Here is a 70,927-nt window from a genome sequence, read left to right as displayed (position 1 = left end):
TGACATGAATTTAGAAGGACATTAGTTACAACCATGGTTCAAAATATCGATACGCCCGATACACCAGTAGGGGCGTATCGGGCGAATCGATACCCTTTTTTTTTTCTGAAACTGGTTCAGGGGGGGGCGGTTTAGGTCTCCTCCACCCCCTGAACCAGTCAGACCCCTGATACACCCACTATAGGGGCATATTGGAGGGGTCTTGGAATGATACATATCGACCCTTATCAGCCGATACGTGTCGATACTTTGAATCTTGGTTACAACTAATACTACTAAATGAGATTTTCTTTTTCTTTTTTCTTGTTTTTTTGGAACACACTATTAAAATGAGATTTTGTTTGGTGTGGGGGAATATTTCTTAAAAAAATGGAACATTAAAATTTTACTTGGAAGGCTGAATTGGCACCAAAATTAAAGAGAATGTGCTTGCTGCTAAGGCTCATAGTGTATGTTTCTATGTTTGTGCTTGGTTGAAATAACACCCAATGTTCTGATAGCTCAATCGTTGTTGAACTAGGGCATTTCATATTCCCTTTATATTACTGAAAATGTGTTGAATGTCACGATTAAACCGATCGAGCTCTGGCTCCTTTCTGGTTCAATGCCCGGTCTGATTTTCCAAATAATCCTTACCAAATCCATGGGCCTACGGTCTTATTTCTGTTGTTCACTTTTTAATTAATTTCACCATATGATTCATAAACAGAAAGCTCTTTCTAGATCAATTTAGTCCAATAGCAAAATTGGAATTATGGGGCCCAATGGCATCTCCGTCACCCAAATTCCAAAATACTAGTGGTTAGTTCCTATCACTAAAAAACAAGTAAGGATGCCAACGTTTTTAATGATAGATTTAAGACTGAACCTTAATTTCATGATCATGGTTGAAGATCACAGGTATGTTATAAAGGAGAAATTGTAATATGGGGATATTTGGAGGCAAAAGACAAATGGAAATGAAAAAATAAAGACCCTTGTCCCAAGAGAAATTTTGGATGCCAAACGCAGCCTTAGTTTGGCATTATGATCTTATAGTTTCATCCTCTGTGTGTCTGTGTACATGTACATACATGAATATATGATATAATACAATAGAGACTGTAATGAAGCAAAGGCTATCTATCTAATAAATAAGCTGGGCAAGCAAATAACATCAAGATTCCCTGATTTACTCGATCATTAAACCATATCGATGATCGATCCCTAGCATTGAACATCCCGTCCCCTGCCATTAAACTACTCTAAGAAGTAAGAACAATAACAAAACTAAATTCAGTAATGCAATCACAAACTGAAAAGCCATGGCTGAAGTCTAACCTTCCAAAAGACTGAAATACGACCTGAATCGCTCAAACAAACATGAACATGAACATGAATTTCCTATGGTGTGGTGCAGTCTGGTCCATTAGTCTATTAGTCTAGAATTCCTCTCAAAGAATGATCCCCATGTTAATTTTGATGAAGAATTGTCTGTAAACATGGATACAAATGGCTGTGGAGTTGCCCATGCCCCCCTTTATTTGTTGCGAGCAAACTTTGGGAAAATCAAATTTATGGCTCTTTCGTCCTGAAACTGACCAGGGTTTGGGTTTCGCATGTTGCACACCGAAATGATGACACAAACTTAATCGACCCATAAAACATGTTTGATCTTTGATGCGTCTCCAAAAGAGAATACGATAGCGGATAGCCGGATAGCCCCACAGGCCACAGCCGTCTGCCTCCAAATTGACATTGTGATGTCGACGGTATTATTAGAGTACCATCACCCACTACCCACAACGTTCCCAGATCTTGTGCTTTGTCGATTTGTACATATGGGGGATTCTCGAGAGGTCTTGTCTTTTACAATTAACAGAACGGTCCAAACAAAAATTATTGCACGAAGCACGATTACATAAGAAAAAGTGCAAAATATAGCAGACTAAAAACAGAAAGAAAGAGGGAAAACAACACCATATACATATATACACCCCCACCTTTTCACAAAAACGTTGAACAGGAGGTGCATTCAACCAGAAGCAGAAGCCCAGTCCCAGTCCAGGACCCAAGTTGTAGCCTGAGAAGATTGCACTAATCCAGACTTAAAATTGACAAGGGCCACAAGGCCTTGATGGGAAGGGCCAATTTCCTCAGGCCCCCATTGTTTGTTTGGGCTTTATTTTCTTTCCCGTAGTTACTCGATCCCAACCATACCCATAGGCTTGCACAGATTCAGCACACGGGAAACCAAGAATCCTAAGGCCCATATGTTATATCTAAGTTGAAATCATACCTCTCTCTCTCTCTCTCTCTCTCTCTCTCTCTCTCTCTCTCTCTCTCTCTCTCTCTCTCTCTCTCTCTCTCTCTCTCTCTCTCTCTCTCTCTCTCTCTCTCTCTCTCTCTCTCTCTCTGTAAAATGTCACGGGCTTAGTCCAAATTTGTACCTCCCAAAAGATAGACACATGAATTATTCCTTACCTGTGCCATCGATTAGTACTCAATTGGGGTCCCCGGGACGGAACTTGATCAGAACCTTAACTTTGAAACTGAGCTTGCACTTAAATAATTTACAAGCTCTCAATATCGTGAATAGTAGACGGACATTTGGATCCATCTGTCAAAAACAAGGATTAAGGAAAGAGGGCAGTTTGGGTGTGCCTGCACCATGCTCTTAATCTTTTACATCCTTCATTTCACCACCACTCAATCATTCATAACTTCCCTTCTACACGTTCTCAGTAGTAGATGTTACGCATTTACAGTTTTTTTTTTTTTTTACTTGGGCCCATCATTCAATGGGCCCTTATGTGATCATCCAATTCAGAAATCAATGATACGACAGCCCAAATTGTGAGCCTTGATTCATTGCATATGTCCCACCAAAAAGATGTATTGTATATGTAATAGATGTTCTGAACCTTTGTATTATGGCTGCAAGTCAGGCCGGGTTTGGTCAGGTTGAGGCCAATCCTAACCCTAATCCTAATTAAATTCCTTCAATCCTAATCTAACCCGAAGTCAACTTCGGGTTGGGCCCAACCCAATCTTCTTCCCATCCCTTAAAATCTCATAGAATTTCTCAATTTTAGATCTTAACTCAATTTTCACTACATATATTAATCCTATGATTCATTAGTATTTGTTTGTTGATATTTTTTTTTTGTTCTTTTGGTACAAAATTTAGAAAAATAAGTGTTAGAAATGACTGTAGTTTATTATGAGTTGTGTCTTATAATAGATCTTTTTATGGGCGGCAAACAACAAAGAGGAGATGAAGAATAAAATTTTCAAAAAACATAAAATAATGTTATTAAGGTTTTAGTCTTTCCGATTAGGATTAAGTGAAGTGATTATCTTAAAAGAAATACATGATACTATGTGGTGGGGGCTATACAAATATCATGCATCTAAACAAATCAATGTATGTCATATATATTACATATAACATATATTTATATATGACATGTACTACAGAGTCGGGTTCGGGTTGGGTTGGGTTGCCTAAGGGGTCAACCCTAACCCAACCTGAAGTAAAGTTGGGTTCATGAATTTCAATCCTAACCCTAACTTGAGCATCAACCCGACCCAACCCAACATTTTCATGTTAGATTCGGGCCAACCTGGCCCAAGTTGCAGCCTTACTTTGTATTATGCTTATCCGGCCCCATGCTCTCATTCTGATAAAGATTTTAAGGACTTAGAAGGGGAAAAAAAATCAAACCAAACCTATCTCTGAAGAAGCTGTTGCTTACTGACCCAAAACTTTTGACTATGTTTTTGGGCTTTATCTTCTTCGCTTTGATGTTTGAGTCAGGGGAGCTGGTGATGTCGTGTTGCAGTTGGACTTCAGTAGGTTGGCCTGGTCTGCCTTGTGACTACTTCTAAAATGCATTCACTTCTTTATTGAGAAATGGTAAAAACTAAAGGGATTGAGTATGCACTAGTGCTCCATCTCAATTGTTTTTTCAGGGTTCTGTTATGCTGGGGCCCCTCTCGAGTCTTGACTTGAGTGATGGAGAGAGAGAGAGAGAGAGAGAGTGGTTTTAGGAGCTGATAAATATGAAGCTTGGGGCAACAATCGAAGTGGAAATGATGGACCCCATGAAAACTTCAACATAAAAATGATCCAATCCCATTGATCAGTGTCTCTTCCTTTTCCTAATAGACAAAGGGGATCAATGGTTTATTAGAATGCAAAGACAGCAATTAGATCCAATGTGTGAAGACTTTAGCAACTAGCAGTTAGCAGAATTAATGATCATGCATTCCATGTGTGCTACAAAGAAAACCCCACTGTAATGCTATCCAACTTAACCCACAAAAGTCTCACCCCCCCACACACACGCAACAATGACAATTCATAATTTTGAAAAAAATAGCGGGAATTACAAAGTTATTAGTACGTAGCACCAATCAATTATCTGAGGAAAATAAATTTATTATGGCGTAGAGATTGTTTTATTATTTGTCATATATAATTAAGATTTTTTTCCTATCTTAGAGGAATTTTGTTGTAACGTCATACATATTGCAAGCTACAGAGAAGTTTCTAAAACCATAAGAATTGGAAGTTTGAACGAGAGAAAATGGTGGTCACGTTGGAGTGTAGTGAGCTGCTGACAATGAAATGGCTTAGAACAACAAGAATAAACCAAAAAAAAAACAGAGAGAATAAAAAAGGACATAGGATTCCAATATACTTTTCTATTTTTAACAAGAGCTCTATTGCTAGTGAATGTGAAATGAGATAAGGTGAAGATCAGTATCAGCCTTGAAAAGGAATGGCTCAAACATCAAAAAATGGTACCCACACGGTTGCAGGAATCCCAAAGCACTTAACATCCATATAAAGCTAAAACCTGCAACAAATTAATTTAGAAAAAAAAAAGGAATTTTCATTCACTTTATTTACTTTTTTCTTCCCCCACGTGGGTCCTTTAGTACTCCACAATTTTTTTTCTACGTGGAATCAAATCAAAAGATTGAAAAATACCAAAGATATAAAAACAAGCTTTTTCATTTGTATAAAGGAAAAAACAAAAAAAAAAAAAAGGAAAAAGCGGAGCCATCTTTCAGTTTTCATGGTTTACACGTATCAAGCTTTATATTTTAGGGATACCCATAAACTATCTTAGCTGGTGGCATGGAAGTGGTGTTTCTTCCACTAGAATGGCTTCCTTTCCATATCTGGGGTTTATATTAAAAGTGATTTTATCAATCAAACTCTAATCAACTTACTCTTTAGACTTTTCAGAAAGGAAATTAAGCTGGGGTATATGCTTTTCAATGGTTTTTATGGTACTATATTGCTCAAACAATGACGCCAGAAATTTTAGGCAAAGTTATTGGGTTGTTCCAGACACATCAGATGGGCTTCCTTTTCACAAAACAGGCGACTCGGTAGATGGAAGAGTAACTTCTAATACGGTACGTAATTACTAATTATATGGAAGAGTATAATAGATTATTTATTAGGGTAAATTGCTGAAACCTTTTCCAAAGTTTTTAATTGTTGTTAAAATCTCTTTTAAAGAAATAAAGCTACTTAGCAAAATCATTGGAAGTACAATTTGAAAAAGTAGACCGAAAATTAGGAAACATTTATGGTGTAATGCAAGAGAAGCTTAAAGTTCAAGTTGTCTCACAAAATTGCTTTCTTTCAGTTTTTTTTTTCTATTTTCCTTCCATGACAATAGAGAGAGTAGGTTCAAGAAGCTTTTTATTTGGGTAGATGTGTTTATTCGAACAAGAAACACTTGTTTGGGACCTTTGGGTTTGGGTAAGTTCACTTATCGGTGTTGTTTTTTCTTTTCTAAGTTAAATAATGATTGTTTTATCCATAAAAGTGTCATTATTGAAGGGATAATATTGTCTCATTATATGTTAGCAATATTTTTTGGGTAGAAAAGTATATTTATTCAAGTGGGTGGAGAAGGGCAATACTTGCCAGTGGGGCTCATGAATTTATTACTGGCATGGAGTATTATCATTGGTTCCACAGCCCGCTGAACAGTCATTAAGTTCAGTTAATCTGAATTCATAACTATCACACTTGAGAATCATTCTTTTCTGCAAGACCCATTAATTCCAAAAAATGAATACGAATAAAAGAAGTGTAGGAGATCTGGAGTCCTAAGAATATGCTTTTATTTTTTGTAAGAAATAGATTTTAAGACTATATTTGATTTGAAGAAAAAGATGGGAAAAGGAAGAAAAAGGAAGAAAGAACAAAGAAAAACCTGCAAAAAGTATAGGTTTTCTTACCTTTTCCCTAAAACCAAATACAGCCTAAAACTAATAAAAGGAAAGTTGTAAAGCCCACTCAGAGTCGGGCCTTGAGTCTAAAGTTGCTGCTTAGACCACCAAACAAGTAAGAAATGCTTAAGCTTAATGTTGAGCTCATAATCATTCACTGTGATGTCTGAATTTTGATCAAACAACAAAGGCCCATGTGTATGCTTTCAGAAAAGAAAAGAGGATACACCATTGGTATTTGGTGGGAGAAGCTGGGCTGCAAAATGATGAAATCGTAGAAAGAAAAGCAGCCGTGCAAGTACGCCCCACCAGTCATAACACCGATGACCCATCTCTTTGGGAACTTGGGCCTCCACCCTCTCTCCGGTCTCGGGTCCCGGCTTGTTTTGGGGAATGATTAAGGGCACACCCCTTGTTTTTATAAACGAGGCACATTCTCTCTCTCTCTATATAAAATTGAGGAGCTATACATTCATTTTGTTTGAGATTCTCTTATTGTTGTAGTAAGTCCTGAACCCTTTTAGGCTTGATTTTTTATCTGGTTTAGAAGGCTAAATTAGATTTAATTTTTGAATAAACAATTTATGCTTTGTCCAGAAGAACGGAAACCCATATGTTTGATTTGATTTGTTAGTAAAGAGTAAGACTATGAGCTAACTTTCTAACCTGGATTGGGAAACAAAATGGTTTTAGAGCTAGAGAAGAACCAATGCCACCACTCCGCATTTATTTTTCTTTTGAATTTCAATATATTTAACCCTTTTTTATGAGAAGTTAGTCATTTAATATTATACTAGAAATTAAGGCAGTGTTTGGCATTGATGTCATTGTCCCAGAAAATGGTTTCACATTGACATTACATTAGAAAAAACGGTGTGCCAAGAAATATAAGCTTATTTGGGACAGTTGTTCCAAGAAACGATCATGCCTTGGAATTTGGAAAGGCGTGGTCTGAGAAAACGCCGATGTGGCACCAATGTGGAACCGTTGCTGCAAATGCTACCATGACGTGGCACCAATGTGGCATCATGTGAACCATTGGATAATGTGGACCAATGCTGAAAAAGAAGCCAAACAAAAAGGAACCATTGGATAATTGTGGATCAATTCTATGTGACCGCATTGATGCCGAACAACAGAAAATGGTGCAACAGACCCTCATCCATACAGCACTATTTTTTTAGAAAACGGCTCTGAAGCAATAGCATTGATGCCAAACACCAGCTAACACAGCCCATACGAGTCTACAAGATCATGGAGTCAAATAAACAAAAACAAAAATAAAAAATCTAACATAAGAGGATAGATTTAACCACTAAAGAGTTGGATAGTTTTGGATTGGCAGAAAAAAAAAAAAAAGTAGGAGATAGGGGAGAGAGTTTCAAGAACAAAAAAATTGTTGAGGTGTAAGAGAGAAGTGTGGGTTTGAAAATTATGTAGTTAGGCAAGAAGTGGACTGAATTGATTGATTACAATAAAGACAAATAAAAACAAAACATGATGAAAAAGGAGAATGATCACATAATCTTGTATTTGAATTGAACTTTACAATTTTCTTGAGAAAAATGATAAAAAGCATATATATATATATATATATGAGAGAGAGAGAGTCATAAAATCTATCTCCCTGGTCCCTCCTATAATATATATCTCCCTCCTATAATATATAGTATAGATGTGTCTATATCATTAATATAATTAGATGGGGACTTGGATTGTCCCGTCTTATTCTAATGGATAAGAATTGATTTGTAACCAAATACTAAAAAGACTCAAATTGAATCTAAATATATTCAAACCAATTCAATCTATTCACAACCTAGACATAGATAGCAGGTAATAATTAAAAGGGTAGATTGCTAAAACCTTTCCCGAGGTTGTGGTAGCTGAAACCTTCCTTGAAGTTTAGTAATTGCTCAATTTTTTTGAACTTTCTAACATAGTTGCAAGTAGTCTCTCTTTGTCATAAAAATGTCCAAAATAACAGTTGCAGCTTTACCTTTGAGCAATTGATATGAAGACAATTTTGACAAAAAATTAATTTTAAAAAAGAGATTGGAAGGATTTGGGCTAGCGCTTCATATGAAGAGAAAATTTTGGGAAACAAACATTTTGGTACTGCATGGGTATTTTGGACATTTTCATACTTCTTTTTAGACAATTCTAATGAAAAGGGTCTACTTGCAATTATGTTAGAGAATTCATGAGAGGTGATTGTAATTACCAAACTTTACAGGAGATTTTAACAATGGTCAAAAACTTCAAGGAAGATTTTAGCAATTTATCCTTATTAAAAATACTTAAAAATTGCAGAAATACAGATTCTATATAGGTAAAAAGAAAATCAACCACCCTGTTAAAGAGTGGTTGTACTGTTAAAGAAAATCAACCACCCTGATTTTGAATATGGAAAATCACCAACACTCATCAGCCTGTAATTCTGATTTAGGCTTAAAGAAAATCAAGACCAATTAAATCAAATCTAAACAAGCCCCACCATAATTGTACTGTTAAAGAGCCATCAATCCAACCACCCTGGACTGTTGAAGACATTGCATTCAAAATTCAAAATTTCCAATCTGGGGTCATATCAATGTGGATGGAGAAAACTAGTTAATAACAATTTACACAAATTGTATACGTCGGTGATGCTGATGCATGACTTTTCTCTCTCTCTCTCTCACTTGTTGCGGTAAAGACCTAGAGTAAGTTTGGAAAGAGTATAAATCAAATATAAGGTTTTTACAAATTTGTGTTCTTCTTCCAAACTGAGCCTTAGGATTAAATCCTGCTGTCATATATACTGGTTAAAGTATCAGGCGCTTATCAATAGACATGTACATTGTTTTTAATGGACTAGAAAATATTCATTATTGATAATTAAACATCAAGTCAAAGAAAGCAAGAAATAGGTTAAAATAAAGAGAGATTTTCGGGTAGAAGAGATGGACATATTAAGACTTTTGAAAAGGAGGGGAGGGGATTGACTGACTGACCAGTCAAACTTTTTTCCCTAGGGTTTCATGATTCATCCGGGTCTGACCATTTCTGGGTCGATTTGCCCTTTGATGGGTGTTTGTAGGACAAAACCACCGACTTCCCACAACCTCCACAAATTCTCTGCACAGATTCCCATAAGTACATTAAGTCGTGTATACACTCATTTAAATTCTTACTAATATATATACGATATACGGCCAAATTCACAATATTTTATTAAAATTTAAACAGTTAAGCAGCTACACATGATTTACTTGAAATGAATTATATTCGTCCATAATGCAATTATATATAGCAAGGCCAATTTGAAGGGAGAGACACAACCGGCACCGGATCATGCCATGATTGGTCATACTGATATAGAGGTTCGTACTTCGTACATTTGTGTTTACAGGAAATAACGACGAGGCATAAGGGAAACTGAGAAAGAAATTAACCGACTTGGATGACTCAGGTTCTGCTACCCATATGACTGCTGTCCACACTTACCCACAAGACATTGGAACCATGCAATAGGAACATCTTTCATACAGACTTGTATCTCCTACCCATAAGTTATTCCCACATCCTTACCCACATGACATTATAGCTGTATATTAGGAATATTTCCCTTATCATTCACGGAGAAATATTTTCTGTACACAGTAGTGGTGTTGTGTGGGAGAGATGTGGGAACAGTTTCTGGGTAGCAGGACACCTCAAACAAAATCTTCTAGCTTTTATTTTATTTTTTTTAAGAGCTCAATCTATTGATTCTGTTTCCTATCTACAACTATGTCCTGAATATTTTTATTTTTTGCATTTTCCTCTTTTTACAAATTCCATGATCCGTGTTTTTAATTTTTTCGTCTGGTTTGGTTTTTATCTAAATAAAATCTCATGAAATAAAGTTTGTAAATTTGTGTTTTGAATCATCTTTTGGATCTTTTTACTCATAAATCTCCATCGTATATATCCTAAAAAAGAAAAAATATAAACACTAAAAATAAATTCTTTTTCCTAGTCTTGCAAAGGTGCATGAAATGGAACCGGATCTCCTACCCACACATTGAGAACCATTCATGGGGACTGGGAGATGTTCCCCATGTACAGCTGTCGTGTCATGTGGGTAATCATAGGTAGGATTTCCGATTCTTGTACCTCCTATCACAATTAATTGGATTAATTAATAGCCTATGGTTATTCAACAATTCAGATCTCCTACCCACATGACACTACAGCTATACATTTGAAACATCTCCCCATGAATGGTAATATGCAAAGAGAGATGTGAGTAGGGTTTTGTGGGTAGGAGATCCAAACTGGTCGTTCAGTGCAAATCTCAAACACAAATGTAACAATAGAAGAAAAAAAAATCGCAAGGTTCAGTTTGGAAGGAGTACAAATGCAAATATGTAGAATACAAAATCTTATATTTTATATTATTTTGTATGCATTTGCACTCTACATATTTGTATTTGTACTCTTTCCGAACTAAGCCTAAATGTATTAATGAAGAAAGTAGATGGACAAGAACCATTTGTAGGGCTTCCTATTCACCACAAATGTGCATGTACGTTCTATATGGCAGTTTCCAATGATGACAATAATGATGATGATGATGATGATGATGATGGTGATAACAACAAGAATTTCAATGTCCTCATTAGTGGATACTTTGCCTTTCTACCTAAAGACCTAGTTTTGTATCTACTTATAATTTATATCAATGTTTTCAATGAACCCAACAACTAAATTAATTAATTGCCCTATCATTCAAACAAATTGTTGGATATGTTTCAACCTAAATCATTTTGTTGTAAAAAACCAACTTGGTCAAGAACCAAATGACCATATTGGTTGAACTACTAATCTATTTGTCCTAATCAACAAGCCATGGGTAAGAACATAATTCTCTTTTTATATTTTATTCGTAGCCATTTTGAATATTAAGAATGACAATCCCCATTTTACATACATATTTTTGCTTAATTTGATGAATATATTAAAGATGTGTTCAGATTTTTTATAAATTTTATAAATATTATATATTTAATATTTAATTTATGATACACAAGTTTACTTGTTTAATAAAAAGGGAATTGTAATTCCAATCAAATTTACTAGTTAGAGTAAGACTACTTGACCCATCAACCAGGATTCTAGGTCATTGTTTGCTTGCAAAAAACCATTAACTTCTTTTTTTGGTAAAACATAATTCATTTATCAACAAAAGGAGAGAATAACAAGTTTCCTAGCCACCGAGGCATTGCATTTACAAAGTATATGTTTGGCATTGCATTTACTTGTTATTTTTACTTTGATTCCTTGAGAGATTTCAATGTTTAATTTTGTTCTTGAGAGATTTCTTTTATTTTGATAAACCTTAAAGTTGTATTCTTCAATTTTCATATAAGATTAGTCATGCTCTTTTTATATGCAATTTGTTAAAAAATAATTGATTGGGTATATTTATTTTATGGGTTGATCCTTGACTGCAATATTGTCAATCTGATATATTGTCGTTCTTGGGTAGCTTGTAAGAATAGATCGTTTTGTTCTTTATCGAAGATTAATTCTCTTAGAACAAATACTTTGTTCTTGTCGTTGGCTTCAAAGTTATATTTTCTGATTGTTTGTTTGGGATGTAAAACTTGCAATTGAGTGATAAATAGGAATCAAAGTTGAGACTAGTTAAAGCAAATCGATCAAGTGAATATTGAAACCTTGTTCATCACAATACTACTTTTCATCCTTTAATCATTGTTACTTTTATTCAAATACTTTTGCTCTTCTTTTTATTTTTAAAAAATCATTTTTCTAGGTTATTCATTCTTAGCGATAACTCCTTTTGTTGGTTTAATCAGCTTCTCTGTGGATTCAACGACCGCTTAGCCAAGGGTAATAATTTTGGGCGAGACAATTGTCTCCCAACTTAGCCATGCAAATCTTTGATGTTTCTTGGTTGAACCCCACCAAAACTTTCTTTGTGCTCTAGCCAATTCAGAACATATTTGTTTTGGAATGAGAAAACAAGACATTGCATATGCTGGAATTGCAGATAAAACTGATTTGATCATGACCTTCTTTCCTCCTTAGGAGAGGAAATGATCATGCCATCCAGAGGTTTTGGCTTCAATTATGTCAATTAAATAAGAGAACAAATGTTTTTTTGTTCTACTAAAAGTAGTTGGGAGAACCAAATAAGTGGAAAGATTATCAATTTTCTTCATTTTTAGGCCTTTTGCCATCATTTTTTGGAGTTTAGGATGCATGTTTCTACTGGAAAAAAAAAAACTCAAATTCATCATAGTTTACAAATTGACCTGAAGCCTTCCCATATAATTGAATTGTTTCCAACAAAGTTTGGCCTTTAGTCGATTCAACCCTAATGAAGAGGAAACTGTCATCTACAAAAAAGATATGTGAGACCACTGGGCAATTTCTTGTCAATGTTACTCCTGTAATCCTTTTTTGTAAAACTAAATTTTGAAAATTAGTTGACAAAGCTTCAGAGCATAATAGAAAGAGATAGGGTGATAAAGGATCACCTTGTCTCAGTCCTATTTCAGGCTAGATGGTCTCATTGGGGGTTCCATTAATCAAAATCTGATAAGAGATTGTTGTAATACATTTCATGACCCGGTTAACACATCTATTCCCAAACCCAATTTTTTTTCCAATACTAGCTTGACAAAATTCCACTCGACTCAGTCATAAGTCTTGCTCATGTACAATTTTATTGTTATCCATTTGCTTTTACCTTGCCATCCATTTACTCTTGGATTGATCTGCCAGGAGTGAAAGCACTTTGGTTTTCACTTATTATGTAATTGAGGAAGGGTTTGACTCTATTTACTAGGACTTTGGCTACAATCTTATAGATGGTATTACAGAGACTAATGGGTCTGAAGTGATTGGCTTTTGTTGGTGCCTTGACCTGGATTAGAGTAATAAATGTAGTATTTATATCTTTCAGACATAACCCCTCATTGAAGAAAGCCATAATTGTATTGATGACATCTTAACCCACTACCTCCCAATACTTTTGAAAGAAAACATTTTGGAAACCATCTGGTCCAAGGGCTTTATTAGGAGACATCTAAAACAAAACAAAGCTTCTTTAATTTCATCCTCTATTACATCGCTTTCTAGCTACATTTTGTCTTCCACATTTAACTTTGGATTAAGACAAACTAGAATTTCACCTGAATTTGAAGGGTTTGAAGACTTATAAAGATTTTCAAAATATTGAACCAGAATGTTTTCAATTTGTTCTTCCTCATCAACCCAACCTCCTGAATCGGCCTGAAGTCTGACAATCCTATTTCTATTTGTTCTCTTCGTAGTTACCACATGGAAATATTTAGTGTTTTTGTCCCCATGTTGGAGCTAGTAAATACTGGATTTCTGAGCCCATATTTTTTCATCTCTTTTAAGCCATTTTTCTAGCTCTGCTTTTAGTTCTTTGTATTTCTCCTCTTTCCTCCCATCTCCTTTACATTGCTGCTCCTCTAATGCTCTTTTAATCCCTTCAATTTTCTTATGGATTTTACCAAAGACTTCCACATTTCATCTCCTAAGGTCTGATTTGAGAGTTTTTAATTTACCCATGATGCTGTTTTGATTTCTTTTGGTCTCTAACTCTTTCCAGCTTTCCTCTAAAGTTCTTTGGAAATCTTCATGATCACACCACATCTCCTCCATTCTAAACAGTCTTCTCTTCCATCTTGTTTTCCTTTTATTGCTTACAGGGATAGGCATGTGATCAAAACCTAAGGAGAATAAGACTTTCATATGAGTTTCCTCAAACAGATTCTTCCAAGTTTGGTTGCAAAAGGCTCTACCCGAACGAGCCCTTATTCTCTCTTTGGGCTCCCTATTGTTTGACCAAGTAAAGTAGAGGTCATGCCTTGGTAATTCTTGTAGTATCCAGTTGTTTAGCATATTCCCATTCCTTTCTAGATAGCTTGGACTACAACTCTTTCCTCCTTCCTTTTATTGGTGGTAAAAAATCATATTTAAATCCTCACAATAAAGCTAGAAAATCTTGTAGTAATCAGTTGTTGAATTTTGTTCCTTCATTTTTACATGAATAAAATTTTGATATGCAAATAGAACTTTCTCTATTATTCCATCCTTCCAAAACAAGGCCAGGCCACTTTTAATTCCAATAGAATAACACTCCCAACAATTCCAAAGTTTTAAAAAAGCCAACTTTCTTTTACAAATTATGAGAGAATTATTTGTTTCATAGAGAAAGATAACATCAGGTTTGGAGCTTTGATAAGTCTCTTAGAGAGCGCGAATTGTCAGGGGAGACCCAATACCCTGACAATTCCAGCTTAGAATTCTCATTTGGTCCCTGAGGTCTCTGTTTTAGGACAGAACCCCCAACCCACTTATTAACTTTGGTTATGGTTTCTAGGCTATCTACTTTCAAGGTTTTGGAGATCTTAGACTTGGGAAGAAAACTTCCCCTATTTCTAATTCTTTCTGGCTGTTGTTCTATTTTGACATTGAAAGTTCTCCTTTTAATAGGGGAATTCATATTTGTAAATAAATTACTATCTCGAATTTCTATTTAGTTCGGATACTCCCTATAGTCAACATTATTTAGCATTGGAACCCAAACAAAACTCAATTTTTGAACTCTTTTTTTGTGTATTTGGGACTTTGATAACTTTATTTTTTTCCTATTTTTCCATTAGATTTTTTCCTTTTTTTTTCATAAACATTTGTCCCTTTTTCTGCTTCTTTCTTTTACGCCACCAAAATTTTATAGACTTTTGACATCTCTATTTTTTTTTTCTAATGAACAAATTAAAACAAAAGTAATCTTTACCACCTACAGAATTTGAATTAAGGAATTGAGCAGTTGTTTTAGACCATACCTCTTCCTCTTGTGAAAAGGTGTACCTTTCATATGTATTTCTCAAGCCTAGTAGTTGATTTCCATGCTCATCCAACTCCATTCCAATATGTTGCTTACCTTCTCGTTCCTCTTCTGAGTCTTTAAACTCAACTACTTCTCCAGTTAAGCCTTCCGTCAAGATTCTATCTAAGTTCATCGGTTCCTAGTTTAGGGAGAACTCCAAAATCGGGGATAGGTTTCCTCTTGTCAGTAGATTGTCTTCCTCAAAATTGTATTTTGACAAACCTGTTTTTTGTTCTTTGTTGATTTTAGCCCGTTTAGTCCCACTAACTAGATTTTCTGTTGATTCTGCTACTTCCTCTTCTATTTCTCGTATCATAATCCTAGATTGCTTCTTCTTCTTTTCCATGAAAATTTCAAAAGTCAAACCAGAGTAAGTTTCTTCAATTGAAATAGCCTTACCCTTTCTTTTTCTAATTAGATCCTCTTCTGACAAGTTAAGATATTTTTCCCTCTTTTGCACTTTCTAATTGTCCTCTCATTCTTACCACATCATCAGTTCGCCTTATCTCGACTTAATTTTGACTTGACAGATCGTAGTTTCTGATTGTACAGTTTCCGTCAGCAGACACCCCTATGTTGTCAGACACCCTTCCCCCTCTGTAGCCTTCTGTACTTTCTTCTCTGGTTAGCACTTCCCTCCGGTCATCCTTTGCCAGTGAGATCATTTCACGATAGGCACTTCCATCGATCCAAACTATGTTTACATTCTCTCCTTAGCTTTTCCCTTCCTGAAAAAGTCTTCTTCGAATTGAGGAATTCACCACCTAAAGCTGATGTCTTTCTACTACCCTCTCCGGTGATGCCAGCATCAGGTTCTTATCACCATGCCTTGACTCTGATTCTGGTTGTAAGCTTCCTGACTCATCATCCTTCTCCTCCCTTTCCTTTTGTCTTGACTTCTTGTTTTTTAGGCTTCCTTTGTTTATTGTCCTAAAATCTTCATTGTTTGGGATTGCACGAAACCACTCCCCATAATACCTAGAAGCTTTCTCTTCATTCATAGATTGTATTGCCATCCTTTCAGATAGTTGCTCTAGAAATTGATCCTCAGATACATTGCTGTAGTTCTGATCTTTGTGTCCTATTATGCCACATTGTTCACAAAAGATCGGCAACCTTTCATATTAGAAGGCGAACCATTTTTCCTCCCCATTTTCATTTATATCCGAGTTACCTAGGGCCAAAGGTTTTGTAATGTCAATGATTACCCTTATTCTGTATGGTTTGTCCCACAAGGTCTTGTCTTCTTCTGATCTATCCTTCTCCTTTTCTTCTTTGACTGGTACACTAGCACACTAGACCAATTATGCTCTCCAAGCCCAAAATCTCTTTTCCATTGGGGCGTCTACTATTCTAATGAAGATTCCTATTTCATTTATGAGCTAGGGCTCTTGGCTCAAAAACATCTCCAGATCTGATTTCTTTTTGAAGACTATCCACAGTATTTTATCCTTAGCCATTTCACCTCGTACCTGTTATTTGGCCAAAAATTCTTTACTTTTTGGATTACTCCAAAAGCATTCATCTATTTGTTTGCAACTACCTTCCCATACAGAGCTTTTCGGCATTTCTCTTCTAGTTTCTTCTGTTTCATTTTGATTTCCGTATCCAGATCGTCTTCATTAGGATTCTCCATCCCTCTTGGAACCCGTATTGTTTTGTTGTAGACCAATATTGTTTTGCTATAGGAATCCATCACTAGGTGATCTCCCTTTCACTGCTCCATCGAGTAACCTAACTAATTGAGTCATTGAACTGTTTAACCTAATCAATGGGGTCACAAGTTAGACATTAATTCTCTTTATTGTAACTTTTGTATTCCATTCCCATCATTAATAAAATAATTATTATTATTTATCACACTTAGCTTTTAATATAAAAAATATAATATTAAAGATGAATCTAATTTTTTATAATACTTTTGTATTTTATAACTTTTTATATTTTTATCTATTTAAAAATTTTATTATTTAATTATGGCATTATGAGCACACTTGGATGAAAAAATCATTTTGCTTTTATGTTGATTTTAAATTAGTATTTCATTTCTATCATTAATAAAAATAATTCTTATTTCTTTTACAATTATTTTTATTTAATATAATGAATATATAATATTAAAGATGTGCCCATACGTTTTGCACAAAAAATTTATATTTTTGTGTTTTGATCTTTTTAAATATTTATTATTTAATTATGACATCATGGATTGACCCATTTGACCTAGAAGGTATAATCATTGGCCTACCACCTAGATAGGAGTATGGTTTGTTTTGAATTGCTTTAAATTTTATGTTTCATTTACATCATTAAAAATTTATTCTTATTCTTATTTATCACATTTATTTTTGCTTAATATGATTAACATATAATGTTAATGATGTGCCCAACATTTTCTATAACTTTTGCATTCTTTTTTTCATAATTCTTTGCATTTTTATTTACAAATTAATAATTAAATTACAATTTAATAATTAAAACAATCAGCAACAATGATGTTTACGGTTTGGTTAGGTTTTTGAAATTTAGAAAACTAAATCAAATTAGAAAATTACAGTTTGAGAAAATTTTGTGCCAAACTAGATCAAGATACCAAATTCAATTTGGTTCGATCTAGTTTGGCTGTCTAAATCATATAATGAACACCACTAAGTCTGCCTATAGAAAATAAAATGAAGTGAAAAAGAAGGATGATGAACATTGTCCCATCAATCAATTAGCTAATGCAACATCCTTTAATCCTTTCATTTAATTGTATCGTAAAAAAATGAGATTCCTCGTTTTTTATTTATCTTCATAAGAAAAGATATACTTGTTGTCTGATTCTGCAACAAGGTTTAAATCAGAAACAAGTCTTGCCCTACAACCAAAGACAGTCATCAAAGTTCCCAAGGTATTGACCCAAAGGCAACCACTCTAAGGCTGCGTTTGAATGTGATGTAAATATTTATTTGGAATTCAATACCGATTGGTTTAAAGTTGTGAACCGTTGTAAAGTGAAAGGTGTGATTATTGATGTAAATATTTACATCGATTTTATCGATGTTGTATTTGTATCAATTATTGATGTTAAATTTTACCATGAATTCGACGTAAAACTACATTCCATCTAAAGGCTGTCAAATACGGATCAGAGTGTTTAATTATATCACTCCATATTTATACTACAAACAAATGCAGCGTATGGGTCAAATTAATAGAATATAAGTGGTGGAAAAGCTAGGGGAGCTAAGAAGCTTGGTAAATGACAAGTGTGCCGAGGTGGGAAAGCTAGGGAAGTAGAAAGTACAAGGAGTCTAGAGAGCCTTAACTTGATGTCCTCCTCAGCTTATTTATAGGTGAAGGAACCATTGAATGTGGGGGCGGAAGACTTAGTAATAGCTTCCTAGGTCGATGCCTCCTCTAACCCATAATGTATGAAACTATGAACTAGTCTTACATGGCCGATTGTTATGCCAGACAAGTATATTGTCATTAATGGCCTGAACCGAACAACCTAGCCAACATGTAACAATCGAGCGTTATAGTCATGCATGGCTCTCTTAATTAGAGGTGTTGATGGGTTGGTCAATCAAACTAATTTAATTGAATTGGAGAATTGTTCACTCGAAACTGATTGGTCAAGTTGTATTAATTTTAGGTCGATTTTTAATTTGGTGGTCAATTCAAAAGATCTAACATGGTGTTTGGGACCGATTTTCAAGAAAAAACATCTATGCTTCCAAATTTGATAAGATGATTTTTATCACCGTTTTTCATGTATATGTTGACAGAAGAACCACATAACATACACATCAGTCAACTGTTGGAGGAAACGGTTCACTGATGCATGGAATGCCAAATTTGGCATCGGTGGGATCCGCATGCCCGATTCTGTATTTATTTCATTGGACTTTCTCTTGTTTAAGAAAAAATTGATTCTTCTATCTTCGGAATAGAAAAAAAAAAAAACAGATTTTTCATCCCTCCTACGCCGGTTTATCTGGCGAGGAGGTGATGGATTTTTCATCCCTCCTCCGTCACTTGAATTTAATAGCTAAAATATAAGTTTATCTGGCGAGGAAACGTGCGAGGAGGTGATGGCAATTTCTGTCGATTTAAGTTTTTTATTTTGTAAAAAATTTTAATTTTGTTGTTTTTTTCGCTTTCTGCCCCTCCTGCGCCGGTTTGCTTTTTGGGAAGTGAAGAGGATTTCCTATTATTATTTGGCCGGAAAAATACAGAGGCAAGGAGGGAGATGAGCTACAGTGTCTATTACCCTTTGTTGATATTTTTTTTTTTTAAATTATTCTATTTTAACTATTATAAAAATATTACTATTTATTGATATTAAGGGCAAAAGGTTACCAAACTTAAACCGACTGGAGGTTGATTTAATTAATATTGATGAACAGCCCTATTCTTAATCAGTTGAAGAAGTTACCAAACTGCTCCTGAGGTTCATGGATTGATAAAAGTAGCATTCAGAATCTAAGACGTGGTATGTCCTCATTGGTGCAGTTGATATTAGACGCATCAATATCTATTTCAGCTTTTAGAAATCATTTAAAAAGTAAAAAGTGAGGGGAAGGGACAAATGAATTGGAGGGAGAATCCGATGCGGATAGAAAGTAATAATCTAACTGCATCACACAGCAGAATAAAGCCAATGAAGGGAAACAGGCCCAAAGAATTTGTGGTTTAATGATGGGTGAAGGAACTCTAGCTCTACTGTATTGTACTAAGTGCGTGCCATCTCTCGTTCCCCTCCTTCATTTTGGGTATTATATAATACTATTGTACTATCAGCCAACGGCCAGTGGCCTCCCTCCTCAAGTTTGAAATACATGTATTCTATTCTATTCTAGTTTGAAAAGTCATTAGGGTTTGTTTGTTGAGTTTTATTATTATTATTATGATGGTTTAAAAATCAACAGAGCGACAGTAATGGTTAATGACTTAATGTAACCCGGCTCGCCAGTTGCCACCACATGAAGCAATAATAATGAATGAAACAATTTATGTTTACATTTTACATTTACATTGAGAAAGAGAGAGAGGAGCGGAGGACATGAAATTATAGATTGATTGGGAATGGGGACCTCGTAATAAAAGAACACCCATGTAAAAGGAGAAGGTAAGGCGCTCCCTCAGACCTCAGACCTCAGACCTCAGACCTCAGACCTCAGATCTCAGACCTCACACAGACAAGAGGGAGAGAGAGAGAGAGAGAGAGACAGGGGCATTGAATTGATGAAAGGAGAAACGGAGGAAGGTAAAAGTTAGGTCACGAGCAACGTCACCTCCCGTTAAAAACATCAAACGAGATTTTTAAGAGAGAGAGAGAGAGAGAGAGCACAAAGCTCCTATTGTTCAACGACCTACCATTATTCTTTCGTGGATTTCAGCGTAATTTTTCAAATTCCTTCATACGCGCGCGCTGAAATGCATGCTATCCCCATCCCCACTCCGCCCATATACATTCTATTCTTATATTTATACATCCTAAAATTCATTTTCTATGAAGTCCCAAATAAAAATAAAATAAAAAAGGTCGGTCGCTGGACGCTAGAGGCTTAGAGTAGATAGTGGCGGATTGGATTGATTTACTCTAATATATATCTGGATTCCCCTGCCCATATTTCGAGTTTTCGAATTCCCATCTGTTGTTGGTTGACGGCCTGGCCTGGCTCCATGATTCACTACTACTCTCTTTTGATCCAACACCTTTCAAATCCTTGCTTGCTTTTCCGCCTCCTAATTACTCAGATCCGTTGCCGTCTCCCTCTGTCAATACGTACCCTCCTTTCTCGAGCTTGATTTTCCCTGCGCTACCCCCATTTATATTCTATTCAGTCGGAATCGGATCTACTCCACCCAACTTGAAATTTTGAAAAGAGCAAGAGCCAAGACGAGAATTTCCCTCTGTTTCGTTGCAGAGTCAGAGTATAGTCTTCAAATGGCTTCCGATATTATCCTCTTCTTCTCCCTATGCTTTTTCTGTTTAACACTCTACGTGTAGATCTCTCCATGTCTGCTACGGGTCTACCATTGCCTTTTTGACGATTTTTAAGACAAAAGTTCTTAAAGCAGTTCCATCCATGAAAAGATAAGGCCCGTCGATCTATCTACTCACTTCACACGTTTTCGATTGAATCCAGATCCGGCCTTTGATTTTCTATTTTCTTCCAGGGGCGACTGAACAAAAAAAGGTTAGAATCCTAGGCAATCTAGATCCCAAACTAACAGAGTGTCTCAGAGCTTCGATGGAACAACTCCTCTTCCCCGTTTTCAATGCTACAGTATCTGTAAAGACAATCAACCGGGAGACGACGAGTTCCTTTCCCCCCTTTTAAATACATTCTTTATTCATTTTATCTACATGATCAGAAAAGATCTTGCTTTAACATGCGACTTGATCCTCATAAAAGAGAGCCAGAGGAACACATAAACACTGAACAACAAACAATGCCCAGTATGAATCTCCAGGAAACTCCCAAGTCTGAGACCACCACCAAGCAGAAGGAGCGACACATCGTTACATGGACACAGCAGGTTTCTTTTTCTTCTTCTTCTCCTCTCCTCCGCCTCCTCTGTTTTTCCTTTCCTTTTCTTTTTCTTAATTTTTACTTGCATGATTCTATCCCTTCTGCGTTTTCTTCTCTTCTAATTTCTCCATCTAATATAGAAAGTTCCTGAAATGCAGGAGGATGATATACTCCGGGAACAGATTAACCTCCATGGAACTGAAAAGTAGAGTTTCCTTCAATTCTGTCAATGCTTCTCTAATTATTGATGAAGAAAAGTGTTTTCCTTCTAGATGATTACAGTTTGCGGCTCAACATTAACCTTATTTTATTCATGTGTATGCAGCTGGGCGATTATTGCATCCAAGTTTAAGGACAAAACAACCAGACAGTGCAGGAGAAGGTTGATAATTAATGATACTTTTACTGTTTTACATCCCATTGTTGTTTGAATTCCAAAGTAAATTGTTTTTTTTTTTTTCGTTTTTCTTTACCACCTCAAGTTTAAGCTGATTTATATATGGATGATACTGCCCCAGATGGTACACTTACTTAAATTCCGAATGCAAGAAGGGAGGGTGGTCACCAGAGGAAGACATGATCTTATGCGAGGTATTTGTTGCTAAAGCTGTGCTTTATTAGTGTTTCTGTCTCTCAAAAGCATGACTTTTGGCCCTCTTTCCAAGGAGTTCTCAAACTCCGTTCACAGTTTGTCTCTCACTCTCTGGGAATAAGAGGTGTCTCAGTGTCTGAGTGGTATTTACATTCGGGAGCGACACTTTAACGAGTATTATGAGTTTATGACTGGTTTGCTTTTGCCATTTTTTTGCTCGTATCTCACAGCAACAACGTCCTCTGTTTCATAAAAGCAGGTTATCTGACCTTTCCTAGAAAAAATGCTAGAAATCCTCAAAGAGTTTTATCCTTTTATGGATGAGATAATCTTTACGTCGTACTTGAACTCCTTTGCGAGGATCTATCTCGCTCCCCCCATTCCCCAATCTCCAGAGTACATTGCGTTTTTGTATCTGTCGCTAATTTTTTGAAGTACTCTTGATCCAGTGTTCCGTTTGGTTTCACACCATGATTTTGCTGTTTAGATACCCAGTAGGTGGTTCGTTTTTAATTACTTTAATAGTCAATAGTCATCCAGGATCCAGCTAATATCAACAAGTTATTTTGGGCCTCTAACTTTAGAAACATGGATCTCTCTCTCTCTCTCTCTCTCTCTCTCTCTCTCTCTCTCTCTCTCTCTCTCTTTTCTTCTAAAAGAAACCTTATCGAAAACTGAAACTACGCCCTCGTCACTTTTGAGTTTTGAGGATGGCGATTTCCTGGCCGTCAGGCCCGTCACTGATGTTTGTTATCTAATTGTCCAAATGTAAGTGCAGGCTCAGAAGATATTCGGTAACAGATGGACTGAAATTTCGAAAGTGGTTTCAGGCAGGTAAACAAACTTACTTTATGGTGTACGATATTTTCCTTTTCCTCTTTAATACATCACTATCATCCGCTTTATATCTCTAATGGCATTGGAATACTTGAGTCGTTATTGCTCTCCTGGTGCAGAACGGATAATGCTGTAAAGAACCGGTTCTCCACCTTGTGCAAGAAAAGAGCTAAACACGAGGCTTTATCAAAGGAGAACAATGCTTCATACATCAACCCAAACAATAAGAGGATTATATTTCAGGATGGTCTTGATTTGGGCAACGAATCAGCTGATTCCACAGCTCCTTGTAAGAAGTTGAGGTACTGCAAAGATCAAGTGCTTCTTTGTAAATGACAACAGGGTCCAATGCTTTACATGTAACTCTCAAAGTTCATGTGATGTAGGACCTACATCTCAGATCTCTCAGAGAACAGCACCACCAAAAGAGGACTAACCAAGGAATGTGGAGTAACAAAGCTTCAGCAGATAAGACCTCCTTTTGCAGTATTGGTTCAAAACTTCCATAATGTTGACAACTTGCCACCTAAGCAACATGTCAGCAACAAGAACCAGGAACCCTGTAAATATGGTAATCTGCTTCTCAATACCTTTATGTCTTTTCATAAAATGAAAGAGCATCTAGGTAACATTTTTGCTCAAATTGGCCTGTAACTAAAAATGTAATACAGTGGATCGATGAGAACAGCAACATGGTTAAGAAGGGCATACAGCAGACAGCACTCATAATCTTTATCCTTAGATTTATTACCGCCATTAGTTGTTTCTTTTTCCAATATTGAAATATCATTATTTATGGAAAAAAAATTGACAATTCTCCTTTCTGATCCAGAAGTAGTTGGGAACAACAAGGCTCAAGGAACATTTCTTAGAAGGGATGATCCAAAGATCACTGCTTTGAAGCAACAAGCAGAACTACTCAGCTCACTTGCACTGAAAGTTAATACAGAGAACACCAACCAGAGTCTTGAAAATGCTTGGAAGGTGAGAATAAACTTAGTTTGCTAAATTTTCATTACAGATAATTCAAAGCTATTAGCATATCTTCTAATGATGTCAAGCTTCAAATTTAATATTCAGGAACTCCAAGATTTCTTAAATCAAACCAAAGAAGGTGATCTGAACCCACAAAAAATCTCTGAAATGGATTTTCTACTTGAAGATTTCAAGGACTTACTAGAGGACCTAAAGAGTAGTAACTTGGGAAGTGCGCCTTCTATGAGGTAATAAATATGCTGGTTTCAGATTGAAACAGGTCTACCGGTCACAGAGCATTCAACTGATGATTGTTTTATGGTATAGGCAACCTGATTTTTCTGAGTCCCCAGGGAGTTCTGAATACAGCACTGGGTCGACTGTCCAGTCCCATGCAAAAGGTGATAAAACTGAACAACCTCAAACTGAAATATGTTCACCAGACCAGTATGGTGGTGTTGGGCCAATGCCCATTCATAAAGAAATACAGAATAGTGGTCGAGGTTGTGAAGACGGAACCTGTTCAAGTATTACCCAAGGTAATCCATCTAGCAAATGTACCTCCTTTTTCTTCTTTTCCATTTATTATATTATCCCAAATTGGACATTAAAAGAATTGACTTTGCTAAATACATGCTTTGTACTTAAAATATTGATCTTACTCCAGCAGGAAAATTTCTCTCTTGCAATGAGCTGAAAGACAATGATGGAGTTGTTTTTACACTGGCACATAGTGAGTTCAGCTCACCTCTTCAAGTAACCCCACTATTCCAATCTTTGGCAGCTGGAATTCCAAGCCCAAAATTTTCAGAAAGTGTAAGTTGTTCTAATATTCTGATCTTTGGACTCTCATACAATAAAATGTGAAGGTTATGGCCTCTAAATACTGATGGTTCACAAATGGAATGGTAGATTCTCACATTTTCTTCTATGCATCTTTTTATTCACGATGAAATGAATAAACAAGCAAAGCATTTCTTTTTAAAAAAATGGTTCTCCACAAGAGAAGGAAAAAGGAAATCGGACAACCCCTATATAGCCATTGTACCAAACATTGTAGAAAGCACTATGTTCAATTTTGTGGATAGTCGGTTAAAACCATCACTGACTTGTCTCAAACAATGGAAAACATAGAACCTAAAAATCAATGCAGTGGTCACTGACTTGGACAGAAAAGAATTATGTTCAATTTTGTGGATAGTCAGTTTACTGTTCCAAAGGCCATAATCTCACTATTTCATATCTAGAATTTATTTTCTCTTTTCCCATGTATTCTGTTGCAAGACTAACTCATAATTTGCAATGCATTTTTCAGGAAAGGAACTTCCTACTAAAAACACTTGGTATTGGTTCTCCATCTCCCAACCCAAGCACTAACCCTTCCCAACCGCCACCCTGCAGAAGGGCACTACTCCATAGCCTTTGACCAATTTCTGTTCATGTCTACTTGCAGAAATTTGTGTCCTAGGAAATTCTAGCCCATCTTCACAATCTAATTCTCTGGAAATATTTTGTCTTGTCTCTTCAGTTCACTGTCCATGTCTCCCAGGCCTTTCCGACCCCTTTCTTTACCAAAAGGCCGTTGCAAGATCTGCACCTCAAAACTGTGATTTAGAATGTTTTAATACATTCTATTGCCAATCTGATCTTACAATGTGTTCTGCGAGGGTTATAGGCCTGAATACTCAAATTGAGTTCCAGTGTGTCTGTTGAATTGCTTGATTTTTGTCCGAGTCTTCTATAAGGTTGTGGTTGTTGGTATTCTGTTTTTTTTTTTTTTTTTTGGGCAGTCCAGTTTTGGGTCTTCGATTTGCGATTTGTACATAGCATGCATTATACAACCTTAGTCTTTTTAAGAGTGTAATTACACATCGGTAATTTGGGCACCTCCCATACATTGTCTTAGAAAAAAAAAATAGTTAAAGAAAAAGAGAAAGGAAAGGAGGACCAACCAGTTGAAGTTGGAGTCCTATTGATTTGATTTTGGTGTGCATAGGATATAGAATAAAAGTTTCTTTTTTTTTCCTTCTTTCTTATTAAGCTGGGTTTTGTCATGGATGTAACTAGTTGATGTAACTTACTATATAATTGAAGAGGAGAACGTGATATTGGCTTTGTGTGTACGAATTTCCTGTATCCTATTTTCTTTTGCGGGATATTCTTTTACTTTTGATCAATATTTCTTTTCTTTTTTTCTGATATTTTAACGAACAAATCTATTAAAAAAATCGAGAAAATTCTCCATTACAAAAACACACAAGGAAGTGAGGAACACCATAAAATGGAGAAAGAGAGAATCTCATCAACACTGTAGTGATAGTTTCTTTTGCCCTTTCCTCATTAAAGAGAACGTCGAGTAAAAGAAAGAAAGGGAAAAGGTAAATTACTTACAGTCATCACCCAACGTTGTCTCTGTTCCGGTGCGAAGACACAGTCTCTCTTCCCTTCTCTCTCTCTCTCTCTCTCTCCCTCCCTCCCCGAGGACAGGTGATGTTTGTGGAAGAAGAAAGAGCTTCTGAGTCTATAACTTGGAACGCCAAAATTTTAGGCGCGCGAGGGAACTGGGACACCCATTCCATTTGGCTTTCTGTTTGAAGTCAAATGACATGTTTGCCACGGGATTCCAATAGGAGTACGATCAACCGTTGCCAAACTTGTAGACCCGGGGTAAAATAGTCATTAAATTCTCTGCCTCTTCGTTTCATTCCTGTTACAGTCGCATTACATTACCGGAACTTTGGGACTAATCACTAATGGTCCTAAAATCTTGGTTTCGGACATTCTGGATCCATGATACAACCTGAAATATTTGAAATTTCAGGATTTTGGATAGAATATTTAGGGTAAATTTCTCCAATCACATTATTCTATATAAAAAAAAAGATTTCTCCAATAACATTTGTCCTAACTCCCATAAAAAAAATGCACCAAAGTTTGTTTATCCATCCTTTCCACAACCTCTACCTGAAACCAAAGATTAGAAAATTTTCCGATTTTTCTTGGCTATTTCTTTATTTTTGGAAGGCTGGTTATTTCTTTATTAAGGCCCATTTGAGAGGGTTAATATAAATAAGTGCTTATCCTAATAGGCGCTTATTAGTGTTTGGTGAAAAAGGTACTTCTTTCAAATGGGTAGTATTGATTATAAATATTTTGAAAATTACATGCTTATAGAAAAAAGTACTTGAAAATAAGCTAAAGATTTTGGCTTCTTCAAAAATTGGAATGGATTTATTTTTCATAATAAGCACTTGTTCATTTTTATACCAAATGCACATATAACCTAAAATAAGTGCTTAAAATAAGCACTCTCAAACGAAGGCAAAGAATTACGATTGATAATGGGAATCATGAGGATCATGAGGACGAGGAAGAGACGTTTTTTGGCCATTGGATTAGGATCCTCTCAACGCACAGTGAAAACCTAAGGCTCAGTTTGGAAGGAGTACAAATATAAGTATGTAGAGTACAAATACATACAAAATGTAAGGTTTTGCATTCTACTACTCCTTCCAATCTGAGCCTAATGAAATAAAAACATTTTAACTGTTAAAAGCATTAAAGGTTGGCAGTGGCAGACTGGCAGTAGGCTGGTTGGGTTGGTCGGGCTGGCATCTGACCTGCATGAGAATTCCAATTCTCGGACCAAATGAAGCTTGGGCTTCCCTTCAGTTCAGGTAATCTTTTCCAATAGCATGTTTCTGTGTGTATATGCGCGCACGATGCATGCGTGTTTGTGCATGTTCTCTAACGCCCGTGTGCTCCCATCCATTTGATACGCATGATTATATTTCTAGAATTAGAGGAATGAAAATGCAGTCTATGAAACATCTGTGCAAAGCAAATTGATTTTCTTCAAAGACAAGATTGATGGTGGTTTAACCATCCCACTTGAATAACAATGTGGAGTATTATTATTAAGCTCTTCAGAAACCTCTGGCAAATCAATGGCCTTCTTCATGGTGCTTAAGCATTGTATGTTTGTGAAGACTTTTGGAGTAATATAGTGGGACTCCAACCTCATTATAGCAGCTTCTAGGGCTTTCAGCCCCCAACTAAAATGATACAGTTATAAATGTGATCATGTGAGACCCTGGATTCTGGTACTGAAACCCATAATATGATTCATAAATTAATTGGCACTTCAGAAAATTCAATCATGCAGGTTATATAAATTTAACAACTGGAGACTAGTTTACATGTCAAAACTGCAACTTTACACCAAGTATATATCATGAGAGATCCATTCAAATTACATTGATTGATATCCCGATTAAACTACCTAAAATGAAGGGAACACTAACCTCAAGGCTTAGACCCATATTGTAACAAAAAGAAGATGAATGTGTTAAAAATAAGATATCTTTCGTCACATGGGTTTTTTCCTCTGTAGTCTCTGCAGCTTCCTCCACTTGAGGTAGATCTGATATGACAACCCAGAGAAAACCATGAAAACACTACCCCATTGCTTTTTTGAGAGAGGATTACCACTCAACAATGAAGACACCACGATGCTCACAAACTTGCGGGTTGTAGTAATGGTAGTATTTGCAAGTGAGCCAAAGCGGCTTATAGTTAGGAAAATGAAGTTCTGCCCCACTGCTCCACACAGACAGTAGACAAAGATGTCCCATGCAGCCTCAGGATGCTGCTTGCAGAATCGGATTGCTTCATATCCACTTCCATGTGGCCAACCAAACATGTATACCATGTTATATATGGTGCCCCATAGATTCATTCCCAGCATTATATCCCAAGCACTTGTCTTTGGATACCTATGTATGAGGATGCATTCTGGTTAGAAACATGTGCATCTAAGTTGCATTTATATATTCAGCAATGATGGATGTACATAGTAAACAAGACATGAAAATGCATGCATGAAAAACAAAATGGGCAGACTTTTGATTCTACAGATGACAAGAATATGTTGCTATTGCACGTAATACAGATTAGATTACGAAATTGGCTTGCCAATTTGGTTCCTATTAATACAGTTTCTCATTCTTTGTGCCTTTTCTTTTTCCACTTAACCTTTTTTAGCCTTTAACCCCCCCCCCCCCCCCCCCTCCTGATATGTATGTGGCTTTCACAAAAATCCAGATCTCTAATTAGGTGTGAAGCACCAAAATTCAAGCCAGCAAAAAGAAAACTTAAAACCCTCGAATATACCCTATTGGCTTTGAGACTACATGTCTGACCAACAGCCAAAAGCAGGCAGTTAGTAAATGTTTCTATTACACAGCCAACTTGCTAATTAAAAGGCACAACGAGACCAAGGCATGGACCTTAGAGTGCTAATGAAAGATGACCAAGAGTACTGCAACTTTATATATTATGCCCTATAACTCCTTATCCCTTAATCAAAATGTGATTTTTTTTTTTGGAAAAGAAAGTTTAGATCTTTATTAGAAGGAACAAAAGGGCATTTACACCCAGGCATAATGACAACCTGTTGCATTCTTACTTATAATTGTGGAGTGATGGCATGGAAAGCCTAGGGGGAGAAGTATCTCTTCTCATGCAGTGTGCAATTTTGACAAAAGATCAGCTGCTCTATTTGCTTCATGTGGAGTATAGTAATTACATCTATAAACCTCATACCCTCAATTTCATAGAGTTCATGGAGCTTACCATGGCCATTCAGCATACCGAAATTGTGAATTTTGCTCTTATGAAAATGTAAATTTTGTTAAGACAGAATAAAGTGACCTTTTTCTGATAAATGTATAAAGTGACTTAAGACATTGTCCTTTTCATGGCATAGTCTCTTTATATATTCCTTAATTGTTAAGAATTATTTTTATATAAAGGCATACAACAACAAACTGGAAAAAAACAATATCAATAGATATTTCCAAATATGGAAATCGCAATTTTTTCCTGGTAATCCCGACATGAATTACAGAAATGGTAATTTTCTACAATGGACTAAAGTTACATAACTGAGATTATCAATGGAATTTTTAGCTAGCTCTTAAACTGTAATACCTTGCTGTTAGTGAATCCTGAGTTGCATTTGTGAATCCATCAAAAGCTAAGTTCAGGAAACAAAGACCATATCCAAGGGGTGCATTTGGACGGGCTAGCTTGCTTATGGTCTTTGAGCTAGTCTGTAACCGAGCAAAGATAAGTAATTGTTAGAATTAAAAATTAACAGAAATACCAATTTAACTTTTAAACTGGTTTAAATCAATCAGTGAACTATCTTGCTGGTGCCAAAAACATAAAACCAACAGCTGGTAAGGTGGATTCTATGACTATAACTCAATATAACAGTGCCTCACCTTTAAAAGTGCAAATGCAGATACCCCTCCAGCAACAAGGAGAGTGCATACATACTCAGGAAAAGTATATTTAATTCCATAAACAAGTGTTCCCATCAGCATCACTGCATAGAGGTCAAGCATCCACTATTAATAATAAGCATCATTACTCATAAAGTTCTTGATGTGATATGCATCTTTCAACCTGATCTACCAAAAACAGATGACTAGAATGCACTTGCGTGCAACAATGATTGGACGTGTCTAAATTTCAGAATTAGATCCAAATTGTGGATATTCTCAGTTGGGGCACATGAGGTGCTTGTATATGTCCTATATACCATGAATTGCACTGTATTAGCACGACAATAACAAATGGACACTGTTTACAAAAATCCCTTATTCTATTCTAGAACTCCTTTGCATTCTCTTATTTTTTAAGTATTTCATGTGAGGATCAGTTGGGGAATGGGTGGTGCTGGGTATATGTTCTATATACCAGGCATTGTACTGCATTAGTGTGACACTAAAAAATGGACACTTTTTACAAGAATCCCTTATCCTATTCTAGAACTCATTTGCATTCTCTTTTCTTAAAGTATTGCATGCAAGGATCACTGATCACTGAAGAATGTTGAGTAATCACCTGGAATCATTTTTGAGGATTTTGCAAGGACCTGCAGGTAGAATCAGGTAATAGAATGAGAAGATCAATTTCCATAATTAGAAAAAAACTTCACAAAATTATATTTCAGAAGAAAATTATTGGCCTAAAGGGTGGTTGGTTGACACTGCAGAAATTATGGGACTTACTCATGCATGGAAGACGTGATTAAGTAAAGGTTTCATAATTGCAATTATCATGACAAGCATTGACTTGTACTTCAATACTTTCCCAATCCCTAATAACACCAATTTAGCAAACTAGAACTGGATGGGAAAAATGTAGTGCTGCATCTGGCCTATGTCATCGGAGAATACAACTTAGGCTTAAAAGAAAATTTTATAAAATGGTTATAAGACCAGTAATGTTATATGGAGTATTGGATAGTCAATAAACAATGTGTCTAAAAAATGAGTGTAGCAGAAATGCAAACATTGAAATGGATGAGTGGGAAAACTAGAAACATAAAAAAAAGAACACATTTTTAGGAACTTAGGAGTAGCCCCAGTAGGTGACAAAATGAAGAAAAGTAGACCAAGATGGTTTAGTCACATGCAGAGAAGACCATCTACAGCGCTAGTGAGAAGTGCTCAATTGCAAGCAAGGTTCAAAATTTCGATATGATACACCCTGTATTGGGCATATTGTATCATATCATTGGGGTTCTGATACACCTGTTTACAGGTGTTTCGGGAACCCCCTTTTTGTAATAAAATTATAGTAAAAAGTAAGCCCAAAAACCAAAATTTGAAAAAAAAAAACAGCGAAGCGTGTGGTTTAAGTTCTGATACACCTCTGCCGATACACAGGGGCGTATCGATACTTTGAACCTTGATTGCAAGTCGAAGGGTCTAGAAGAAATTGAGGCAGACCAAAAAGGGTATGGGTTGATGCAGAGAGAAATGACTTGAGGGCCCATAATTTAACAATGGATATGACAATGAACACAGTGAAATGGTGGAACATGATTCATGTTAGTGAACCCCAAATAGTTGGGACAAGGCTTAGTTCTTGAGTTGAGTTGAGACCCTAAAGGCACAAAACAGAACCTGAACAGAGTTAACTACTTTAGGAGTCCACAACTCTATGCTGAAGAAACAATCCCATAGCAAGGTTCCAATCCATCTTCACCAAGTAACCCGGTAATGGTTCAGACTGTCCACAAGGGGCTATATTCCAAGTAGCACCAAAGTCGAATCAGATAAACAAGCGCAAGGTGTGGATTACAATTAATGAAGATTTGAACAGCAAGACTTCATAATTCATAATTGTCTTAAAATATAAGAAAGACAAAAAAAATGTAACCAAAAGCATATTTTTCTCCAAATATCACCAAATGTTAACATTAAACTATTAGCCTACTGAAAACTGCAGAAACAGATATTCTAGCTTCAAATCTTATTTAAACAAAAGAATACCTCAAGTGATGTACAAAACAACTTTTAAAAGTTTTAAGTGATGTTAATTCTTACAGTGCTTCCAAAGGAAACACAATTCTAATATGATGTCACAGCTGCAAATATACCAAGGATTTTAGGCGCCAAACCTTTTTTTCTAAATAAAGGCTATTGCTGGTGCTGTATCTTTCCATAAAACTAAGGATTCCTTAGTCTTATATATTAGGTTCAAAGTAAGGATTCCACAGCCACTTTCCTTAGTCTTATATATTAGTTTCCATAAAACTAAGGATTCCACAGCCATTTTCCGAGGAGGGCATTATTCTTCTCTTTTAGGTGTCCGATTCCCAACCCTCCAGCCTCTTTTCGCTTGCAAACCTGTTTCGAAAAGAGCAGGAAATCTGTCCTTTAGCAGGCCACCTTCACACCAGAAATCCTTCCAGAAGAGAACCCTTTGATAATTCCCAACCTCATACTTTATTCCTTTTAAGAACTGAGAATCAATTTTTTGAATTGCCTTCCATACTGAGCAACCATATGAGGATCTAGAATTCTCAGTCTCCCAATCTCTTGCTGTAGGACCATACTTTGCTGAAACTAGCTTCCTCCACAAACTGTTCAGCTGATCATTATACCTCCAAAGCCATTTCCCAAGCATTGCCATATTTACTTCCCTTAGTTTTCTAATGCCCAGACCTCCAACATTTTTGGGTCTTCTGACTGACTTCCACTTCACCAGATGGCATTTATTTTCCATATGTTTAGATATGACTTGGCATTTGAAATGTCAATGAACAAACAGACAAGTCTTAATTTATGTCCAATTGTACGGAAAAAAAAAGATAAATCCTAATTTGAGGAATTTTCTTACAACTATTCTTTATTTTGTTGTTTGCATCATGTATATCCTTTATGACGTTCAACTATTATTATTCTGAAACTTTGTGCACCATAATTCTCAATTTTATTTAATTTTTAATTAACAAAGCAAACGACTGCAAGGATTAAGCTTCATCCCTGAGGATTATGCTACATGTTCCTGGAGGTCCTACTAATGGCTTGTGTCATGTGTTGCTTGTGTTACTGTTATGGCTCCCTTAGATAAAAGACAGCCTCTTCAGAGAAAGAACCCAAGCTAGCCCACCTTATGTTCAGAACTAAAACAATTATAACTTTAGCAGCACAAAATTTACAACTGAAAGGCCAAGAAATTACCTGGGTACATCAAATTACCCAAGATAATATAAACATGTCAAAATTACACTAAAGTAACACAAATGAAGCACAAAATAGAAAAAATAGAAACACACAAAGCTCAAAAGAAAAGTTAAGCATGCCTGTGCTGGGTAACTGATGTACTTTAATGCTTCAATTCCCATAGCTGGACCAATTGTGTTGGTGATGCCAGCGCTCCAATAACTCCACCAGGGAGCATGACCAGCACTACTTCTGGACCAGAGCTTTATCACTATTTGACAAAGATGGCAGGAAAAATGTATGAAATATCTTCATTATCTTCTACTGAAACTAGCATGCTAGTACAAGGAAAAAACAATTAACCAGCTAAATCATATCAAGCAAGTGAAGATAAACTTACTTATAAATGACCAGAATAGGCAAACTACATTTTGAGCTAAGTTCAAGAATGAAAGATGTTCAAACCGTTTCCCATCTGGTCCAAACCGCTTGGTGGAACTGAAAACAGGATAAGATCATCTTAGTAAACTTGCTACATTTTCTATAAACTGACATTATACTGTAAAACCTTCTTTGGATCCCAAGGAGACAAGTAACTTGCTCCAAAGAAACATAAATAAGAGGTATACTAATACTGAACAAAGACTTAACCATAACACTTCATGGTGGCTAAATAAGGACTCCTCTACGTCCCAAAAACAGAAGAAACAAAAAGGTATTAAGTCTTAAGCTAATGCACCAAAACTCAAAAAAAAAAAAAAGAAAAAACGGAAAAACGAAACACTTTCCATATCTGAATAATTGGCATGGAACTCTGAAGCATTGGAAAGAAAAATAAAACCATCATATTCTTGTCAGCACAAAAAATAAAATAAAATAGGTGGGGAGCGGGGAAGAAGCCAATATATTGAACTGCTGCTAAATCACCAAAGCTGCAACCATTGTCATACAAAAAGGAATGAAACTATTTAGTTCCATCTACGTGGAATTATTAATTGGGTTCCATAGGCCTTGCGATTTCTCTTTTATATGAGTAGGATCATACATTTTCATTCCTTAAAAGCATAAATCGTCAATTTTCTTTCCTTATTAAATTAGTATTTTACTATAAAAAATCAACATATTTGCATTCCATTCCCTAGTAGTCTCACGATGCAAAACATGTCAATTGCCGAACAGAAAGATCTCCGAAATAAAAATGGGTCTGTAAAATTCTAAAGCACTAAACTCCCATGAATCCAAAGGAAAAGGTCAAAAGAAAAGGGCAAAAATTAAACAAAGATAATTAAATATAACTCTGGTACTCACACAGTTTCCTGAAGAACTCCTTGAGTTATATAAGCTGACCAAATTCCGGCTATGCATAAAACCAATACCAAAACACGGCCAACGCCGGGGACGTGACCTTCCATTGTGGTTTAAACCTCGGCTGTATGAATCCCGCGACGAACACTGGCCGGCTTTGTCTTCTGAAATGGTTAACGAGGAAAAAAAATGTGTATAGAAGAGAAGAAGCAGGTGGAAATCTCGAATCAACAAATAACGGCAACACCTAACCCATTCCGCGGGTGGTTTTATTTACAGCAGGCCATTTCGTAATTCGTGTCATTGATTTCGTCGTGTCTCCTTTCTATTGGATAACTGATATAGTTCTGTGTTCCTATTGGCTGCATTTCGGACAATCCACGTATACCCTTTTATTGTTCAAGGTTTCGAGGTATCAATTCTGGCCCGCTATCGGCCCGACCGGCCACCGGCTTTTTAGGTATACCGCATTCCGGCCGGGTTTGGGTTATTGAAAGGGAAAATTCAAAATTGATGAGATGAACATTGGACAATTCTAAGTTTTCTTTGGTTTGATCTGAGCACTGTCACTGAGCTGAGGAAAAGAAGCGAAAGTAAGGAGACCATCTACGCAATCCCATTCTTTCCTCCACAACCATGGGCGCTGCGGCTTGATCTCAGCAGCAATACACCGCCATCTCTTCTCTTCTTCATCCTGTTAGCTTCCCCTGTTCATCCGCTGGCTCAGGTGAATTTATGTTCATCGCCAGAATCACATCTACTCCCTTCTTTCAGATCCCATATGTTTTTTTTTTTATTTATTTATTTTCGTTGCATTGATTTGGTTTTCTGATCCCAAATCAATTAGGCAATTAATCAGCAATTTTCGTAACACCAGTGCTCAACAGTGTCGTTTCATTGATTTGATTTGATTTGATTTGTTTGACCTGATTGTGCTCAACAGTGTCTCTTCTTTCTCGGTCGTTTTTACCTTAGTACTTATTCTACCTCACATTAGGGATGTATAATGGTGGTTTTCTGCTGCTGGCTGCACTGATATATTAATAATGGTTTGTTAACACCAAATGCTTGTTATAGTGCTTCAGAGAGACTATCAAGGGAAGACGTCAAATAGAACCTGCCTATTCGTTCCTACCTTACCCTTCCACTAGACTAAAAACCTGCTTCACATTGTCCGTAATTCTGCTATTTTCAATATAAAAAATGAAAATTTATGGTTTCTTCCTGTACGTATCTGTTGGCTTCAAGTGCAACAATGTCCCTTCAACACATTCTGTTCATATATTTTCTATTCATGATATGATATCATAACCTGCAGTTAATTATCTTGATAGAATGTTAAGCAAATTGGCAACATGTATGATTTTCTTCACACACATGTGAAGAAAATGATTATAATATCATTTTCATTTTTTTTGTTTGTTCCTTTACATCCCACGTAATTCATGACTTGTCTGAAAGAACTGTAACATGAGCCACTCCAAAAAAGTGTGATGACACCCTTTCCAGTTGCATATTACATATGATAAGTGACTTTGTTTATAAGGATGATGAACAGGGTCATAGTGTCAGTTCTTGGCTTCTTGCTCTGTTTATCTCATGTATTTCATATTAGTCTGACAAGTGCCAGAGTGGGTTCGAGTTTGAGAGTGGCTACCTTGTGCAGATAAATAAATAAAGCTAGAAGGTCCAGTCCACCCCCTCCCAAGACCCCCGATTGCCAGGATCAATAGGGCAATGGACCTTGTTTTCAAGGGACTCTCATGAACTATTCCCAGAAAATTGTGGTGTGTCTGACAGCCTCTTGACTTGTGGCATGTTGCATATAATATGAGCTTAATTTATATGTATTTTTTATCAATCCCCTCTTTGTTTTCCCATGTTTTGCACAAAGATTCTTTCAAGTGTCTCCATTCCTGAGCCTATCTCACAATTAGGAGCACGATCCTAATTAATTTGAGCAGATATGGTACTTACACAGCCCAACCCCAATTTGATACAGTCAAACCTGAATTTTTGCATGCATTGGACTATGATTTTGAGGCTTTGTGCTGCACCAGGGCTTTTCCCTAGGTCATACCAGTTAGCAACTAATGAAGGATTAAATGCAAAATTAAATGCGAGTTGATGAAACTAATGAAGGATTAAATGCAAAATTAATCTTAGGGAAATGCCCTAGAAGGAAGAGGCTTTAAAATGAGTAGGACTAAAACAGGGTATATGATATGTAAATTTAGTAATAATAGGAGTGTAAATCAGGATACACTTAGGATTGGAAACCAAGAGATAACTCAATGTGACCGTTTACGGTACCTTGGTTCAATAGCTCATAACAAGGGAGAGATTGAGGAGGATGTCACCTAGAGAATTAGAGCAGGTTGGGCAAAATGGAGGGGTGCATCTGGACTTTTGTGTGATAGGAGAACACCACTTAGGTTAAAAGTACAATTCTATAAAACAATTGTAAGGCCAACTGTGTTGTATTGAGCAAGGCGTTGGGTAATCAAGAAACATGTTCAGAAAATGAGTGATAGAAATGTGGATGCTAAGATGGATGAGTGGAAAAACTAGAAAGGATAGGATTAGAAATGAATCCATCCATAGAAACCTAAGAGTAGTTCCAATAAGTCAAAATGAGAGAAAGCTAAGATGGTTTGGTCACGTGCATAGAAGACCACCAACAGCTTCAGTTAGAAGAAGTGATTTATTACAAGTGGAAGGGGCTGGAAGAGCTAGGGGTAGACCAAAAAGGACATGGGTAGAAGTAGTAAGAAATGATTTAAGAATTAATAATTTAACAGTGGATATGGTTTTAAATAGAACAGATTGGCGAAACAGGATTCATGTAGCTGACCCCATATAGTTGGGATAAGGCATGGATGATGATGATGATGATGATGATGATGATGATATCACTTGGCAACTGATATTAGAGAATCTGATTGTCTTTTATTTTGGTAGTCATAAAGAATCTAACTCAGTTTTGAAAAACTTAAAGTAGCAGAAAGTAATGCAAATTTGCAACCAGCTCTGTTGCCAAATTGGGTTGAAATGAAATATGAATTGGGGCACCGGCAGTAGCAAAAAATGCACTTGAAATCAGATTTAATGCCAAACCACAAGCCATGGGACCCAAATCTCCACTACAACTAGCCAGAAAACTTACCGACTGAACCACCAACCTCAAGGCCCCTCCATAAAATGTGAACATGCCAGTGTTTGAAAGAAAAAAAATGAAACATCACATCAATTGGTGTTTGATTTAAAACACTGGTGTGTTCACATTTCATTGGTAGTTGCATGTGACAACGATTGCAGGAAATCTTTTCACTTCAGAAACCTCTCTCTCTCTCTCTCTCTCTCACTCACTCAAGTTGGATCTGGATAATTGCCTGAGTCCAAGACTCCAAGGCACAAGCTTCAGAGATTCAGATGAGGGTGTCGATTTGCTACATGGGTTTGGATGTTTGATCTGTGGTTGACCTAACCTAACCCAGTCTATGTTATGATTTCTTTCTTGTTCTGGTCTTAGAAGAATGTAGTTCATTACTAGTGATATACTGTGACAACTTGTTTTCAGAGTTTGAACGACTGACAGAAATCTTCAAAGGCCAATGGTTTCTCTGTAATTACTTTGTTTATTTGAAAGATCTCTACCAGGTAATTTGGAATCACATTTTTAGTTTTCTAATTTTTTTAAGAGCATTAAAGAGCGACTCCATTGTTGAAGTGTCTATTATTGGTCTGCATGATCCGTTTATTCCCTCTATCAATTAGTTGTTCCAATTGGTTCCATTACTTGGGCTTTGTTTGTATCTTCTCTTTTTTACTTAGATGTTTTGAATATCTTTTTCATATATATTACTTCTCTTAATTCAAGTTGCGCACATGCATTTCACAATCTAGGTTGTGCATATTTTGTATTTTCAAAGCTTCAGATTGTCTTGTGGATTTGGAAGGTTTTAGAAAATTTTGACCTGGCAATCCTTCATTCTGTTTTTCAATTTTCTTTGGTTTGAAAATGTTTATCTCTGACATGGTTTGGTGGATTAAAATATAAAACCTTAGATTCTTAATGATTTTAAGGAGGCCCATCAGTTTTTAAATTTTCTTCTTCACCTGTTGTTCACTCTGAATATGTTTGAAAATTGAGACTGCTGAGGGACTTTCTGAATGTGGTACTCTTTGTAGATTGCTGAGGGACTTTCTTGCTTCCCTCTTTTCCATGAATTCCTCTCTGCAGATTCTGATGATGTTTGAGAATTGAACTGATCTGGAGAAGAAGCCTAGCAAAATGGTGTTGGTCTTAGCCCTAGGGGATCTTCATATCCCTCACAGGGCACCTGATCTGCCTGCAAAATTCAAGTCTATGCTTGTCCCTGGCAAAATACAGCACATAATATGCACTGGAAATCTTTGTATCAAAGTATGTGCTCTTTGTGACTCTTCTTTTTTCTTTTGGTTTCCTTTTAGTGTATATATATTCACTTTGGTTTTGGTATTCCTTGTGTTCTTCATCAATTAATTTGCTCCTTTTTCTGGTATATTAGAGTGAGTGAATTCTCCTTAATAATGAGATGCAGTAAACTGGTTCTGGAATTATTGCTTTGATTGGTTATCTCATATGAATCAACAACCTTGTGATGAGTTAGAGTCTGGAAACATAGGAATCTCCTGTTACTGCATACAACCTGGTCATTCACTCTTTTAGTACCAGGATTTGAAACATCAGCAATAACTAGGGTGCAGTACTGGACTTTGATTGTTATTGCTATGGTAGTAATAATGCATTTAGAACAGTTAAGTATTTATTCATAATTTTTGCTAATTTTATAATTCTAACATATTATTAATTAGGAATACATTGTTTTAAAAATGCATTCCTCAAGAATGGAGGAATTCTTGAGGAATTCTAACATATTCTAACATTTAGAATATGACATGTGTCTAGGGGTCTGATTCAACAAGATGAAAAAGAATAAAAAAGACTTGGGGACACATCACTATTAAAACATTTCCACAATGTGTGAATCTCATCATCACTATACTTATAGAAGATAGCATAATTAAATATAAACCCTAATGCTTTTCACCTCAAAACATTCTATAAAATAAGGTGAAATTTGTATTATATATTAGATCTTCATTTATATCAAAGAACCAAGGAAAAATAGGAAAACCATATCTTCCCTCAGGAATCTGAGTGTTGGAATCTGACACATGCCCAAACACAGATCATCATTGTCATCATCATCATCCAAGCCTTATCCCAACTATATGGGGTCAGCTACATGAATCCTTTTTCACCATTCTGTTCTGTTTACACACATGCCCAAACGCAGATGCTTTGTTAAATGAGGACAGTGCATGTAACACTGATTAATGTATTACTGAAACGATACTAAAATGCTAATGGGCTGAAAATAACCAGAAGACAACCATTCTGATTTGAATGGAAATCATTGTTTATGTAGTGTATTTGTGTGGTTATGTCTTGTTCCTGGATGGTTATATGGTTTCATCTTTGGCTGAATCATAAGGGTTGCATGGTTATGATCACTTTATCACAATGAGATTTTGACATGGATGTACCATGTAGGATCATCGTTTTTTTTTTGTATTTTCTTCTTGCATCTGTGCCAAATTTATATATGATGGCCTGATTTGAATTGTACAAGTTTGACTCTATCTCTCCTGCAACCATCTTGTTCAGTCAGATATTAAATGACTTCTTACTCAGATCTGTTTGTTAGAATACTGCAATAGATGATTCTTTTCCAGGATTCTGTTTATTGGACTCCACTAGGATTTAGTGTCCATCTCATATATGAATGTTGCTCTCTATTCTCCAAAGCTAGGCATTCTCTGACTTGTTTCATCTCTTAAAGTTCATTGTTTCCAGAGATATATGGTCTTTGCCTTTTTTTCTTCATTGTTCTCTTAAATTAATGTTGAGGCAAAATTATTATCTATTAGGGGGTGCTCAAGTTGTTTATCTCTGTAGTCTGTACATTTTAAATATGTTTGGAATTAAATCATTACACCTTATAATAGGAAAAATGTCAAACTCCCTATCTTTTGATGTAATACTATTTCTGCCTGACTAAACCATGTATATTACTGTCTATTCAGTAATGGTGTTGTGATGCTTTAAGCAGGAAGTACATGACTACTTGAAGAGTCTTTGCCCTGATATGCATGTCACTCGAGGTGAATATGATGAAGATGCACGTTATCCAGAGACAAAAACACTTACCATTGGTCAATTCAAGCTTGGGCTATGCCATGGTCATCAGGTTTAGTGATCCTTTTGTCTCTATGTCAACATGTCCTCTTTGTCCAGTTATTCTTTGCATATTTGTGTAATTATATGAAATTCTCAAAGAATCTCTGGGAAATTGTGATTATAATCTTTGATAACATCAATGCTAGAAAAACTATACATTCTTCTGGTGAAAGTTTACTCAAATACCTTAACTGCAGACCTACCATTACCTAAAGTGTCCAACCAATGTGTCTATAGGTTTGACAAGTAACAGATATTATCAGGATCCTGTGGAAATGATAGACATATATGGACCAGAATGAATATGTAACCTTCTTTAAATAAGTTAGGAATAAACTGGTGGGGGGACAACAAACAAGCTTGAAGGTAAATTACAACATTAGGGAACACACAACCAACCTATCCCTTAAGTATTATTCCATGATGATGATCAGATGATCAGAAAAAGTAATTCATAATTTTATTAATTTGTAAGGTGACTCATTAAGGACTGAAATATTGGCTGTCTTGAAGGGAATCCAAAAAGATAAGGAGCTGAATATCAGTAAGCTCAATCAAAGGGGATTCAAAGCTAGTTATAAGTTGGCTTCAAAAGGAAGAGGAGATTGGATGGCGTGGCTTTTACAAGGAATGGAAGTGACTTTTCAATGGGTGAAAAGAGATGCTAAGAGAGTTTAGCCAAACAAGGGGTGGGAAGGAATCGGCTGTTTTGGACATTGTTGTAATCTGTATCCACTTTGGGAGAGATAAGAGAGTTTAGCTCTCCCCTTCTTCATCTATGTACCTCTTTCTGTTTTATTGATCTTAATGAATCTGATTCTGTTATTGATAAAAAAAATTATTAATTTGTAAGTTGAGATACTCCAAACATTCAAGGACAGGAATGCAGGAGACAAAATAATACCTGGCTGGCCACTCATGTATTCGTGTCTCTATTTTTCTCTGTTTGGATGCAATATTGTCTTCTGTCCTTGTACAGAAAAGAAAAAGATCTATGATAATTTATTTTTTCTGATAATTGTCTTGGATTCTAACTTCATTAAGGTACATTTTTAGTTTAAAAACTGAGCTAGTTTCATGGGTTCTATGGCCATGTGCCTTTTACATCACAATCCACAGAAGCACAAAATGTAAAACAGGGATTTTTGTGCCTATGTACAGGGTTAAAGTTGTGCTAGGTATTATCCTTTTGTAGTTTGAGGCCTCCATGCTGCTCACTTCTGTTATATTAGCATCAACCTTACCAACATTAACACAAGGAAAATGGATAAGCAAGTAAAAGAGAAGAAATGTTTATAAAAAGGTAGAACAGCTTGCTAGGTTCTGTTTGAGGAGGGAAGCATCAGGACAGAGCTCTTAGGAAACACTAGTGACTCTTAATGTTTAGGAATTTCATTAATGATTTACTATCAATTCCATGCTCCATTGTAATTTTCATAAAATGCTCCCATTTACAGCCCTGTGATCCCAAGGTTTATTGTCCATCTCTATCCCCAAAATTATTGAATTTTCCTAGTTATTGCTTCTGGAAGTACATGGCATTCATCTTTGATTTTAAATATACTCTTTTTGTTCGTTGGTTGTTTTCTGTTTGGCAATCTATAGGTTATCCCATGGGGGGACCTGGATTCTCTAGCTATGCTCCAGAGGCAATTGGATGTGGACATCCTCGTGACTGGTCATACACATCAGTTCAAGGCCTACAAACATGAAGGTGGCGTTGTTATAAACCCAGGATCTGCAACTGGTGCCTACAGCAGCATCACCTATGATGTCAACCCTAGCTTTGTTCTCATGGACATCGATGCCCTTCGTGTTGTTGTCTATGTTTATGAACTCATCGATGGAGAGGTGAAGGTTGACAAGATTGACTTCAAAAAGACGGCAACAGCTCACTCTGCACACTGAAGGAAGCTCTTTTTGGTAGTACTAGGTGTTTGTTCTTCTGCTACTCTTTAAAATCAAATCCATGTATTGTGTTTGTGATGCCATACGCTTTGATTTTATACCAAATTCAGGGATGTTGAACCAGGTGAGGAGAATTCAATTGGACATTTATAGCTTTATGCACTAATAATTGCTTGTTCTAATTATATATAAGGCTTTTTTAACAGAGACAATATGACATTTGATCACCACTCTTTAGCTTACTACTTGTAAGTTCTTCAGTATAATAGTAAAATCTATGAACTCTATATTCATTGGAGTTAGGTTTATCCCATGTAGCCCTACAACCACTCTAAAAAGTAATCATTACAGTTTCAGATTTCAGATTTCAATGTACAAAATGGCCTTCAATGTGAGATCACATCTGCGCCCCACAGAAGGCACCCCACGAACACCCCATATATACATCTCAGCATGCATTCGAAACATCTCCCAAAATTGTCAGTGGGAGATGTTCCCAACACATGGTTGAGATATGCTGTGGGGCACCTTATGTGGGGCGCAGATGTTCCCAATACATGCTGAGATGTATAAGTGGGGTGTTTGTGGGGCACCTTCTATAGGGTGCAGATGCGATCTCTTCAATGTAATGTATCACATAGAGCACGCTTGTCACACAGTGAACAGTTTGCTGAAAAATGCTGCCATAGCCGCGGCCAATGATGGTGGGTTCGGAGCTGCTGCTGCGTCTTCGTCACTCGTCAGCCATTGATGCGTTGGAAACGGTGAAAGAAACTGGATGGCGTGGGTTCTACCATGCATTGTACCATCTGTTTCAAAGGAGTTCAAATCATTGTACCATTTGAACTCGTTTCAGTCGCAGGTCACTCGCATGCCTGAGGTTGAATTGCTCAATGATCGAAGAAAAGCAATGTGTCTTTGTGTTGTTTTGAGATGCCAAGAGTTTGATTAGTTAATATTATTTTTCTTCTCCTACAATTTTTATGGTGTATTTTGAAAAAGCGTTAAGTTGATGATAATGGAACCCACAGAGATTGAGAATGGTTGTGGGGCCCATGTGCGAAGTATAAGAGATGGTATTATAACACAAGTTTGTGACAATGTTGTATATATGTGAAGTAATAATATTATTGCCCCATCTAACTTACATGATTAGCACTAACATGAAGTTAAATATTAATTTTTGTGTGTAAGATTGTTTGGTTGATCTATTACAAGCATTTACATTTTCTATGAGTGTAAATTTTGCTTTAATTCATTTTATCATAAAGATCTGAATCTTAAGGTTTACAGTGCAACTTCAAAATGTATTATTTTGTCTATAAGCTTAGTTTCTTAACTTTATTTAATGATTTGAAATAAGATAATAATTATAAAAAAAATGTGTCAAATTCTATTATCATTTCATAAAATATCATTCTATATTTTTGCATATTTTGCAAATTTTCCACATGTTTGTTATATTTGGACAACATATTTTCCACTGATACCAACATTTTAAACCTTGCTTGAATTTGAGCTCAAGTATGGTAGGAACAATATTTTGCTTCACCATGTCTGTAATTTTTACAATATTTTCAAGATGTTTGTCATATTTGGACAACAGATTTTCCACTGATACCAACATTTTAAACCTTGCTTGAATTCTCTTTTTGATGGAAAAACCTTGCTTGAATTCGAGTTCAAGTATGGTAGGAATAATATTTTGCTTCAAATTTCCAAGTGGCTATGGGTGAATTGGTTGGCATAAAAGGATGGATTTGATGGTAGGAAAGTAAATGAGATCCTGATTGTAGAGAGAGAGAAACTAATATTTATATAAGAACTCAAGCTTATTTCATCCTTCACTCTGTTATTCCTGAGGTCATGATGTTGAAATTAGTATTTACTATTTACTAAGAACGTAAAGGTGATTGTATAGGATTTCTAACTTTTACAAACATTAATGTAATTCTCAGTTACAAAGAATACAGTAGAAATTTATTCAATTATTTTCTATCTAGGTCATGCTTTCTTGATCATTCATTTCTCAAGAATGAATTCCTGGATTTCAATTCCTGTATGCCGGGCCCCACCCTGTACTCTCAACATAACTTTATCTCCAACTTTGAGTGAGGTAACAGGAATTGCTGTCTTTGTTGGTTCGCTTCCTGTAGGGGGAACAAGGAAGACGCGCATCAAATCTGTAAGAGGTAAAGGCATGCAATTCTGTATAAAGTGGTCTTTAATAATTAGAATATACCTTGGAATGGACATACTAAGCCAACTGTTTCTGCATTCTGTAAAAGGATGCTGTAGACAGTTTGACCATCTGAATCATTCTGCAATAGTCCAAGTATCCTAAAGAAGTTTGTTATCGGCATCAACAACTCATCAATAATTGAAAATAGAAACAAGCACAGAAGAATTGTGCTGCATTCTGTCGATGCTCAGCACTATGTATTACTGCACCACCACCACCACCACCATCATCATCATCATCATCGTGGCCTTGTCCCGACAATTTTTGTGTTTTTTAACTTCTATGGCATTAAGAGGTTAGGCAATCATGGATTGTTTTCCACTTTTCCAATCACATATAATTGGAATAGTCTGAGAAGATGGTGGCTTTCTTTAACTAATAATTGATATCTTCCATGCCTAGTCAATTGAGTTTAGTTCTTTGTTAGTATGGATACAAATATTACTTTTTTCTAATTAATAAAGGCTACAACAGAAATTATTAAGATAATCGAAAATCTGATGCAGATAAACATGGAAAAAGATAGAACATACACTAATGGTGTACACAGACATAATGCTTGAAAGGATTGATACAGCATTAGTGATCAAACACTAGAGATAATTTTTTCTCAAAAGATCTTGTGACCATGTAGATAAAAACTCATGGATTCATTCCTAATTCAATATTCCATGACAGAAATCAATATGAGAGCCCATATATGCTCCAAACTTTTGGCACTTTAATGCATTCATATTTGACCAATATGGCCATAGTTCAAAAATATGCAGAATTGCAAACCTTTGCCTCCAAAAGAATGAGAGGCCTTGTCTCTATCTTTACACGCCCAACAATTGCTGTTCTTTGAAGGCCACTCTGATCAACCACAATAACCTCTTTACCTGTCTGCAACTCTGAAAGATAGCAAGTCTTTCCTCCTGGAATGGCAATGTAAGCATGTATTGGACCCTGTGAAAGTTCATTAGTATGCCCAGGTGAGGCATCCAAACTAAGGTTGGGCTTGGACAAGGCAAATAAATGAAAGACAGAACAATGTGATGGAAGTAAAACTGTTAGATTTTCTCCTATAGTTGCAGAAGGAACTGGGTAAAATTATAGTGAATCAGCTGAGATGGACTGAAATGTTACTAGGATTTGTTCTAAAAACTGATGAAACTGTACCAAGTGAAATCAGGTAATTCTAAGTTTTACAATGAAAGTGGCAGTCCAGATTGTTGGAGTCACTTTAATACTCACTGCATTTACTCGGAAAGGCCTGGTAGCAATATAATTTGATTCCAAGCATTCTGAGTGAACAAGGAAAAGCCCCCTAGCGAATGACCCAACCTATAAGACATTTTTTGTAATGAGAATCAGAATATGCACATGACAGCTCAAATAAATATATGGTTAGGAGTTCGGACCACAAGAGAACTAAGAAGAAGAGGGACCAGACCAGAAGTCCTTCGCCAGGCCTCATGAGGCTACAAAGATCCACACATACACGATCACCCATTCCAGCTGCTTGAATTCGTGTTATGGTGACCTTGGTCAAGTTCAACAAATTCCTTACTTCATTTCTTCTGTCAAAATAGGCCTGATAATATTAAGCACAATGAGAACTAATCCTTGACTGCAGTTCAAAGCCCAATTCGACAAAAGAAATTACCTTTAGTTCAAGAACAGATCCAAAATCCTCAACTTTTAAAACAACTCCACCCAAACCATGTTCCAGAGCCTAAAAACATAACAAGATACAAATTCACAGGGTACATCTTAAAATTATGGTGACAAGTTAAAAGGATTAAACCATTAGATGAAAATTATGTTGGCATTCTTTTACTGGTAGAGATCCTAGGATATGTTGAAGTTACCTCAAGGAAAGTTTGTGCTTCAGAGGGAGTTTTTGAGATTGCAAAGACCGTTTTCTGACTGCCTTGGAATGCTGCAACAATATTCTCTGCAGGTATGACCTGAAATGCATAACCAATGGCTGAACAACAAGCTATTATAAAGAACGAAGGAGAAAACAAAGATACAACTGAAAATCCCATATCAACAACTTTTTGAACTTTAACAGTGCTGCCAGTTCTGTAAATCTCTAACTGGAATAATCTAATTGCAGACTTTAGGCTCAGTTTGGGAAGAGTACAAATACAAATATGTACTGTGCAAATACAAGGTATAGAAATACCAATTACAAGGTTTTGCACTGTGCATATTTGTATTTGCACTCTTTCCAAACTGAGCCTTAGGAACAATACTATGAATGGTACCATCCTAATGGTCACAGGATGTTCATCTGGTTTAGTAGAGTGAACAGAATTGGTCAATGGCCAGGTTTTGGATTTAGTACCAGCCTTGCCATCTTGGTAACCTTGGTAGAAGAGAAATTGACAATATTTTGATAATAAAGGTATCTCTCGCTATTATGGTTATTGATTTCAAAATATCAAGTGTAATGATGACTATGAGCAACTACAGCATATGAGCATATCAGCTGTATATTGTGCATAAGGTAAATAACAGTTGAAAATTGTCACCAAATGGATGAAGTACAACTGTTGGTTCATAAGACATGATGCATTGATGCTGATGGTGCTTCACATGGAAATCCTAGAAATTGTGCTATCATGGAATCTACCCATGATAATAAATATGGTATAGCGACCATTATCTGGCCAGGATTCATGGCAATGATAGACAGGGCTCAATTTTGTAAGTCTAGGTAGATATACAAATCCAATTTAGATAGGCATTCCATTGTTCTAATGGAGTCAAAGAACAATAGAATTATAGAAAGGACCACAATTGGAAACTCATACAACGGTGAGATGAGTTACTGTATCATATAATGAAGAATTGCATGGAAGTGCAACACACATACAGGAGGAACAATTTGGTTGCTGACAGTTAAGCAAATTTTGGTTGTGAGATCCAGGAATTCAGGTTATATAGTTGCTTGAAGCTATCAAAAGTCATATACTCATAGACAAAGTAAATCCAAGCAAGATTGCATATAATTTGAGGACTTAAGAGAGTTATTATGTTAAAGGATGGGAATTGTGGGGTATGATCTTAATGTACTAAAATAATTCCTGTGATCCCCCCTTGTATTCAGGTTTTTTCTCAGGGAAGGGCCTTTACTTCCAAACTTAACCATGTGAATCTTTAAGTAAAGATATTAATGCGGAGTAGAACCCAGATGACAAGAAAAGCAAGATAAAGTTAGTCCAGTTGAATGAGTTTAACTGATTCTACAATAAATCAATTGAAAGACATAAATCTAAAGTATATTACATTGAGCTTACCTGCCAGTCTGGCAAATGTACAACTATGTTCTCTGTCAGTTCATCTGCTGGTTGAAGCTCTTGTAGTTGTTGAGGTGAAGAAACCTCAGAAAGTGTGGCAACTCTTCTATTCTCACCATCCAAAAGCATGCCATTTTCAATGAATAGAGGATATATTAATGCTATTGCTGCATACTCACAAAATCATGAGTCAGAAACGTGAGTATGATGGATGAAAACAGAACCATATCTACAAACGCATCAACTCATCATTTATTCCACAACATTGACCACTACTTGGATGTAACATATCACAAAACCAGACCAAGCAAACAGATCCACCACCCATACAGCGTACATCTGTACGACAAATACAATAAGTTTACCATTTCTTTTAACATCCAAGTACTAAGGTCAAATGCCCCAATTAGTCTAATATTGATCAACAATAAATACAAGAGGTGATGCCCTTTTTGAATAGAATAAAGAGCAAGAGTAGGCAGCACAAAGAAGGATATATACATGATAACTGATCTTTTTTTTTCTTTTTCTAGCAAAAATTTAGTCTTTAAACGCTGTACACTGTAACCACATCTAACGAATGAGTGAGGGAATCAACATAACAGACATCTTAGGGGCTTTGCTAACTATGAAGCAATAGAATGCCCATCTAATGACAAAAAGACATCAAAAACACAGATGCGAGGCCAAAAACAAAATGAGAGAAAAATAATAATAATAATAATGGGAAAACGTAATAACAATAACACAGATAGAAGATCCCGTAAAATCTTACACGACCACTCGTCGGCGAGTGCTCTATCGGAAGATGAGAAAATGAAGGTATTCCAGCCTCTCTCGACTGCAGTTGTCATAACTTGCTTGCTTTCGGTCCATATCCAGACCTGCTTGGATTGCTGATAAGTCTGGGGAGTTGGAGAAGTAGACATTGTAATACTGGATTCTATATGCAACTTTACCCCTTTACGACTGCCATTCATAAAAATGGCGGAGAAGACCCATTTACACTTATCTCCTACAGATATTACAAAATAGGAAAATAATTATTTGATTCATGAATAGAAATGGGTTTATGATTAGAATTTAGAAGAAGTAAGATAAGAAAAAAAAAAAGAGGAAGAACCAGCGTTTGACCTCCTAGTTAGTTGGGAACTTGGGGAAGAACCTGATTTGGTAGTAAACGGCGGGAATGGGTTGAGGATTCCGAGCAAGGAATTGGAAGAAAACAGGGCCATGTCTCGGTATCGACTATCGACGACCTGGACTGGGTTCTCTTCTCAGTTTCTCACTCAAGGCAAGGGAATGTTAACATGTGATTTGTGAATTGCCACAGGCTCAGGCTGTTTGTCCATGAGAACTTGGTAGCCGTTAATCTGGGATGTGTTTAGCAACTGAAAGGGAAGAGGGACTTCCAGATCCGTTTAGGAAGGGCAGTGTTGGCTTTCGACTTCGTTCGTGGAGTGCTAGGCATCACAAAAAGGAGGAAGATTGCGAGGAGATGAATTGGGCACTTAATTATTTGGGTAAAAGTAAAACACAAAAAACTACTCTGAAGTTTCTGACAATATTAAAACCTCTCCTATATAGTTTTACCTTAACAAAAAAACTCCCCTGAATTTTTAAAGAAATCAACAAAAATCCCCCTTAAGTGAATGACCGGACAGAAAACGTTAGACGATGCATCAATTTTCTCCAAATTTCCATTTTACCCTTTCGGAAATTAGTTTGCATATGTTTTTACTAAAATACCCCCATCGACCTGTTATCCTCTTTTCTTATCCAATTCCATTGTCTGAAGAGAGGGAACGCAACTCTTTCAATCTTTCATCCAAACTCCATCAAAAGCACCTTTTGATCTTTCATCTCGATCTCGATAGCAATTATCAAGGCATTCTGCTCTAACTCGCTCCTTAGGACAAGCACTGTGTTCTCTTGTAATTCCTGTTTTGTGCCCTGTGCAGAGATGCATAAACGGCTGGTGCATGCATAATGAACTCTAGCGAGGGATTTGTTCTGCTTTGCATTGGAGATTAGTTAGAGCGTGCCATCGGCATCAGTGCAGCAGTAGGGTGGTAGTTGGGAGGAATGAGACTATTTCAATGGTTGTGGGGGAGTTGGGTCTCCAGCTTGTCCAACTCAGAATAGAGATTGAAGGGGGTTCTTCCAGCCTTTTGTCTTGTTGCTTTTTAATGGTTTTGGGAAAGATTCTTGGACCTAATGGTTATCAGGCTTGTGGCAAACACATGGGCTGGTTTCTGATTTTAGGGTGGATTAATGCTGAATGAATCAATATGTTGATTTCTCAATCAGCTATAAATTTGTCACTCAGTTTGCAGTCAATCTGTGAACAATTTAACCATGAATAAGAGGAAAGGAACATAATATCTTATTCCCAACAGGTTATTCATGAGCCAAACAAACATTACGATTTATGAAATTGTATAGAATTAAATCATTTCAGGTTGGTAGTGAATTCAACACCGTCCTCTCTAGGAGATTGTGTATTAGCGAAATATGGGTGGGAAAGGAGGTGGTGACAGTGGTAGCGATGGAGGGAAAGGAGGTGGTGGTAGTGATGGCGGTGGAGGGAAAAGAGGTGGTGGCGGAGGTAAGGGTGGTAGAGGGAAAGGAGGCAGAGGTGGTGGAAGCAATGGTCGCAGATCAGGGACTGGTTCGAGTAGCTAAGGCATGTCTAATGGCAGTGGTGGCGATGGAGGGAAAGGAGGCGGAGGTGGTGGCAGTAGTGGTCGTAGATGGAGGCTCCTAGTGGTGGAGGGGCTCTTATTTCTAGGGTTGTTTTTTAGAGTAATCCAAAGGATACTTCGATCAACTCGATGCCAAGGGAAAGTAGTACTAAGGAATAAATCATCTTTCTCTGCTTGAAGCTTGTTGTTTCTTTTCTATTTATGATTGTGGTGACTGGTGGCCGGGTTTGTTTTTGCTGGGTAGGATTTATGTAATGTTTTGACATCTGATATATCTTCCCAACTATAGTATATCTATCTAAACTTTTCAATAAAAAAATAATAATGTTCAAATGAGTATGAACGAGTTCAACTGAGGCTCCCTCTCTCTCATCAGGCTAAAAATAGTTTGACCACTAGTCAGTGCTTATTCGTTAGGGGAAACGAGGGAATTTTGTAAATATATATTTTTTCATCTGAATCATTAAAGGAAGGAAGGCTTTTGCTAAAATGAAAATATAAGAGAGGTTTTTATGATTGTCAAAAACTTTAGGGGAGGTTTTTGTATTTTATTCTAATTATTTCGAGATTGGCTTCTGTTAGGGCAAGCCCATACCCATACCATTCTAACTATCTTTTGCAACCTTGCATTGGGAATATCTTCCTATGAAATAAAACACATAAGCACAGAGATATTCTCAATGCAAAGTTGTAAATGCTGCTCGAACAGGCTTTGCCCTGACCGAACATAGCAGGCCTAGGCCCATGCCCTATAAAGCTCGAAAGCATGGCCCAGACTGATGTAGGACTTCGCTTGCAAACTCGGCTTTATCCAGTGCAAGGTCCGTTCGAACATCTTTTATGGCCTTGCATTGGAAATATCTCCCATGAAATAAAGTACATTGGTATGGGATATTCCTAACGCAAGTTGTGAAGGCTATTTGAACGAGCCTTACACTGACTGAAGCCGAATTCTTCGCCTGGGTTAGTATCTCTAGCTCAGAGTGTAAGACAGGCTGGTCTTGGGCAAGCCCTTTATTTATAGGTGTTAACCCCAGCCTATATGAATATGATAGTCCCTCTGTGGCTATGTTACATTCTCCAATCCGAGTTCACATCTCCACCCCACAAACATTGCATAATACATTCCCGTCATGTGTTGGGAACATCTCCAGATCATGATATCATTGATTCTGGTATTATCATCAGGAGATGTTCCAATAGACGGCAGGGAAGTGCTATGGGACGTTGTGGGGCGATGTATAACATTCATCCGTTCTCAGTTCTCACTGGGTATGTGTTATCAAAAATATTAAAAAGTTTTCATGATAAGTTAGAATTAACCATATAGGGGGGATTCAAGACCAATAGTTGGGAGTAGCTAGATTTTGGCTAGAAGGGAGTAGCTAGATTTTGCCCAGAAGAAAAGGAGTAGCTAGATGGGATTGTTCATTCCTTTGTTATCACCGACCGTTACATCTATGATTTATTTTTAGGGTAGATTTTAACTTCGTATTAAGGAAATTGGAGTACAACCTTTCTCTAACCTCTAACCTCTAACCTGAGGTAAAAAAAAATAAAGGTTAAAACAAACCTGGAGTGTAGAAAGGAGTGATTATCGCTCGCGCTTACTTCTTCTCGAGTCTTGACGTGAAAGAATGCATATAGAAAGAAATATTAGGGTTTGGGATAATGCTTGTTTCTATTACAGGGATTGGAAGATTAGGAAAGTGCATTTATTTTTACTTTTTACATAATTAAAATAATGGGAAAATTGTAGATTATTAACTTGTATTTTGGGCTTAGTTTCACTTTAGTTCTTAATTTTCAAGACATGTCAATTCAGTACTTATCATTAAGTAGCCATTAAGTGATATGTGAAAAGATGCAAATGTCATTTGGATGTCATCTAATTTTTTTTTATCTAAACAGTTAATTTCCTAAATAAAATAAAAAATTTAAAATGTACCAATATATTACCTAACTGATGGAAATCTTTGTGAATTATTTAAATAAAGAAAATTAGATGATACTCAAAGGGCATTTGTGTCCTTTCACATGTAACTTAACGGTTGATTAACCATATGTAATAAATTGACATGTTTTGGAACTTTAGGTACGGATTGGCACGCTTTAAAGTTTGGGGACTAAAGTGAGACTAAGCCCAAAGTACAAGTTACTAATCTGCAATTTTCTAACAGAAATCTAGGGTTTTTTATATTTGGAATAGAAAAAAAGAGAGATGAGTTTTGAAGTCCGTTCGGAGTTAGGATAAGGTTGGTCCAAGGCCCATATCATTTAGGAAACCATTTTATTTTGTAGAGAGGAGGTCAAGTTCATCATATTAACATCTAATTAAAAGTCTAACCTTGCAAACTTGTACTAGCGGAGAAGCCCTTGCCTTGTAGGGGCAAAATAGAAAAATGTCATTTGGAGATACAATAATAAATTAATTTTGTATGTTAAATAAAATAACTATAACTATATTGCTACAAATAATAAATAACTATAGTAGGCCCCAATCTGGTTTAGGGTCGTCAACGATTAAGGTCTAAGTAGAACTAGTCTTGAACAAATTATTTAATTAGGATAAAATCATAGGCCTTATTATATTGAAAACAATAGTTATTTATTCAAATAGTAACTTAAATTTTAAATTTTGATAACATAACCTTAATAAAAATGATAAAAAATACTATATTAATTTTATATTAATAAGTCAAACCCTTTTAACTAATATTATCTAATTTGTTATCTATTAAATTCACTATTTCAAACATAAAAAATGATAAAAATTACATGAAAGTTAAAAAATTATATGTTTCAAAAAATAATCAATTCTGGATTGGAATAAGTTCTAGATAGGTAAGAATAAAAACCAACCCAATTATTAATCGAGACAAAATCATGGAACTAGAACTATTATAATTATCTTTAGTCAATTTAGCTCCACTAGGTAAACCCAACCCATTGGTTCAACACTAGTTTTTTAAATAAATTATTATTTATATAATAATTTATTAAATTGAATAAAATAAATAAAAGTTTATTGGGATGAGACTAGTATAAGCTATCTCAAACTGGACCCGACCGGTTGACAACTCATATTGGGCTCAAGGGGAAAGAATAATTTGTTAGGATTAACGGCTCTAACAACCTTTGTACTATTCAAAAAAGGCAATTTTGCACTCGAACTAAAGAAAATGTCAATTTAGACCCTAGATTTAAATAAAAGAAGGCCAACCGTAAGCAAATAATGCCTAGTATTAGTAACGACATTCACAATCCACTAAATAATGAATAAAATAATATGAAATACTGATATAGCACTTTTAACTCAAAAGTTAAAAAATTGCAAGTCGATCCCACTGAATAAAATAAAAGTAATATATAAGTGGGCCCCACTTTGAAATTATAAGTGGGTGCAACCTCTCTCTCCCCCTGATTTAAATAAAAGAAGGCCATAATGCCTAGTATTAGTAACAGCATTCACAATCCACTAAATAATGAATAAAATAATATGAAATACTGATATAGCACTTTTAACTCAAAAGTTAAAAAATTGCAAGTGGATCCCATTGAATAAAATAAAAATAATATAAGTGGGCCCCACTTTGAAATTATAAGTGGGTGTAACCTCTCTCTCCCCTTGTCTTTTCCCTCATTTCCACCCGCCTTGCTACTACAATTAGGGGTGCAAATGAATCGAATTCAAATCAAATCAAACAATATCTGAATTTGAATCCAATCAGAAAATTCGATATCCGACGGATATTGAAAATTAATATCCAAGTTCGAATCTGATTAAATAGTCGAATATTCAATTCGATTCGAATTTGATTAATTAATTATTTTAGATAATTAATAAATATATAAATAAATATTTTATTGATATAAAGTATATAAATATATAAATTATTTATATAACTCAATTATTATATTTAAAATATTTTATATATTATATATAAGAATTAAATAGTCGTTCGAATTCGAATATTTATCGAATCAAACTAAGTCGTATCTAAATTCGAATCCAATTAACTATTCGATAAGAATAAGATATCCGAATTCGACCGATTAAATATTTGAATTATCCGAATTCAATTCAATTATATTGAAAATTCAAAATCAAATTTTCAAATACCGTTAACACCCCTAACTGCAATTCTCAACAACTGCGAGTAACACTCCCCACCCCCACCCCCCACCCCCACTGTTTTGGCAACGAAATCACCTTTGGGAACAATGAGGTTTACTCTAACTTGCTACTAGAGTACGGTTCTGGAGGATCTCTATCCGAACATATAAAGAGATCGAATGGTGGGAATCCGTAGTGAAGCACTATGCCAAGTCAACTCTTAAGGGCTGTATACATTCGTTCCTATGGCTATGTCCACTACGATATGAGTCCGCGTTGATGGGGTGAATAGAAGGTAATGTTAACAGGATTTTGGTCGTCAACTGAAGGTGTTCGGTTGAACCGGACACAAAAAGGACAAAAAACCCAAGTTCGCCTATCCTCCTCATTTCGAACTCTCTCCCATTTTTTTATTCTCCTCCACCGAACTCTAGCCCAGCAGCATCCATTGGCATCCTCACTCTATATCAACATTTGTAAATGCAAAAGCCACCGGCGGCGAGAAGAATATCACTACTGACTTAAGCATCGGAGTGCCCACCCCGGATAAAACACATCAAGTATTCTATCTGTTCTCTTACAGCTCGGCCAACCAATCTCACCAGCCCGACGTCCAAACTGTTCTCTAGCATGAAGCTACCAGATGGAGCATCATCAAGACTTACCTATAATTTCAAGCGGAACCCACTTATATATTATTTTTAACATGTATTAATTATATATTAAATAGTTTTATTTTATTCAATAGGACCCACTTGTAATATTTCAGTTTTTTTGAGTTTAATTGTATCTCTTTAGAATTTCCAATTATTTAATTCATTATTTAACGGATTATGAATAGTGTTACTAACACTCGGCATTATCTGCTTATGGTTGTCCTTTTTTTTAAGTCTAGGGTCTAAATTGGCCTTTTCTTTAGTTCGGGGGCAAAATTGCCTTTTCTGAATAGTACAAGGGTTGTCATAGCCATTAACCCTAATTTGTTAGTAAATTATTTCTAAATAAATAAATAAGTGCTTATTAAATAATTTTCCATTAAAATCTCCTTTATTTTATTAAAGTAAATAATATATTTACTTTGATTAAATAAATAAATGTTTAGATAATAATAATAAAATAAATGAATGAATAAAAGTTGAGATAGAAAGTAGGAGAGAGAAAGAATTAAGCAAAGAAAAGAGGGACGATATAATCATAAATAATTATATATGACACTCCTATAATTTTCAAATGTCATAGAATCAATTAGATCGGGAGGTTTGTCCTACTCCTGTCAAAGGCAATTACATGGTGAGGTAAAGAGGATATAATTTATTTAATTGGGTTGGGTCTGAATCGGTTTGGCACTAGGTGAAACCGGTTCCAAACCGATAGTAATCGGGACCCTATATCATTACTAGGAACTGACGAATCAGTTTTGATTACTTGAACCAGAACCGGTCCTATCGGTTCGGGTCAACCGGGCTCGTCAGGTTAGACTCGACCCATTGACAGCCTTAACCATAGAGGCAATTATAGAGTTAAAGAGGAGAGTAAAGAGAAAGAATAGAGAGATAGAAAATACCTATCAAACCAACAGAACACCACAGAGTGTCAGCTTCTAAATGCTATCCGTACACCTTGAGTATGTACTTATAGAATTTTACATAAGTACGTAAAATTACTCTTATTTGTAATGATTTACACTAGAGAGAAACGTAGTGCTGTATTCTGTTGTAAACTTACAAAAAATTAAATGGAAGGAAGCTCAAAGAAAAGAAAAGATTTAAAGATGGTATATGGTCTCTGGTTTCTGGTGGGACGGTCCTCCGACTCCGACCACATCGTGCGGTAGCGCGGCATATATGGAGGAGAGGAGGAGTCTAATTAATTGGTACTGGGTTTTGTCGTTTTGAAAGTGTAGAGGATAAAATGCTTGTAGGTCTTCTTTGGGGTGATGATCTGGGAAGGGAAGTCGGGGTGATGGAGGGAGTCAGGGAAACCCTGAGTCTCCAGACAAAGTCCAGCATGAGGCTTGTACACCGCCCCATTTTTCCCCTTGATGTCCTTCAACTTGTCTGCCGTGTATAACTGCAACCCCGGTGCACTCGTCCGGAGCTCCATCACTCTACCTGACTTGCTATCGCTCAGGATTGCTGCCTTCTTCATGGTGCGGGGGCCACCTTCTGCGTCCACCACGTAATTGATGTCGTATCCATTTGGAAGTTGGTCAATCCTGCTTCCCACTGTTTGTGGCTCCCCGAAATCGTAGGGCGTGCCCTTAACTGGGGCTATTTCGCCGGTTGGGATGAGCTCAGAGTCGACGGGAGTGTATTGGGATGCGAAGATCTGAAGGGTCTCCGATAAGATGTCGCCGCTGTTGTGGCCACCAAGGTTCCAGTAGGTGTGCTGCGCCAGGTTCACCGGGGTGGCCTTGTTCAGCGCCTTGGCCTTCATCGTCACGCTAAGTTGGTTCTCTACGGTGATCATATAGTTTACGCTCACTATCACTTTACCTGGGAATCCTGTAATAATAATGTATGTAATTAATATTCATACTTGATAATATATTAGGGATTGATCATTAACAAAGAATAAAGAATGTTTGTATCATCTTCTCATCAATCTACACCAATCTTCACTGCTATCATTGGAGCTTTCCGCACTGTTATATTTTTTTTTTTTTTGACGATTTATATGAAGACGTGTGTTTCAGTGTTCACTGTTCAGGTCTACCACCTAAGATTAAGATGCTAAATACATAAGATCATCATCAGATGGACTTCTGGTTCTGAATCTGGCACCATCAAAGGATTTGGACGGAGATAGCGATAGCGTCTATCGCTTATTGGGTTAGGGTCAATCGTATCAGTTATGACACTCACATATTTTTCTGTCGAAAAGATCGGACAGTTGGTTGTAATGGAAAAACGAAAGACCTGGAAAACAAATATAGGATGTAACTAACGAGTGGGAGAGTAGAGAGTGCCAGTGGTGACCTTGTTCGCCATCGGCGCTTTGATAATGGAAGCGGACGTAAGGACAATGAGAAGCCGGACTATGCTTCTTAACCTGCCAAACCACATCGCTGAAACCCTTTTGCCCACCTATCAACAAAACTCCATTAATCAATCAATCAATCCAGAATCCAGATTTGACGATCTTTATTCTTTAAAGAAAGACAGAGAAGAGAGAGAGAGATGTATGTGTAAATGTTCTTCATGCGGCCATTACCGTGAAGCGTGTTCTTCCCATCATTTGCAACTAAATTGTAGGTGGTGTCATTCAAAGTAAACTGAGCCCCTTTAATTCTATTAGCCACCCGTCCTACTATGGCTCCAAAGTAGGATGTATCAGTCTGCAACCGGGAATTTGTGGGATTCAACCATCATCAATACTAAATTTAAATAAATAACTTAAACAAGAAGACATAAGATTAGCATCATCGTTGCTATATGGCTAATTCTTCGGTTACATTCTTTTTTTTAATCAATGCTGATTCGGTTATATTCTCAAATCTCAACAATGAATGAATGATATACTATCCAATTAATAGGAAAAACAATTAAAAAAGTGGACGTTTTTGTGTGCAAATACCCGTTTTTTATTTTACAAGAAAATTAAGGAACAAATTGAACAACGTCTTTGTATTCATCAAGTGGACGTTTTCCTCGATCATCCCTTGTTGAAAAGAATGAGGAAAATGCAAATCTCACCTTGTATTCATCAAGTGTATCATAACCAAGAACGATATCACCCAGATTCCCTGAAGAAGGAGGAAAAAAATATATTCAGGAAAACTGAGACATAATATATAAAATAGAGTAATAACAGAACCTGCCATTGGAAAGAGAGGAGGAGCGAACCTTGTTTGTCCGGGAGAACAATAGAGGTTATACGTGCACCCCAATTAGTGAGATTCACATAGAAATTACCCTTCTTGATCTGATATATCCCAACATTTGCCTCATTTGCAGAAGAAACGTGGAGCAAAGCAAAAGCCACGAAAATAAAACACAACAGCTGAGAGAGGTTGGCCATTTCTCAAGATGCAAAGAGAGAGATCAGACCTTTTTATTTCCAAGAAGAGAAGCGTCAACGTGGGACGTAAATAGTGGTGGAGAGAAGGGGAAGGGGGGATGAAATTGAATCCGTACGTTATGAGACGCTATTAAACGGAAAAGATGTCATTTTCTTTTTTTGGCTTTTATATATGTTTCCTTCATTGTGTGTGACGTTCATAGTAAACTTCTTAACAACATTAATTAGGAAACCTTTTCAAGGCCTAAAGGAATTGAGCCAACTGTCTAATTTCAATTAATAAACATGTTTTTACTTTTTAGACCCATGCGGAAGTGGGAGATCACATTTCCGCCCCACATCACATCTCTGCCGTGTATTTGGAATATCTCTCGTTGATGATATCATTGAAACTGGTATTATTATTGGAAAATGTTCTCAATACATGGTGGGTATGTGCTATGAGGCATCATGGGGCGACCGCTTGTGAGGCGGAGATGTGAACTCTGGAAGTGGAGTTCATATATTACAACATTTAAAGTATCGATACGATACACCCCGTATCGGGCGTATTATATCGCATCTTTTGAAAATGATACAGTCCGAAATGCACATTCCTCAATTTTTTTAATAATAAAAAACAGGTTATAAGCTTTCAAAAAAACCAAACTTTGAAAAAAAAATTAAATTTCGACCGTTTCTAAGTGCTGATATGATGCATTAATTCATGGGGGCTAATGGAGGGAAGAATTGTAAAAACCACCTATAATTCAATCCCGATCTCCTACCCACATTGTAGATTGGGAACATCTTCCCATGAATGGTAATATGTAAATAGGAAGATGTTCTCATCTACAGCTGTAATGTCCTGTGGGTAGGAGATCCGAGCTCCCTACAATTATTTTCAATGCCACCACCTACAATTTAGCTTCAATTGCTTTCTTAAGATATATATATATATATATATATATATATATATATATATATATATATATATCTAAACCACGTCGGTGTTAAAGGAATTAACAGAACCAATTTTATTAAAATAAGAAATTTAATTTAGTACAAAGATGGGGCAGCGATAAACACTCTTAGCCCTCCCCACCAAGAGAAAGATTAACAGTACAGCCCAAAATAAATAATTCCTTCCGCCATTTTCTCTTATCCTAGTAGTAAATGTTTCACATAAATTATTAAATTGTGTTTACAATTTATTTATTTATAGTAAGCTAATGAACAGTTGAACCTTCAATTTGGGTGATGTTTGGAATTGATGATCGATGATTTCTTGAAAATCACTACCATATCTAAACCACGTCGGTGTTAAAGGAATCAACATTGGAATTTTTGTTTGGTTGACCAATTTTGGTGATTTTTAGGAAATTGGCCAAAAACGATTATTGAAATCAGCCCTTTGTTTTGTTTTTTTTGGTAATTTCTAGTTGATTCTGATTTTTTATGATGACATGGCATCCAATAAGGCACTGAATAATAACCCTAATATAGAACTAATCGGTCCTTGAGAATCAGTACCAAATAGACTGAAAGCTGATTTCTCAAAAATCAGCTTAATGGCAGAAATGATAACAAAAAAATTTACCAATTTTTGAAAAAAAAAAACACTGATTTCAAAAATCACAAATTTTTGAAAAATCTACCGGTAAGGAAGAAACATCATCGATGCCAAACATCACCTTGATGTCATTGGTATATTCATGGGATTTCTAAGAGTTCCTTTAGCATACATTAATTTATATCCTGATCGATCATCAGCGTATCCATGTTATCCAAAATGCATCATGATTCATATCTTAAAATCCAATATTATTAGGGGCACAACTTAGGTTGTTTTGGATTTGGAATTTGTTAAATTTTCAATGGATCCAAACCCTAGTCCAAGCTCAATGCAGTTGAAAATTTTCAAATAAGGCACCCTGATTTGCAGACCTACATAATACTTTTGGGGAGAGAGGAGGAAAAGAGGGACTTTTAACAGAAGTTGTTGAAACAAATGAACGACTGTACATATGCAGGGTTAGAACAATTTTATTGGTATCAACAAAAAGAAGTGGAAAAAGAAGAAGAAGAAGAGAAAGAGGGAAAAACAGATGACAAAAAAGGTCAACAAGGATCGATAAAGAAAAAGATAGCTTTTAATCAGCTCCACTCCTGCGAATTTATTCCACACTCCGGTCGCCCTTTAATTTTATATAGCCCACTATTGTGTCTAGGTTCGACCTACATGGCTTATCCTCTTGATTTCATCTTTCTCTTCCACAAAAAAAAGGCCTAACACAGTCCCTCACCAAAGACAGATACCAAAGCTGGGTACTCCCTCGTTTTCAAACACCAAAGCCAAATTAGTGCACCATCACCATTAGTCGTCAGTTGTCCCCCCGGATGGAGTTCCCCAACCTCTTCAGTATACGTAAGACTGCTTCATTCCACTCCATGAACGTGCTGCTCCTACTGGTGTTTGGGGGAACTCTAGCCAGGTGACACACTGAATAGTTCTAGCTAGCTCTCATGTTCCATCAACTACTTCTTCAGTTTTGATACTTTTTTAGGGTCCCATCGTTCATGAGTTACGAAATAATATAATTAAAGAAGAAAAGGAGAAGATGAATTAGATTAGAGATCTGGATTTTCAAATAATGGGAGTAAATGCTTTAACAAGGACTCCTCCATCGATCAATCATGGGTAGAGAGAGAGAGAGTAAACAACTAAAATGGGGTTATTTCCATTGGTTTCACTCACTAATTCGTCAAGAACAGAAAAAAAAAAAGAAAAAGAAAAGGATCAAATTGCAAGTAAATTAAATTAGTTAATTGCAATTTGACTTTATACTCTTGTAATATCCAGAAACGTATCCATTATTTTTTACTTTATTCTTCTGCATCTTTTTCGATCATCAGACTGATCATTTGCCTATAGGTAGGGAAGGTTCAGACTTCAGAGGTGTTTGACAAGTGGTTTAGGAGAAGGCAAAAACAAAAAAAGATGATAGCAAAGCTTTTCAGCACCACCGTCATCCCACCCAGATTTATTCTCCACCGGCCTTTTTATCCAGCCTACGATTGCGTCTATGTTCATTGCGCTCAGCTTATCCTCTTTGATTTACTTGACGGTCTCTTACCAAAGGCCACCATAAGTCTAAGCTGGTGAGTTTCTATATAAATACCAAAGCTGGGTATTCGCTTCAATTCATCAAACAACCAAAGTTAAATTAAACAACAAAGGGCACATCAGGTGTCCCCTAGGGTTCCTCCAACCACTTCAGTGCGTGGGTGGGAGTTTTCTCTCCAACCACTTCAGTATATATCCCCCCCCCCCCCGTCCTCTCTACTGAAGTGTTTGGGGGAACTCCAGGTGCCACATGATATATATATATATTTATCGATCAACTGGTCACCAAGGTGCGACATCAAGTGTCCCCTAGGGTTCCTCCAACCACTTCAGTGGGGTTTCTCTCTCTAGCTTGTTTGGGTTGAATGTATCAATGCATCTAATTCCTCTCTACTGAAGTGTTTGGGGGAACTCCAGGTGCCACTGGATATATATATATATAGATTACCTCGTCTCCAAGGTGAGAACTTAACCTTGTTTATCTCTTCCTATTATTTTATTCTGGTTATCAAGTCATTAGATAGGATAGAACTTTGACAATTCTAAAGCGTGCATGTGTTGTCGGGTTCTCTCCCTTCCGAACGCGTTACTTGACCTATCAATGCATCCAAGGAAAAACTAGTCGAGGCTGTCTTTTGGCTTTATTTGTGCATACTCCATCCATTCAGCTGATTGTCCTTGTCTTTTTGGTTAAAAAAATATCTCCCGATAATTTATATTTTCGTTCAGGGAGATGTTCCCCGGTGCAGATCGGCCAGGATAATTTGAGTCTATCCAAAGTCTTGTAGATAAAAATTAAGTTTATCATGTTCATCATATAGATAGAGTTGAAGTTTATCACGTAAACTCACAAGAGTTTCTTCTACTCCATCGGTCCACAATGTCATGTACTACCTGTCTATTAAATTAGGTAGTAACAATTATTTGTTGTGGCGAGCCCAGTGGCACCACCATTTGATGGATTTGGTAGAAGTGAAGAAGCAATCACCACCAAAAGAGATCCTGAATCCAAACGGCGCCGGCACTATTACAAATCCAGAATTTGAAAAATGGTATAATATGGATCAACTAGTGTTGAGTTGGCTGATCTCTTCACTCACCGAAGGCATAATGGCACAGGTGGTTTGGTCTCTCTGCCTCACCAGAAGTCTGGGACACACTAGCACCCAGTTACACCACACACTCCAGATCGAAGGTTCTACAGCTAAGACGGCAACTCCAGACTCTCAAAAAGGGTTCGCTATTCATATCCACTTATGTGCAGCCTGCGAAGTCAATTGCAAACAGTCTCTCCACTATTTTGGTACCAGTATCAAATTTTGATATTGTTTTATTTATTTTAGCTGGCCTTGGTAATGAATATGAATCGGTAGTTGCTGCAATAACTAATAGACCTGATGCTGATAGTCATAGTGTACCAGATATTCTTGCTTCCCTTATCAACCATGAAGGTTGGCTTGAGGAGCAATCTCGTTGTTCAAATGATTCTTCTATTAATGTTAATTTTGCTGGAGCAAAGAACAAAAATTATCAACAGCAAGGGAAACCCCCTTAGCAGTATGCTCCCAAGTTTAATAATGGGCGTGGCAAGGGAAGAGGTCGAGGACCTACCATCAGAATAATTTCAATAATCAACAACAGTTCCCCAGACAGTTTTCCTATGGAGGTCGAGGGAACAAAAACTCTGATGTGACATGTCAGATATGCAATAAGAATGGCCACAGTGTGCTATATTGTCGCAAGGCCAGGTATGTTTTTGGCTTTCAAAATGATAATAATTCTTTCAGTGATCCAACTGCTTATCATGGAGTAGTGAATACTCCTCAATACAATGGGAATCAATCATACTAGTCATTTGATCCGACTTGGTATCCAGATTTCAATGCTACTGACCATATGACTCTAGAGATCGGCAACCTGCAAAATCGGTTAGAATATATGGGTCCAGATCAGGTTAAAGTTGGTAATGGACAAGGTCTATGAATTTCTCACACCGGGTCTTCCACTTTATTGTTCAATCAACATGCACTCACCTTAAATGATATTTGTCATGACCCAGATATCTGTAAAAACCTGCTATCATTTAGTCGATTTACTAGAAATAATGATCTATATTTTGAATTCCATCGTGATTGTTGCTTTGTAAAGGACTATACGGGGAGAATTCTTCTTCGAGGGGTTAGTAGAGATGGTCTATACTGCTTCCCATCATCAGATGCTATTCCGAACACATCACCATAGGTTTTCAAGGGAGACCGAACTTCAGTTCAAGGATGGCATCTACGACTGGAACATGCAACACTTTAGATTGTGAGGCAGGTTATTTCACAGCATGGTCTTCCATTTCATGCAAATAAATCTAGTACTTTAGTTTGTGAGTCTTGTCAGCTACGTAAGAGTCATAGGGGTTCTTTACAGCCATCTTCTTTTCATTCCAAGCGTCCTTTAGATTTGATTTTTTTCAAATGTTTGGGGACCAACCCCTGTTAAATCGAATAATGAACATTCATATTACATTTTATTTTTTTGATGATTATTCAAAATTCTCTTGGATTTACCCTATGGGGTGAAAGTCTGATGCTCTTAACATTTTTCTGAAATTCAAACGACATGATGAAGTTTTATTTAATGCCAAAATTCGCTCCTTCTAGTCTAACTAGGGAGGAGAAAATTGAAAATTGTCAAAATATTTAGATTCACAGGGAATAGGTCATAGGGTAATCTATCCTCACAAACATGAGCAGAATGGTTCCACGGAACAGAAGCACTAGCATATCATTGAATCGACCCTCTCTCTACTGGCCTCCTCCAATTCCCATTTTTCCTTATGGTCTGATGCAGTAGGTATAGCAATATATTTGATTAATAGACTATCAACTCCACACTTCAAGGCCGATCTCCTTACGAACTATTATTTCAGCGTACACCAGCTTATTCTATGCTCAAATGCTTTGGTTGGGTCTGTTACCCATTTCTCTGGTCGTACAACAATCACAAGTTCATGTTTCAATCTCTGCGTTGCATCTTTATTGGATACAACAACACTCACAAAGGGTACTAGTGTTTCCATCTACCATCTAGGAAGCTCTTCATCACCAGACATGTTGTATTTGATGAATCTCTATTTCTAGGTATTCCTCACTCTTCGGCATCACCCACTACGCCATTTGGTGGGACTTTAATTTTGGCTCTAGCCTGTCCCACCGAACCAATTCACACCTCCTCATCATAGTGGCATTTTATTACACTCTGGAGACCTCCTCGATTGCCTCCAATGGTACACCTAGCTCTCCCATCGAGCCAATTGCTTCTTCATCGGACAGCTCGAGTATTCCTACACCAACACGCTATCGCAATGTTCAAGAACTACTTGACAACACACCAGTTGTTCCAGTTCCCAATCGGCAACACTCTTTGGTGACTCAGTCCATGGATGGGACCGTACCCGTCCGATCTCACCATGCATCTCGGTACCTACTTCCCTCATCACTTCTTTCTCTTCTTACTACTATTGAAATGGAACCTTGTTCTTATACCGACACAGCTAAGTCGTCTCATTAGTGTGATGCCATGCAAGGAGTATAATGCTCTCATTACTAATGGCACATGGGAGCTCATACCCTAGCAGCCTCATATGAATGTTGTTGGCACCAAGTGGGTATACAAAATTAAAAAGAACTCTAATGGTACCCTTAATTGTTATAAAGACTGCCTTGTTGCTCAAGACTTTAACCAAATTCCGGGCTTGGATTTCTTTGACACTTTTAGTCTAGTTGTGAAGCCAGTAACTATTCATACTATTTTATCTCTTACGGTTTCACAAAAATGGTTGATTCGATAGTTAGACATTAATAATGCATTTTTACATGGTTTTCTCGATGAAGACATCTATGTTCAACAACCACGAGGGTTTGAGGATTCTTCGAAACCAAATCATGTATGTAAGTTTTGCGAGGCACTTTATGGCCTTAAACAAGCTCCTCAAGCTTGGTACTCTTGTCTTAGTGGTTGTCTTGTTGATATGGGGTTCCGACAATCCACTGTCGATCCCTCTCTCTTTATATATGATCATGGCAATATCAAATTACTTATGCTAATTTATGTTGATGATTTGATTCTCACTGGAAATTCGGTCATCACCATTGATAAGTTTCTTGCTGCTCTCTCTAATATTTTTCCATTAAAGGATCTTGGGTCGTTGCATTACTTCCTTGGTATTGAAGCACAGTCCACTGCCACCGGTCTTATTTTATCTCAATAATGCTACATAACCAAGCTCTTGTGCCGTACTCATCTTGATGGTGCAAAGGAAGTAATACCTTTGTTGCATTACTTCCATGAAACTCTCCAAATTCTCTGGAACACCTCTTGCTGATCCTACGGAGTATTGAAAGGTCGTTCGTCCTCTTCAATATGTCACATTGACCCGACCCGATATCTCCTTTATAGTGAATAAAGTCTTCTAGTTCTTACAATCACCCATGGAAGAGCACTAGAGTGCGGTCAAATTTAACACGTGCTGCATTACCTCAAAGGTATTATTGATTTTGGCCTTCATTTTTGGGCCTCTGATCTTGGCACCAAGCTATTCAGATGCCGAATGGGATATCTGTCCGGATGACAGGTGATCGACGGGTGGGTGCTCTGTCTATCTTGACACCAATCTTGTTGCCTGGAGCTCAGAGAAACAAGCAATGATCGCTCGTTCAAGCACGGAATCTGAATGTCGTGCATTGGCTAATTCCATAACCGAAATACTCTCGATTCAATCACTCCTTCGTGATTTGGGTTACCCTATTACTACTCCGCTTGCTTGGTGTGATAACATTGGCGCTACCTATCTAGCCGCCAGTCCTATCTTCCATGCACGCACGAAGGATGTGAAAGTTGATTACCATTTTCTTCAAGATCAAATGACAAAGAAGCAACTTCAGATTCGGTACATTCCTTATGTTGATCAGATTGCAGATGTTTTCACGAAGCCATTAGCTACTACTCAGTTCGAACTTCTACGTTCCAAGCTTCACGTTGCCCCGCTCAGCTTGAGGGGGCGTGTTAGGACTCCTACTAGTCCTACTGCAGGTCGGCCAGGATAGTTTGAGCCTATCCAAACTCTTGTAGATAGAAGTAAAGTTTATCATGTTCAATATATAGATAGAGTTGAAGTTTATCACGTAACCTCACAACAGTTGTAATCCCACTAAACCTCTAACACTCATTGATGATCAACTCACTGATTGTACAGTTTTCTGCTCCAACTCTTGTCCTCTTTATTATCTTTATTTTTTCAGTTATTGTTTTTCTAACTCCTGAAATAAAATAAATCAGAATTTGCACATAATCTGTAAACTACTAGAAAGGCATTAATTAGATCTACAGGCACCATTTATCCGACCTGATTAAGATGAGATCCAATGCTCTGTTATGGGGTTCAGAGCAGCAAAGAGTGTTTGATTAGCTAAACATATTCTGTGAATTCATAGGTTTGAGTGCGCAAGCCCACCAAGATATCTCAAAGCGTTTCCTGGGTTATTAGCCCAGTCCAATTTCTAATTACCAAAAAAGATTGGACTTGGAAGCTGTGCAAATACTAGCGTCCAGGTTTGAGTGCATACAGGACCGGCCCAAGTGCAACCCTTTCTTACTTTCTTAATGGGGATTCAATAGGTAATTAAGCAGGGTAAACGCAGATAAGGGACGCGTTAAAAAATGGGGTAGAACAATGTGAAGTAATAGGACAAAAACGTCTTTTTCAAGTAAAAAATAGAGCAATAATAATGTCAAGTGGAGCGGTTGTGGAATAGGGCCTTTGGAGGGATAGAGGACATACTGGTAATTTCATAGTGGAGTCGTTGGCTTTAATTAATAATCATGGGGCCTCGTTGTATCAGTATGGCCGGGATTGCGTTCCTTGGGAAGTAAACGATTTTATTAATTAAATTAAAAAACAAAATAAATTATTAATTAAATTTTCTATATTATCCTTTCAAATATCTATTGTTAGAGTTCAGATGCTGTTGGAAGAATACTGTTCATCGTCTCCTTCCTCTTCGAAACTGAACCAGCGAAGGAATCAGATATTAATTAGTAGCTGTTTCTTCTCAAAAGTCCCAACCCCACCCCCAATGACGAGACCAAGAGTTTTGTTACTGTTGCTTTGATGCAATCATGGATCGCTGGCCTTCTCTCTCTCTCTCATTCTGATGATGATCGATGCCGAGCGATTGAGAGGTCAGCAAAGGCGTCATGGAATTTCTAGGAATTCTTGCTACGTAGTTATCCACGTTGAAATATAACAACGCGTGCAATGTATTAATAATAAAGCCCAATACTCCTAAACTATTTTTCTCATCAATCATCTTTAAAGTATGACATATTCAAACACTCAAAGTTTAATAAGAAATTCCAGATCATCCCTTTGACTATTAATTTTACTAAGGATGCATGGCCATGCATACACTGTAGTAATAGAAAGAAATAAAGAAAGAAAATATTAAATAATAATTAAAATAATAAAAAAAAAATCTAGTACATGATTTGCTTATATATGTATGTCTATATTTATTTATTTATTACTAGCGACAAATATGGATTCTGTGGGTAGGAAGCTACGCTATTAAATGAAGTCATAAGGTTCCTATTCTCAAGGCATTAGTGGTGTTTAAATTTGTTTTGCCATCGGAAGGTGTCTCATTGCATGGTTTCATACAGCGGATTTGGAGTCCAGATCAGAGATGTGTGGCTGCTGCAATTCACGGCAGGTAGAGTGTAGGTAGAAAAAGTGAATAGGAAATCCTGTTTGATGGATTCGCTATCTGCTACCCACACAGGATTTGCTCTTCACACATGGGCACCTCACAGGCACATATCCATCATGCATTGAGAACATTTTCTGTGAATAATAACTTATAAATATGGAAGATGTTCCCAATACATGACGACATGTGCAGTTTGAAGTCAGTGTGAGGTGCCATCTGTGAGGAATAGATCCAATCTCGCCTGTTCAAAGCATTAGCAATCTACTGTAAATTGGGAATACTCTTATATAATGGCTACTTTTGTATTTGTCTTTGGGATTTTCCTTTTGATTGCTTAAAAAAAATAAATAAATAAACATGAAAGATGTTCCCAATATGTGGCTGCCTCATTGTAGTAGGTATAGGTAGCAGATCCGAACAGTGTAAAATATGTAAGACGTGTGACTTTTGATATGAGGGCAAGGCAAATATTAACATTATATAAAAAACACTTAAACATATATATCCTCCGGTAAAACATTATTTAAATTTTTTAAATTCTTATTTTGCCCTTGAATGTCTAACATATGTGGAGATTATATCTCCGCTCCACAACGTCTCGCCCCACAACGCCCTACAGCACATTCTTGCCGTGTATTTAGAACATTTCCTGATCGATCGATGATGTCATAAGCGGAAGATGCACTTAATACACGACGAGGATGTGCTGTGGGGCGGAGATGTGAACTCACATATGTGACCTAACTTCACATTCACATCTCTTCTCAGATAGGTGAACTGAAATGTGTGCGTGTGTGAGAGTAAGAGAGAGGCTGTACATGTCAACTCCTGTCCTCCTGACCAAAGTTATGGGCCAATACCTTTTCATAACGCCACCTGAGCTGACTCTCTTTATTTCAGACTAGTCACAAACTTCTCTCAATCTCAAGACACCACCTGGTGATTGAAACACAGCCACTGTAGAAGCTTTTTCTTAGCTTGCACTCTCGCTCCTCATATGAACAACCCAAAACAGAGAAATTAATGGCACAAAAAAGCAAACACTGTGGCGACGAAAAGCGTTCGAATTCCTTCTACATATTGATTGCTCATGTTTTAATAACAAACGAAGTGAGCAGAATCTTTTATAGTTAGAAAATTGAAATTTATCCAAAGGGAATGGTTTTTATTATGTTGCACAGGTCAAGTAAGTCTTAACTATTTTAGGACTTATTAGGGTTAACTTCCCAGGCTTTCGGTCGCTGGAATGACAGATTTGTTGGCACAGGCTCTGTTTATTGCAGATTTAGAGTCACCGCCGATATATCCACCACTCATGTGACTTGAAAATCTCAGGACATCTTTTGAAATTTTGAAAAAAAATAAAAGGATAAAAGAGTCATAAGTTCATATACATTATGTCAATTTACGAAAACCCATTGTATGTTTAAGTCTTTTACGCTTATTATTATTATTATTATTTAAAAGATGGTATTTGGAAAACTGAAAGGAAAATATTCACACGAAAGGATATTGATTATTGACCAACAGGTATGACTTTGTTTATTGACCAACAGGTATGGGTTCAACGCCAGCATT

At 36.6% G+C, this 70,927-nt stretch overlaps 5 protein-coding genes across 14 annotated transcripts; 2 read left to right on the top strand and 3 right to left on the bottom strand.

Moving 5' to 3' along the window:
- The first annotated feature begins 20,473 nt into the window (after positions 1 to 20,473).
- Positions 20,474 to 26,211, top strand: LOC104586765 (transcription factor MYB124-like). Of its 4 annotated transcripts, none has more exons than XM_088886571.1 (12): positions 20,474 to 21,691; positions 21,843 to 21,889; positions 22,010 to 22,066; positions 22,203 to 22,275; positions 23,055 to 23,110; positions 23,233 to 23,415; positions 23,500 to 23,684; positions 23,949 to 24,097; positions 24,194 to 24,336; positions 24,416 to 24,627; positions 24,759 to 24,904; positions 25,404 to 26,211. In XM_088886571.1, exons 1-12 carry the CDS (start codon positions 21,545 to 21,547, stop codon positions 25,512 to 25,514), a joined length of 1,509 nt encoding a protein of 502 aa, XP_088742697.1. In that variant the 5' UTR covers positions 20,474 to 21,544; the 3' UTR covers positions 25,515 to 26,211. The 4 variants fall into 4 exon arrangements, with proteins under 4 accessions (XP_088742697.1, XP_010242411.1, XP_010242410.1 ...); XM_010244109.3 differs by having other exon boundaries at positions 20,478 to 21,691; positions 24,756 to 24,904; XM_010244108.3 differs by having other exon boundaries at positions 20,478 to 21,691; positions 23,946 to 24,097.
- Positions 26,212 to 28,224: 2,013 nt separating this feature from the next.
- LOC104586764 (UDP-galactose/UDP-glucose transporter 3) lies at positions 28,225 to 35,172 on the bottom strand. Its single transcript, XM_010244106.3, has 7 exons — positions 34,921 to 35,172; positions 34,013 to 34,110; positions 33,753 to 33,883; positions 31,001 to 31,031; positions 30,376 to 30,479; positions 30,080 to 30,201; positions 28,225 to 28,863 (listed from the first exon to the last, which is right to left on the bottom strand). Exons 1-7 carry the CDS (start codon positions 35,022 to 35,024, stop codon positions 28,458 to 28,460), a joined length of 996 nt encoding a protein of 331 aa, XP_010242408.1. The 5' UTR covers positions 35,025 to 35,172; the 3' UTR covers positions 28,225 to 28,457.
- Positions 35,173 to 35,436: 264 nt separating this feature from the next.
- LOC104586763 (vacuolar protein sorting-associated protein 29-like) lies at positions 35,437 to 43,323 on the top strand. 4 transcript variants are annotated; one of them, XM_010244103.3, is made up of 5 exons: positions 35,438 to 35,644; positions 38,498 to 38,577; positions 39,109 to 39,343; positions 41,076 to 41,213; positions 42,809 to 43,323. In XM_010244103.3, the coding sequence occupies exons 3-5, from the start codon at positions 39,212 to 39,214 to the stop codon at positions 43,109 to 43,111; spliced, it is 573 nt and encodes a 190-aa protein (XP_010242405.1). In that variant the 5' UTR covers positions 35,438 to 35,644; positions 38,498 to 38,577; positions 39,109 to 39,211; the 3' UTR covers positions 43,112 to 43,323. The 4 variants fall into 4 exon arrangements, with proteins under 4 accessions (XP_010242404.1, XP_010242405.1, XP_010242406.1 ...); XM_010244104.3 differs by having other exon boundaries at positions 35,504 to 35,644; positions 39,161 to 39,343; XM_010244102.3 differs by lacking the exon at positions 38,498 to 38,577 and having other exon boundaries at positions 35,437 to 35,644.
- Positions 43,324 to 45,007: 1,684 nt separating this feature from the next.
- Positions 45,008 to 50,117, bottom strand: LOC104586762 (3-dehydroquinate synthase). Of its 4 annotated transcripts, none has more exons than XM_010244100.3 (10): positions 49,778 to 50,117; positions 49,419 to 49,658; positions 48,644 to 48,810; positions 47,207 to 47,305; positions 47,002 to 47,070; positions 46,789 to 46,929; positions 46,590 to 46,679; positions 46,134 to 46,301; positions 45,354 to 45,432; positions 45,008 to 45,261 (listed from the first exon to the last, which is right to left on the bottom strand). In XM_010244100.3, exons 2-10 carry the CDS (start codon positions 49,621 to 49,623, stop codon positions 45,134 to 45,136), a joined length of 1,146 nt encoding a protein of 381 aa, XP_010242402.1. In that variant the 5' UTR covers positions 49,624 to 49,658; positions 49,778 to 50,117; the 3' UTR covers positions 45,008 to 45,133. The 4 variants fall into 4 exon arrangements, 3 of the variants coding, with proteins under 3 accessions (XP_010242402.1, XP_010242401.1, XP_088742436.1); XM_010244099.3 differs by having other exon boundaries at positions 49,809 to 50,091; XR_016068514.1 differs by having other exon boundaries at positions 45,192 to 45,261; positions 45,354 to 45,451; positions 49,809 to 50,019.
- A 6,980-nt stretch (positions 50,118 to 57,097) lies between these two features.
- LOC104586790 (uncharacterized) lies at positions 57,098 to 59,517 on the bottom strand. Its single transcript, XM_010244144.2, has 5 exons — positions 59,311 to 59,517; positions 59,161 to 59,210; positions 58,679 to 58,802; positions 58,444 to 58,551; positions 57,098 to 57,969 (listed from the first exon to the last, which is right to left on the bottom strand). Exons 1-5 carry the CDS (start codon positions 59,483 to 59,485, stop codon positions 57,332 to 57,334), a joined length of 1,095 nt encoding a protein of 364 aa, XP_010242446.1. The 5' UTR covers positions 59,486 to 59,517; the 3' UTR covers positions 57,098 to 57,331.
- Between the last annotated feature and the right edge of the window lie 11,410 nt (positions 59,518 to 70,927).

This window comes from Nelumbo nucifera, chromosome 4 (genome assembly GCF_055504915.1).
Source record: "Nelumbo nucifera cultivar China Antique chromosome 4, China Antique-T2T, whole genome shotgun sequence".
Taxonomy (NCBI): domain Eukaryota; kingdom Viridiplantae; phylum Streptophyta; class Magnoliopsida; order Proteales; family Nelumbonaceae; genus Nelumbo; species Nelumbo nucifera.
Note: the sequence above shows the minus strand (reverse complement) of the source record. Positions and strands in the feature narration are given on the sequence as shown.

Excerpts from the sequence above, each read along its gene's own strand:
- LOC104586765 (XM_010244107.3), top strand. The coding sequence starts at position 21,545 with ATGCGACTTGATCCTCATAAAAGAGAGCCAGAGGAACACATAAACACT. Across the intron at positions 22,067-22,202 it reads ACCAGACAGTGCAGGAGAAG|ATGGTACACTTACTTAAATT; the intron begins GTTGATAATTAA and ends ATACTGCCCCAG. Across the intron at positions 24,337-24,415 it reads GGAAGTGCGCCTTCTATGAG|GCAACCTGATTTTTCTGAGT; the intron begins GTAATAAATATG and ends TTTATGGTATAG.
- LOC104586764 (XM_010244106.3), bottom strand. The coding sequence starts at position 35,024 with ATGGAAGGTCACGTCCCCGGCGTTGGCCGTGTTTTGGTATTGGTTTTA. Across the intron at positions 33,884-34,012 it reads CCTATTCTGGTCATTTATAA|TGATAAAGCTCTGGTCCAGA; the intron begins GTAAGTTTATCT and ends TTTGTCAAATAG. Across the intron at positions 31,032-33,752 it reads ACATCAGTTACCCAGCACAG|GTCCTTGCAAAATCCTCAAA; the intron begins GCATGCTTAACT and ends TTCTACCTGCAG.
- LOC104586763 (XM_010244102.3), top strand. The coding sequence starts at position 39,212 with ATGGTGTTGGTCTTAGCCCTAGGGGATCTTCATATCCCTCACAGGGCA. Across the intron at positions 39,344-41,075 it reads CTGGAAATCTTTGTATCAAA|GAAGTACATGACTACTTGAA; the intron begins GTATGTGCTCTT and ends TGCTTTAAGCAG. Across the intron at positions 41,214-42,808 it reads GGCTATGCCATGGTCATCAG|GTTATCCCATGGGGGGACCT; the intron begins GTTTAGTGATCC and ends GGCAATCTATAG.
- LOC104586762 (XM_010244099.3), bottom strand. The coding sequence starts at position 49,878 with ATGGCCCTGTTTTCTTCCAATTCCTTGCTCGGAATCCTCAACCCATTC. Across the intron at positions 48,811-49,418 it reads ACTCGCCGACGAGTGGTCGT|CAATAGCATTAATATATCCT; the intron begins GTAAGATTTTAC and ends GTGAGTATGCAG. Across the intron at positions 45,433-46,133 it reads TCATTCTTTTGGAGGCAAAG|AATGATTCAGATGGTCAAAC; the intron begins GTTTGCAATTCT and ends GGACTATTGCAG.
- LOC104586790 (XM_010244144.2), bottom strand. The coding sequence starts at position 59,485 with ATGGCCAACCTCTCTCAGCTGTTGTGTTTTATTTTCGTGGCTTTTGCT. Across the intron at positions 58,803-59,160 it reads ATACACTTGATGAATACAAG|ACTGATACATCCTACTTTGG; the intron begins GTGAGATTTGCA and ends TCCCGGTTGCAG. Across the intron at positions 57,970-58,443 it reads AAGCGCCGATGGCGAACAAG|GATTCCCAGGTAAAGTGATA; the intron begins GTCACCACTGGC and ends TTATTATTACAG.